This window comes from Colletotrichum graminicola (assembly GCF_000149035.1).
Source record: "Colletotrichum graminicola M1.001 genomic scaffold supercont1.37, whole genome shotgun sequence".
NCBI lineage: Eukaryota > Fungi > Ascomycota > Sordariomycetes > Glomerellales > Glomerellaceae > Colletotrichum > Colletotrichum graminicola.
In genome coordinates, this window is record NW_007361041.1 from 78,139 (window position 1) to 146,539 (window position 68,401).

The window sequence follows — 68,401 nt, forward strand, 5'->3', positions numbered from 1 at the left end:
GCAATCTTAGAGTATAACCGACCAGGCAACGCGACATTTTTGACTGCCGTCGACGGAACAAGAGTTACGTCGAAATGGAGAAACCCGAGCCCGGCGGATCAACCCGGCCCCTCATCCACTCCGAGCTTGGCCTCATTTACCTGGTGCAAGACCGATCGCTGCCTCTCGGTTGGTGAAAGTATCCTACCTCTAGTCATCTGCGGAACGCAGCGGCAGCGGCGCCGCAATCGTAATAGTCTCGAGATACAGCCCAGGGGGACACGGCTCCCCAAGAACGCGAGGCCCGGTGTCTAACGACAATAATTCCGCCGCGGTAACACTTATCCCTAGACTGTGAAAGTTGCGTGATGTAGTGCCGAGGAAGCAACTCGAAATTTTACGGAACGCCTCCTCACCGGAATCGCGGTTGTGCGTCTATGAGAACCCAGGGCCCCTGCCCGAGGGCCGTTTAACACCGTTTGTCTTTTATATGGCCACATTGGAAGATTGGCTGTGAGTTGCCCTTCCCAGCCCAGTTCCCGCGTCTGTCAACCTCCCGGTTCTCCATTGCCGAGCGAACCGCCTGCACTCACGCATCACCGTGTAGCATCAACCCGTTCGGCGATTCAAACTAAGTGCTACAGCCGTAGGGAAACATGCCGTCGTCGAAGCCATATGAAGAGAAGGCCCATTCGTAGTTCGCGATGTAACCTCCCTTGATCCGATCGTCCCACTATCACAAGACAATCACGCCCAAGGTCCAACAACGCTTTAGTGACCACTGACATGTGAAAAGGGGGTTTGATTTTATAGGTACCATAATCTAATAGCGAGCATCCGCTCCTGCGGCTCATCCTTTGAGCCCTCACGCTCCTAAACGCCTCAATCATCATGCTCCTGGACATCATTCCGTAGCTTCGGCTTCCACCGTATAGGTCGGCTCAGGTCCAAAGACAGCCTGGGCACGACCTCCTCCGCGACAGAGCCCCCCTCGTCGCCAAGCTTGTCCAGCTCCTCAATCAGGTCCGCCACGTGCGGCGGCGGCGGCGTCTCGAACACGGCCTGGACGTCCCCGTGGGGCGAGAAGCCCGCGAACTTCCAGCTCAGCAGCGACGAGCCCGTCTTGGCCCTCGACCGCCGCGAGAACTGGCGCCGCTCGTAAAGGCTGATGAGCAGCAGCGTCGGCAGGTTCAGCGCACGGATGAGAGCGACGTTGACCCTATGGAAGGTCTCGGGCGACACGAGGAAGCGCAGCGGCAGCAGCGTCGCGAGGGCGAAGATGTTAAAGGGGGGCGGGTAGGCGAAGATGGCGTCGCTCTTGGCGCCCTCGAAGGTCAGGACGGCGCGGCGGAACTGCACCTCGGCGGTCTCGTCCGCGATGATCTTGGAGAAGGTGTTTGTGAGCATGGCGACGAGGATGGTCAGGAACAGCGTGTTGCCCAGGAAGGCGAAGCCGATCATCAGGGCGGGGCCGAGGACGATGTGGAACTGCACCGATTCCTCGATGCCGGTGCCGTCGAGGCCGAACCAGATCCAGAGCATCCACTTGCCAATGGTGAACCACGAGAGCGTCTCGTTCAAGTTGTCATTGGAGTCGATGAGCCACTGCAGGGCGAGCAGGAAGCCCATGAAGCACCAGCAGGCGAGGAAGGACAGCAGCAGAAAGTCCTTCATCATGGCATGCAGTGAGATGAGCACGATGTTGTCCGGGGCGATGTTGAAGGCGATGCGGGTCAGCAGGATGGGCGCGGCGAGCGGGAGGATGTGCAGGCCGTGGCCGTCCGGGAAGTGGCCGGCGGCGACGTCGTAGATGCGGGCGACGACGTAGGCGCCGTAGATGGCGGAGAAGGTGACGTCGAGCCAGGACCACAGGTTCTGCGCGTGCACCTCCCAGCCGTGCTCGACGACGGCGGCGAACTCATCGAGCACCCAGCCGGCGGCATAGATGCAGAAGAGGAACTCAAAGACCTCGTTGCTGCTGCGGCGGTAGAGCATGGCGAGGAAGTAGAGGACCATGAGCACGAGGAACTGGACAAACTCGATGAAGTTGCGGGAGCGCGGGACGATGAGGCGGTAGTGGTTGAGGATGGGGGCCTTGCGCGGGTCGTAGAGGGAGATGGGGTGGTACTCGTAGTGGTCCGGGAGGATGTCGATGAAGGACAGCGGGGTATAGACGACACGGCCCTCGTAGACGGCGTTGACGACGCGCTGGCAGCCGGGGGAGCTGATGAAGGCCTTGCTCTCGGAGAGAATGGCGAGCTCGAGGGCGGTGAGCTTACGCTCGAGGCCGTCGCGGGCCTGGACGGCCCACTGACGGCGGCCCACGGACTCGACGGCCTCGGGAGCGCCCTCGAAGGGATCGAAGCCACCGACGAGGATATGCGAGAGGAAGAGCAGGCCCTGGGAGCCCGGGTTGGCCTCGTGGAAGCGGCGGAGGACGCGGGTGGCGACCAGCTCGCAGAGCGTCGCGCGGGCCATGTTGACGGGCTGGTGGACCGAGGTGGCTTGCTGGCGGAGGAAGTAGAGGCGGTTGGCCAGCAAGCAGTAAACTGGAGGGAACGTGAGTGGTGGTGGTGACCCGCAAAGGGGCTCAGACTCGACGTACCGATGGTGATGTCCTTTGGGTGGAACAGGCGCTCGACAAGAGGTCTTACTATGAGCACATTCATCCTAGGGTCGCTCAACTGATCAAGCGTATAGGGGTCATCTGGGCGGGCAGTCAGTCGTCAACTCCATGATGAGCCCTTTTTGAGGCTCGACCACTCACCTATGCTTGCAATGATGAGCCGACGTACACTACCTCCAGTCAGCTCAACAGCCCGTCAAGGGCATCACAGGGGCAAAGTACCGATGCATCGACACATAGATAGGCAGCGACGCCGCAGAGCCGGACGAGGACTCTCCAAGTGTCTCGTTGTCATCATCCCCGAGACACGCCTCCGTCTCGGAGCTGCCAGCAGCCCCGACGTGTCCCTCGTCATCATCCTCTCCCGGCCCGTCGCGGCGCGGCTCCTGCCCCGTCCACGACTTGGCCTCCTCCATCATGTCCTCGGTCGACGACCGTCGCATGTCGTGCTTCTCCTCGCAGGTCGGGTTTTTTTTTCCTTCTTCTCCCGTCTGCGTCACAAAGTACATTCACGTGCTACATCAAGATCTAGGTGTTCAGGCACGGGGAGGGAAAGGGGAAGTGGTCAACAGGGGCGAGATGGGAAAGAATATAAACCGTTCAGAAAGACCCCGTTCACAAAAGCCGGTGCTCTCTCCCCTGACGGTTGCATATTTCGAATGTGCCAGGCGGAACGGGCTGGGGAAACCCTTTTTTTAGTCATGGAATCTTGGCGGCTCATTATACGACACTGTCGCGATGCCCCAGGAAGGGGGGTGTGAGGAGATCATTATGTAACTACGGCTCACTGTGCACGCGCACAACTACCCCTGAGCTGAGGCTGTGCGCATCGGCTTGCTCAGTTCCCCTGGAGAAGCCCTAGTTCCGGATGTCCCGGGAGCGCCCAGCAGAGAGAAGAAGAAACGACGGTTGGTATGCTGTTCACTTTGGAAGCCGTCGTCAAAAGAAGACAAACGTGGAAATCGCCGTCGCTTGGTCGGTTTTTGAACTGAGAAGCAGTGACATAACACACGATGTAGTAGAGCAGAGGGATCCAAGCCGACGGTCAAATTCTTACAATGTGAGAGGAATCTTTTCAAGCAAGCGCAGGAATGTACAGATAGTAAGTAGGTACACTAAGGTCGTTCATCTGCCGTTTAGTAGATTTGTGAACCCCGACTCGTATATGTCAAATGTGAACAGACGATAATGCACGCACATTACGATCAGCTTGGATATTTCGTCCCGGAGTCTCTGAAGGTACCTCGATACCTTACTAAGCCACGGAATCTCGGCTATTTATTGGTCCGATCATCATCACTCACCAATCCAACCACCACCCGGCCGGACCCACCATCCCCCCCCTCTGACCTCCCGACCGCGGGGCGGTGGGCTCCTATCGATAAACCCGCCTGGCGCAGTACCATGACCAGAACCGACGCAACGTCACCCAGGCACCCAACGTCCCAGCTCCTGCTCCTCCAGACTCCGCGGTGCAAACCCCTCGACGACGACGACGATATCCTTCTCCCTCGATATCCCCGACACCGCCACCACCGACCCTTTTCCAGTCTGCTCACATACCTACACGACCACCCCCGCGCGCGCGTGCGCACGACACAAAGAACCCCTCCCCCTTCTTCCCACCATGAACCGCCTTTTCGGCGCGGCCCCCAAGGGCCCGAAGCCGACGCTCAACTCGGCCATCTCCAACATCGACGACCGCATCTCCTCCATCGACGTCAAGCTGTCCGCCCTCACGGCCGAGCTCAACACCTACCAGCAGAAGCTCGCCAAGATGCGCGACGGGCCCGGCAAGAGCGCCATCAAGCAAAAGGCCCTCAAGGTCCTCCAGCGCCGCAAGATGTACGAGGGCCAGCGCGACCAGCTCCAGTCCCAGGTCTGGAACATGGAGCAGGCCCAGACCATGCAGGACAACCTCAAGAACACCATGGCCACCGTCGACGCCCTGCAGACCACCAACAAGGAGCTCAAGCGCCAGTACGGCAAGGTCGACATCGACAAGATCGAGCGCCTCCAGGACGAGATGGCCGACCTCATGGACGTCGGCAACGACATCCAGGAGAGCCTCGCCCGCTCCTACGACATCCCCGACGACGTCGACGAGGCCGAGCTCGACGCCGAGCTCGAGGCCCTCGGCATGGAGGCCGAGCTCGAGCCCGAGATGGGCGCCGGCTTGCCCAGCTTCATGCAGGAGGAGCTGCCCGAATTTATCGACGAGGCCCCCAAGGAGGGCACCAAGGTCAAGGAGGTGGCTGGTTGATGTGTAGAACGGGTTTTTTTTATTTCTTATAACCACATGTATTGGTCGTTTTCTCTTCTCCTCCAATTCTCCTCTTTTTTCTTTCTTTCTTTTTTTTCTCTTGATGCCCTTGCATTACGGACATTTTCTCTTCAAGGAATTTGGGGGGGGGAAGGGGACGCGAACCATGGGGATGAAAGATGGCGACGAAAGACGTATGGCAGGAGTTGAACGGCGTTTTGGTCTACTTTTCCCCATATCCACACTTCCATTAGCACAGGGGGGGCGCGGCTGCACTCGAAACAGCTGGTTTATCATGACCATACTGAAAATCTCCAATTTCACTATTTGTTATCCGCAAACTCCTAATGCACCTCCCCATCCTCTTTCGTGTGAATACGTCCGGGAAGCCCCGGTGCCCTGATATAATTACGCTATGCCGGTGATGCTACTAGTACCTAGGCCCCCCCCACCACTTTCGTGCAAACGGAAGCCTACTCAACCGTTCCAAAGAATCGTGCGACCTCCTCCAGCTCTGGGTCATTATTGCAAAAGTCCCAACCCACAATGACAGTTGTTTGACTACAACAAATGATCCTGCGGGCGTCGTACTGCAGCTTAAAGACCCTCGCCGGGCCGTTGTCGCCGTTGGCGATGTGCGGGTGGTGCACCGCGTCCGGCACGATCGCGTTCTGCGCTCCTTGGACCGGCACCGGCGTCGCCTGCGCCTGTATGGGCGCGCCCGGCTGCGTCGGCTGTGCCGGCTGCCCCTGGCCTTGAATGTGCAAATGTCCCTGCACCTGCGGCACGTTCGCTGCCGAGGATGTACCAGCCGCTGTACCAGCCGCCGCCGGAGCAAGTGACGGCAGCGCCGGTGGGACGATGGTCGGCCCTTCGCGGTTGCCCCCGAGCCCGCGGGACTGGTTGATATGGGCTTCCAACAGCGCTGCGTTCAGGACGCCACGGAGATCGTCCCTGATCCGAGAGTTCGGTTCTCGGCCAATGGCTGCCTGGATGTGAGCCCTGTATGCGGCCACCATATTCGGGTGATTGTGCAGGGCCTGTCGGAGCTGGGTCGGCCCTTGGGGTACGACCGTGTCAATCAGATGCATGAAGGCCGGGGCAGCGTCGGCCAGGACGGCAGCCCCGGCCGCCGCTCTAGCAGATGCGGCGGGCAACCCTTGGCGGGCGGCGCGCGAGGCTATGAGGTGCCGCAACGCACTTTGGTTCGGGGCTGCCGGCACGGCTTCCGTGGGCACGGTTTCCGTAGGCATGGCTTCCGCAGGCATGACTTCCGCAGGAGCCTGTGAGGTCGCGCGGGCCTGAGCCTGGGCTGCGGCGGCGGCGTCCTCCTGACGCAGGTGTTGCGTGTCCTTCCAGACGCCTTCCTTGTCGCGGCGCCAGATGATGATGCTCTGGTCGTACGAGCCGGACACAATGCGAGCGTACTTGCCGCCGCCGCCACCGGGGGGTAGAGCGGCGCCATATGCCGTGATGTCTTCCGGTCTGCGACTGCCCGCATTGCGGGGTTGGGCCCGGCGGCTCCGGTTATGGTCAGAGAAGGGGGTGATGATTCCGTCCTCTATCGCCTTGAAGTACTGTTCATCGATGCGCCTCGCCTCAGCCCTGTCCTCGGCGGCGCTGTAAGGGAGGTCGCCGAAGCCGGCCTGCACGGTGCGGACGAGGTTGGTGTGTGCTCGCAAGCTGGCTACCTCTAGACCCGTCGTCCGGTCAAAGACCTTGACTTCGTTGTCGCTGCTGCCACTAACAATCCTCCGGCCATCGTACTGCACACAGGCGATGCCCTTGCCATGGCCAACGACCGTCCGGATGCACACCTGCTTGGCCCAGTCCCAAACCTTGATGTTCCTGTCGCCGCTGGCCGAGACCACTTCATTATCGCAGATCTGCACGGCGTTGACGGCCGCGCCGTGGCCTTCCAGGACACCAATCATGGTGTAGGGCGGCTTGACGGGCAACTCATCCAAGGGGTTCGCGTAGCCGTAGTTCCGCAGGTGCGTCGGGGCGGAGAAAACGACGTCGACGTCGCCGTATCCTGCATCTCCGTACTTCAACGGCCGGCGGTTGAAGATCTTGATGGATTTATCCTTGGAGCAGGTGACCAGGATCCGTTTGTCGAACTTGACGTTGAGGACAGACTCGGTGTGCGCGTTCTTGAGCCGCTGGATGATCTGGCCTGTCGAGAACCGCCAGAGAATGACGTCCGAGTCGCTGCTGCCGGAGACGATGAGGTCCTCCTCGGGGTCGGAATCGAACTGAAGGCACAGAACGGATCCTGTGTGCCCCTCGAGCGGCTTCCGAAGCAACCGGCGCGTGTGCATGCTCCAGATGCGAATCGTCTTGTCTCGACTGCCGCTGACAAGGTATTCGCTGTCGTACTGCAGGCTATAGATGCACTCCTGGTGGCCTTCATTTAGGTGGTCGGGGTGCGGTAGCTGGAAGTTGGAGAACTTGCCGAGCTCCCAGTTCTGCTCTAGACGGCGGCGCATCGTGTAGAGATACTTCCAGTTGACCCTGTACCTCGCGCTTGGGGCGTCCCAGGACCACAGTGTCGACCGCGCAATACCGCCGGGCGCGTCGGCGGGAATCATGGGGGGCAGCGATTCTTCCTTGACGAGGGCTGCGCGGAGCATGGGCGAGGCCGTGCCCTTGCCCTTGGAATCGACGCCGAAACCCCTCTCTCCGCTCCGGCTATTGGGCCCAGAGGAGGAGCGGTCGACGTCCATGTCTCCTGCTTGGGGCGCGGCCGAGTTCCGAGGGAAGCCCGTGAAGGACGAGGCGGGGCTGCCGAAAATGCTGGTGCCAAAGACGGAGCTGGTAGAGTTTACGGAGTCTTCCCTGACACCGGTGGACGAGGCAACTCCGGCGTCCGTCATCTCGAGGTCATTATCCTCGGATATGGCGCGCTTCTTGTACGTGTGGCCATCCTCGGACGAGCGCACCCTGTGGAGGGAGCTGGCGGATAGGTTCAGGCCCTCGTTGACCTTTTGTTCCCAGAGGCGAATCTCGGGGTACAGGGCCTTCCAGCCCTCCAGATGGTACAGCTTCTCCCACAGCTTACGGTCGAGGGCCAGTTCATGCCAGGCGCGGCAGGCCTTGGCGACGTTGACGAGGGAGATGGGGTCGAGGTAGGCGAGGATCTTCAGGCAGACCTCTGGAGGGAGATAGTGGACGAAGTCAATGTAGAGGCGAGGGTGGAGGCGCTGGACGATTTGCACAACGGCTGACGTAGGCAGGTTGTCGAGAAGGGCTATAGCGAGCTCTGGTTGTTGACAAGAGACAAAGTCAGTTCATTATGGATTCCGCGCCGGTCTTGTGAAGCAAGCAGCAGGTGGTGGTGCAGTTGAAAGCAAAAAGGAAGGACGTACCGGTTCTGGCGGCGACGGGAAGGCTGGGGATATGTCTCACCAGCCAGGCAGGCAAGTCGGCGGGCGGGCGGGCGGCGGCGGCGGCGGCGGCTGAGGAGGAGGGAGACGAGACATCCTGAGAGGCGCCGAAGCCGGGATTGAGGGGATCCTCAGAGTAGCCCTCGTCGGGGTCTTGGGAGACGAAGGCAGCCATATCGGGCGGTTGGGCGAGTTGCGTTTGGTGGGGGAGGTGTCGGGCTGGTTAGTCGCCACAGCTCTCTAGCAACTCTCTAGTGGAATGCGTCGTCGCGGGCCATGCGGGCGAGGGACGAAGGAGGCTCGTGCTTGTGCTCGTGCTCGTGCTCGGAGGTCGTCGCGCGGGCGGGAGGGCTAACCAAGGTGAGGTGGAATTGACTTCAGCTCCAAAGGACGGGTATGCCGAATGTGGAGGTGATGCTGGTGCGGTCGCGGGTCGCCGGGGAAGATGCGCAGGGGTGGTTGAAATGATGTCGCGGCCAAAACTGGCTGACCTGACGTAGAGGGTGATGGGCAGGCTTCTTTTGGACTGCGAGACGATTGTTTGCTGCAACAGTGAGTAGGGGGGGGTTGTTGCCGTTGGTTGTCGCATCCAGAAACAAAACCAAAAACAAGGAGAAAAGAAAAAATACGACGACCAAAGGATGTCGATGGAATGGTTGGATGAATGGATGGATGGATGGGTGAATTAGGTAGTTTAGTTGGGACGGGGCTACCGGGAGAGAGAGAGAGAGAGAGAGAGAGCCAGTCCAAGGAAAAGGAAAGGCGAAGCACCCGGTGTGGGGGAGGGAGGAGAGGGGGGCAAGGAGAGCTCTGAGAGAGGAACTGTTGAAAGGGCCCCCGTCAATTAGATGCTTGGTCGACGGCTGGTTTATTTGTTTGCTTGTTTGCTTTGCCTGTGTTGGTTGAAGTTTTGTGTGTGGTGGATGGACGAATGCAGATGGATGCAGAGAGAGGTGGAGTTGGGGAAAGCCTGTTTAGGGATTGGCGTTGGGACTTTCGGAGGGGGCGGCTGCTGTCTTTACGCCACCTAGGAGGTGTATACCTACCTATCTACTACTACGTACAAGTACTATATAGGGTAGGTAATGAGGACAGGCAGGAACAGTGAAGACCGGGCAGGCAAGGAAAGACAAGGCAAAGCAAATGGTAAATGGCAAATGGCAAATGGCAAATGGCATACGTCGTACGTACCTGGTGTACATACAGTACGTGCCAGGTACAAGTAAGTACCTACGGTAGGCTAGGTAGTGAGTGTACTTGGTTGGTATATCCGTACTATGTAATACTATGTACACAGAGTAGGCGGCGGGGATGAGCGGCCGGATGGCGACCGTTGCAGAACGACAAGTCACACCACCACCGAGCTGGCTGCAGAATATGTACCTTTACCTTGTTTACCTCCCTTCTCTGAGGTTGCAGGCGGGACCTTCTGGTATGCGAGCTGCAGCCTGCCGTGTGCCGTGACCACTGTTTGGGCGGGAGGATAAACGAGACAAGGAAAAAGGCTTCTTTTCCCATTGCGCATCGTACGAATACTTGCGAAATCGTCATGTCATGCCGTGTCGTGTATAGGTAGATGCATACTGTCAATCTTCAGATCCCCATCTCCATCCGCCACCCCCCTTTCCAATCTCCTGATCCCATGATTTCCATCCCCTCGCTCTCACTGGTGCCCCTCTCCCTCTCACTCTCTTCCAGTCTTTACCCTCGCCACCAGAAGGGGAGGGGAGTACAACTCGGGGGTGGGTATTGGGGTCAGAGTAAGTGCATGTGTACCGAATTCATGCTACACTACCGAGTATAGTGTATACGTATGCGTACCGCCTCCAAACGCGCGAGACACCATACCATCATTACACGGGGCGGTATGGAAACTAAACGTAGCCTGCTTCGTGCCCACCTGGTTTTACACTTGTGTGCGCGGCGAACTCTTAAATGGGGTCTGGAGCCATCCATCCTTCCAGCCCCCACGCCTCGCCCACTGCCGCCAACTAAACCCCCGTTCTGCTGCAAAAACGGTTCCCAGCCGGGGAGGGGGATGCGGGCGGTCAGAGAATGGAACGGAGCGGAAGACGGAAGGAGACACGCCCGCCCCGGGGAGAGAGAACCCCGAACCCTCCCCCCATGGCGGCGGTACCTCACCCACCCACTCACACATACATAGTACAAACACAGAAAGAATAAACTACTTCCTCGGCCGTCCCCCGTTCCGACCGATCGGGAAATTTACCCACGGGCCGGGCTTCTTTTTGGTTTCTTTCTTTCTTTCTTTTTTTTTTCTTGCCATCGCCGTCCGCCAAACCCTCATGCTCACCCGTGCCTCCCTCCCTCCCTTTCTGTTGGCCCGCTGCAACGAAACACTCGCGTCGCGTATGTGGTGGACACTACAACTACTGGGAACTACGATGGGCCATCGGGTGGCGAACCCGTCATGCCCTTCTATTGCGGCCCGACAGCGGAACCCTCGACCGCCACGACGTGTGGGCCACGGGCCAAGCGTCTACCTACCTGTCTTTCATACCTGTACGGAGTACGGATACCTAGGCATGTTGTATGGAGAGGGGCCGGTGGAGCGGGCGGCAAAGGTGGACCAGCGGAGCAGAGGAGAAGGCTAGGTATGGGAAGAGGAGGAGTGCAGCTGAACAAGAGGTGTAAGGGAGAACTGGATATTCCCTGTTGTTCATAGTTTGACGGGCTCGGTCGCGTACTGAGGTACATACCTGTACTTGCGCCGTAGTTGGGGCGGCTCATTGGAAAATTTTCATCTCATCTCATCTCACCCACACACACACTCACAAACTCTCTCTCTCTCTCTCTCTCTCTCTCTCTCTATCTCTCTATCTATCCACTCACAAACACTTACTCATCCCCTCACTCACACACTCAGAGTATCTTCAGTCCGTCGGATGTGGCGTGAAATGATGGAATGGCTTTTACCTTTTAAAGCTCCGCGGCCCACACTCCGTCTCGCTGGTTATCCTGTACTACCTAGTAGAGTACGATCGTCGTGACACCATCGTATAACCAACTGCCGGGGGGGGGCCCAAGCATTACAATGTACATTCGATGTCGGCGTAGATGGGGGAGCAGTTTGTCCCTCTCTCTCTCCCCTCCCCTCCTCTCGTCGTCGAGATTGCCTTCTTCATCTCCCTCGCAGGCGTTTCTCGCCCTGATGAGCCGCAACTTAACTCAATCGCGCACAGCCACTCAGCTCATTTCCCTTCTCCCCCACAGGGGGCACCACGGTAGGAAGCCCGAGAGAAGAAGAGGGGGGAGGGAAAACTCCGAGCCGTCGAGAACCGCCACGCCGCGTGTCATCCTCCATCCTGGAAGGGAAACAGAGAAGGCATTTGTCAAGTGTTCCATGGTCATGTTCTCTTCCATCTGCCCCTCACCCCCTTCCATTCATCACAATATACAGATACTACCTGGTCTACCCGATCCATGTCCCTCCCCTGTTTTGCAGTTTTCCTGTTTTGCGCTCTTCCTTATCCCCCTTTCGTGTCTTTTCACGTCTGGGCATCCATCACATCTCTCACCCACATCGCATTCAGGGTCCGCCGTGGCAGTGTTTTGCACGAAGGCCACACACCAACCGGAGGACCGACGAGTTTGCCCTTCTCTACGTGTGTGGGTGGTACTTTGTACTGCTTTGTACGGATCCTACTCCCCGCCTCCGCAAGGTTCGAAACCCTGCCGAGTGAGTCCTCCCAACATGCCCTTGAACCATCGAGATGCACGCACCGGTAATGGTTCGACTTACACCGTGCCCTGTGTATTACCTACCCCGTACCTAGTTAGATCAATCTGTGGCCGGGGAGGGGACCAAGAAACTATCACGGCGGACCCCATTCGCCCTGCTATTTTACCCTCCGACTTCATGGTTTCCCCTACTGCCCGTCAGCATCCGAGTGTGGTTGCGAAAGAAAAGAAAGGCAAAACAATTTTCGATCGCCTGTCACTGACACGTGCACGGCGCGGATCGATGGTGGCGACGATACTTTACGACGGGTTCCAATCGTCGTTCCATGCTATGGAACAACTCTCGGCTGTGTCAATAACGGGCGTGAGTGGGGGAGCCGGCTAACTCAGTCAAGTCGATCAAGTCAGCCTTGCTCCGACCACTGCCCTCCCAGAGCCCAATGCGATGCTCTCCCCGTTGGTTTCTTCCGTTTCCGTTGCGTGGGCAGCGGGAGCGGACGACTCCAAATCCAGGCAAGGAGGACGAATGACACACGAACTTCCGGTGCTCTCAGCCACGGCGCCGAACCCGCACCAAGCTTCGCGCATCCCCTGCAAGGTTTCTCCAGACACCAGAAACCACTGGCGGGATGAGGTTTCGGGAGGGAGTTCGCCTCTTGTGCATCTGTGTCCAAGGCTCCCTTGTCTCGACAGATTCATCACAGGGAAGGCCGACGATGTAGTCCTCCTGGGCCCCGCCCCCCGCGTGAAGAACCATCCATGCAATGCAGGCAGGTAGTCATTGATTGGCGCAAGTGCAGAACACCATGCGTGATGAGTCGCGTCCAATCGTGAAGCCAAACAGTCGAGTGGATTTGGGAAACGGTACCGAGGATGAATCGCCGCGTTCCCAGTTGGTAATCTCAGAAAGCGCCGTTGGTAGCCTCGCGGCGCGGATAGGGGAGACGATCCATGATGGTCGGAGGTAGTACCAGGAGTTATTTGCCGTAGTCTACCTAGCGAACAGGGCCAATGAGCCGCCCCGATCCGTACAAACCCACAAAGTGATTTTCCGGGGTACCGGTACTCGGGTTCTTGGACTGATAAGGGCTCCACCACGAACGCCTACCAGCTAAGGGATGAGCCGCGAAGGTGCATGCACGAGAGGTTTGTCCCGAGGGGACTATGCCCATTTGGTTTATCATTTGTGAGCCCCAGTCCAATGGCGACAACCTTGGCATATGAGTGAAGCGTCCTCCGGAATCCGGACCGGATCCTTTCGCGAGTTTCTCATTGGCCCAACCGGTCCGTCTGTGATGCATACATATGCCGTAGAAAACTTGTCATGATGCAAATCTCGGGCGGCTTCTGACAAACCGGGAGAGGCATCAAGTTCATACCCGAGGAGCGACTATCGGGTCATCAGCGCGCTCCCCCAGAGCCCGTCGAGCCTCTCGGCCATGTCCGCTTTTCGAAAGGACGCGCGGCGTCGACCTTTCACGCCACCGACGACGCCTCTCGCTCCCAAGAACTGGCAACGGTGCCGCTGCGCAGACCACCCAGGCCCAGACTGAGACGCGCCATTCGAAGCCTCTGGCGTTGAGGGCTGAATGTGACTGCCGCGTAGGGGACTGGCAAGCTTGCTTCCTCATGGTCACGCCAACGAGAAACAAGGGGCACGAGCTGCAGGCCCGGCGTGCACAGTGCTGGGAAGCCAAGTCTCATGGCTAGAATAGCAACCCGAAGCGTCACGGTCGTGGGCATAGGCACACAGGCCCCCTCCCTCCTTCGTCCAGAGCGGACTGCGGATACAGTCATTTACCCTCCTCCTCTAAGACACGGTACGTTCTATGAGAACACACTTGGCGGAGGTGCCCAAAACATTCGCGGTATGAGGCTCCCCGTTGTTTCTTTGGGCCCCGTGGGCCAACGTGGCAGTCAGAGTCGAGATCCAACTCAGCCTACTAATACTGCAGAATCGTTGGCAGGCTGTCCGAGCACATCGACTATCAGGATAGCCAACAGCTCGAGCAAACGACCCTGGTACCCTGGAAAGTGAAAGACGACAAAGTTGGAGTGGACCACCAGCATGGCAGGGCAGGGCCAGGCTGCAGAGCGCTGGTCGTAGCCTTGGCCAGAACAGGACAGTTCTGTGCTTTTAGAGGGCGAAACAAGAAGCGGGTGGGAGATGCTCATGCGATTGTCTGAGATGCCGGACCCACCCGCCCATGGTTAGTTAGTCAGGTCGATTGGGTGGGAGGCGGCTCAAGAAGAGTGCTAACGGGGACCATCTCCTTCTCCTCCCCCCAATGGCTTGGCCATGGGGATCAAAGAGCCTGTGTCATCCCGAGCACTGAATACCTAGCTCATATAACTCGTCCGTGTTTGCGTAGACTGTAGGGGATGGCGGGGTAGGGCTTTGAGTCGGCGTAACGACGTGGGGGTAGGCCCGAAGGCTGCAGATATGGCCAGACAGATGGCTGTGCTTGGAAGAGGGGCGTAGGGGCGCATCGCCAGTTTCGACGATGTCGAAGAGGGGAAGAGACCAAGCTCGTGACAGACGCAGGTTCGCATTGAGCCGTTGGCTGGCCGATCGGGGTTTGTCAAGAGGAACGGACGGCGAGGAGGGAGGATGCCCTGTTCGTTGGAAGGCATGTAATGTGCAGCAAGCCGAGCTTAGTTGAGGTCTAGAAGGGCCTTGGACCAACGTTGGACTGGCCAAGAGATGATGCAAGAGGGAAGCTTCTTTGGACGAAGAGGCGTTCTTTCTGGTCAGTTCGCCACTTTGGAGAGGTAGGTGGGTGATACATAGTACGTACTTTGGGAGTACTAGGAATTACACGTGGAGAGAGAGTGACATCTTACACAGTACCGTAGGTAGGTACCGGCCTAGATACCTAGGTACCTAGGCTGCTGTCTGGACTTACCGGACTTATCGCAGGGTGTACGGTACGTACCAAGGGCGGCGCAGGCACCAAGCAAGCAAGCAAGTAGCATCTTGGCCAACTCGCATACCTACCTTACGTATAGTACAGATATCTGTAGGGGTAGGTATACGTATGTTGACAGTAGTTTAAAGTAGCAGAAGTCGAGCAAGTAAAGTAGGTATGTAGGTAGGTAAGCCGATGACATGCCACACTGAGAGCGGAGACGGACGGATGGAAAGTGGTGGTGGGCTGGGCAGTCGGTTCGTTGTCCGTCACAACCATGGATCCGCTGGTTTCCTCCAGCGAGGGAAGAAGGACAAAGGAGCAGCAGCAAGAAAGGCAGGGTAGGGCATGTCATGCGACGAGTATCCGTACCTTGCGGAGAAGAAGACACAGGAGGGGGCCGGCTCTCTCTTACCTGTACATATACATACATGGCCAAAGGACGCGGTGCTACTATGATGTAAGGTATCGTCTGTGTACTGTAATGTTCACATATGAGACAGGATGGGATGCTACTCGGTGGACTACAAATGCTTACATGTAATGTCGGTAGGTACGGATAGGTAGTTTACTACATCGTACGTGGTATGGGCGGAGACTGCTCCAGGTATCCGGTGTTGCTGTCTCAAACTCAAACCACGTTTGGGTCGATGAGCTAGCTAGCTGACAAAACACGGCAGCGGGGCGATATGTACAATGTACTATCGATTAGGTCCTGGCCATGCATACCTCCTCCCATGCTCGGCATTCAGGGCATGAAAGTGACAGTCGGCACCCAAGATAAGATAGGATAGGCGTGTGGTGTAACAGAGAGAGCGAGCGAACGGAAGACGGGGAGAGGCAGCATGAAGAAGGCAAGCAGAGACTCGGTAAAGAACGCTGTTAAAGTGCTTCTAGTCCATCTCCATTTCCGATTCTGCCTTTCCTTTGACGTCGACTCGAAAGCAACCATCTGGCCAGACAAGTCTCAAGGTCCCAGTTCCACAGCCCCAGTCCCAAGTCCCAAACGTACCCCTCCTCCTCAGACCTTTGAGCTCCGGGGCCTGTACATATTTACTAGTACAAGTAGTGTAGACGCTACCTTGGCCTTACCTTTGTTCCATCGACCTTCTGGAACAATGCCATACCACCTTAATCCATGACACTCGTCACTTGCCCAACTTGCTCATCGTCTTTTCCTGGACTGAGGTACTTATGTCTACTCCCTTCCCTGACCCCCATGTCGTTCTGTAAAGCCACGGACCAAGGTGTTTCCCAGATGCCGCAGCCGCGAGATACTGCCTAGGTGGGTAGGTAGGTGGTAGCGAGTGCATGTGCCTTGTACCATGTATTGGCTGTGTATCCGTAGCGAGTGCACAATGGGAGAGAGGGAGAGAGGGAGAGAGGGAGAGAGGGAGGGGAGATTCGGATATGCCATGTCGGCCACAACCTGGTGCACCACACCACAGAGTACGTCGTCGGAGTCGGCCTTGGTCGAAGTGGGATCGAGTGAATGAGTGGGTGGTCAAGATCAAAGAAGGGGAACCGCAATTAGACTACCGCGCGCGTGCAAGTAAGCAGCGTACCACGAGGGCATCTTGTTCAATCAATGGGAGACGCGATGATCTGTCCACTGCGACGGAGAGGCGATGCCCAATTCGGCCTAGTGTTTTACCCGCTAATTTGAAACGCTCAAACCCTCCATCAGAATCAATGCGAGTAGGTACGGATACACTACTCCTTAGAGTACGGATAGAGCAGAGTACACTACCCATCTGCAGCCTGTCGGTACCTACGGTAGTCTTTGTGCCTCTGTTTTTCAGCGCATCTCTTTCATGTTCTTAGGCAGGTACTGTAGGTTTCTCCTTCTCTCCCAGTTTCTGTCCCTCTTTCCCCCTCCACTGCCGCTGGCAGAGAAGGAAAGAGAGAGAGTCCTTCGTGCCTTCCTCTTCCCCTCCCCCTCTTTCCTCCCGTTCTCGCACCCCCATGAGAGAAACCAAACCTGAGATGCTTGACCCAATCAATGCACGCTATCCCCTCCCACTTGCCAATACTTGAACAGATATTCCACACAGACACCATTTTACTACAGTACCTACAGTCACTTCTTACCTACCTAGGTAGGTACTATGCACAATGTACGAATACGTATCCGTACACCGCACCGCACCACACCACGCACATACCACACCACCACACCAGACCGTACGTACTATCCATCTCCTGCCGTTGATACCTTAGCAGTGCCCCCTTGTCGCTTCCCTGTCCCCTGCCATCCATCCCCTTTCTCTGTCCCACCACCAAGTACCACCACCACCACCACCATCATCACCACCACCACCGCCTCCTGCTCCTCCACCACCACCACCGTCACTACTATCACTACCAGCACCCTAGAAAAGAGAAAGAATAAAAATAAAAATTAAAGAATAAGGAGCATGGAATGGAGCAATAGTGAGCGTAAAGAGCGTAATAACTGATAGAAAAAGAGGGGAACTGGAGACTGGGAACCCGGAACCTGCCTACCACTGGAATCGGGAACCCCGTCCTTTCCTGTCTTGTCCTGCCCTTCCTTCCTTGGACGACAAGGACCGGACCTTTCAGATGCCCGCCCGCCCTACTGACTATTACCTACCCGTCTTTTTTGGTTTGCTTCGCCTTACCCTCTCCCCCCTCCCTCTCTCGCCCTCTACCTGTTTACTTTGCTTCCTGTTCTCTCTTCCCTTGCCTGTTAATACCTACCTACCTACATGCATACACACGGACAGTGAACCAGCCTACCTACCTACACTACCTACCAAAGGTACCTTACCACGGTACATCCTACCTATCTACACAACCTACCTACTCAGTATAGGTAACACTTGCGCTCGCGCCTTGAACTCTCAGTGTACATTGAGTCGGTTACCCAGCCCAGTTCCCTCCCCCGAAAGCAGCCCTCATGCACGCCTGCTGCATCCGTCTGCGCCCTGCAACATCAACGCCCCCAACTCCGGCGATATCACCGCCAACCCAAACTTGAAATACCCTCCGACTCGGCCTTCACACAGAGCCACCTGAACGCCGTCCGTCCATATTCTGCCCAGTCAGTCGAAATACACATGCACACACACCTCTCTCGCCTTTCATCGCCTCCACAAGGGTACCGAAAACCAACTGCGCGCAGGGGTCAACAACCCAAAGCAACTCGTTTCGCCCCGATAGCCCGCAACGCTCCGCACCCGCTCCGCAACCTCGACTCGTTCACTTGAAAGGAGACCCGCCCGAACCAGCCCAACCTCCCTCCTCCACCGACACTCGGCGCCGGCACTTCTGTCACACACTCACCCACACTCTCCCACACACACACCTACACGCACACACACACCCACACACTCACGGGCACGTACGGCTTCTCCCATTCATCTTCCTTCTCCTCCATCTGCTGCTGCCGCCCACTGCTGAGCTAAACGATCGACAAGGGCCGTTCGGCATCGTGAGAGAAAGAAAAAAAAACCTAATCGCAGCCCAACGCCAACCGCCTCGACTCGTCCCTTCCTGTTCTTTGATTCTGTCTCGCAGAAGCTCAAGGAAAAAAGACACCCCTTTTCGCGACGACGTCGATTCACCCCGAGAGCCTTCCTTGGCGCCGACCGTGACCGCTACATTGTCGCTTCTCTTCCTCCCAACCACCGACTCTTTTGCATCCCCGAGATAGCCCACTCGACCAGACCGACTTTCGACAACCCCAGCGCTGGATGACGTGACCCTGTCTGTGATCTGATCCAGTACAGGAAAGCGCTTCATCGATCTCCCACCGCTTTGCCCCCATTCCCCGCACGTCACGATACCCTCGTTCCAAAGTCGATCATCCTCCCGACCGTCGTTCCACCGTCGAGTCCTCCCCTCCTCCCCTTTCCTCTTCCTTTCGCCGGATGGGTTAGGACGTCATGGCTCATGCTCCCCTCCTGAGAACGAACACGGCTCCTGTATTCCAGCAACCCGACGGAATCGGTAGCCTCACCAATACCATGAGTAATGCGCCCCGCGCCAGCCAGCTTTCCGGCTCGACAGCCTTCACCTCCTCCGCCTCGCTAGCCTCCTTCAACAGCGCGTCCACCGTCGCGCCCCCGCAAAATGGCGGCCCTGTCGTTGCCACCGCCAACATTATCAACCAAAAGGCCGATGCCTCGCGCTCTCTATACCAGATCTGCATGTCGTTGAAGCAGCGCCTATCCCAAGTGCCCAACTTCGACCCCTATTTGCAGCAACTGGACCCTAATGACCCTGTCGAGTCATTGTGGAGCCTCTTCCGCACCGGTTACCCCCTCCTCGACATATACAACGCCCTGCAGCCCGAAAAACCCCTTGAGATCGAAGAGGCAAACGCAAACGCAAATGACAGCAAAAAGGCAAAAATCGCCCTCTTCAAGTTCATCCAGGCCTGTCTCAAGGATTTGGGCATCCCCTCGGCCGAATGCTTCGTCATCAGCGATGTGCTGGGCAATGACACGACCGGATTTGTCAAGGTATGTGAAACTGCCGCCCTTCCGTACCTGCCGTCTCGCTCTCCATGCCGACACCAGCCCTCCCTCCCTCGCCTCTGCCCTCCCTCATCCCTCAAACCGGGTTGCCTAACCTTTTCCGCAGACAACCCAAGTCGTAAACTACGTACTCGACATCGCCGAACAACGAGGGCTTCTGCAACAGTTGCAGCCCTACCCCGACGATGACCTGCCCCTCGAACCGGGCTCCAAGCTGAGCTACCGAGATCACATTGTGAAGGAATTGGTCGATACGGAGCGCAAATATGTGCAGGATCTGGAGAACCTCTACGACCTCAAGAGTAGCTTGGAGACGAAGGGAATCATCACCGGCGACACGATCCACCAGATTTTCCTCAACATCAACGCCATTCTGGACTTCCAGCGCCGGTTCCTTATCCGCGTGGAGACGACCAACTCCATGCCCAAGCTGGTGCAGCAATGGGGAGCCCCCTTTGTCACATACGAAGAATCGTTCGATATCTACAGGCCCTTCATCGCCAATCAGCGCAAGGCGGCCCAGGTCGCGAACCAAGTCTTCGACCAGATCAAGGCCAGCGGACATCCTGTGGCCGCCGACTTCAACACTCTGGACGGTTTCCTGCTCAAGCCCATGCAACGACTTGTCAAGTACCCGCTACTGCTGAAGGACCTCATGAAGAAGAGCGAGGACGACGCGATCAAGGCTGACCTGGCAGCCGGCATCGAAGCTGCGGAACGCGTGCTCTCCAAGGCAAACGAGGAGGTCAACCGCGATCTCCTGGACGAGGCTCTCGATGACTTGCGAAACCGGGTCGACGACTGGAAGAATCACCGCGTGGAGCAGTTCGGCCGTCTATTGATGCATGGCGTTTATACCGTTGTCACGGGCAAGAGTGAACAGGAAAAAGACGTGAGTACTCTGGGACACCTGTCGCCGGGCATTTCCTGGCGCCGTTGTGCTAATGTTAGAACAGTACGAGATCTATCTGTTCGAGTGTATCCTGCTCTGCTGCAAGGAAATATCGGCAAACAAGAGCAAGGACAAGAAGGACAAGACCAGATCGACCGGGCCCAAGATGCGAAACAAGAATGCCAGGCTTCAGCTGAAGGGTCGCATCTTCATGACCAATGTCACCGACGTTGTTTCACTCGCAAAGCCTGGTAAGCACAGGAAACCAGCTACGTTTACCTCTGGCACTAACCAAGGGATAGGATCGTACAGCGTTCAAATCTGGTGGAAGGGTGACCCCGGCGTGGAGAACTTTATGATCAAGTACACCAACGAGGAGCAGATGAAGAAATGGGCCGTTGCCCTAGAGGCGCAACGTAAGGAGAACGCGCCCACCAAGGCTTCTGCAAGCCCTGATCAGGCGGCCCCTGATTTTGCCTGGACCCGCGACAACGCCGCCAAGCTCGAGAACCCGTATCTCAACCAGCAAGACGAGGATGACGAGGACGAGCTGTGGCCGGCGGCCTCGGCTCCCGCCCAATTCCCCCCGCCGACTCAGTCGACGGGAGGCAGTATGCTTCCTCGCAATGCGTCAAGCACGAGCCTGCGGCAACGCGCCGCCACGAACGAGAGTCTTGCCGGCATGGTGAGGGTGCCACCGCCCCGCTTTCCGCTTCCTCAGCCTCCCGCCCCCTTGAGCCTCACAACCCAGGTTCTCCCCTCGGGCGCGACTTCGCCCGGCGGTCGCGGTGGCGATTCATACTTCTCACCAGTGGCTGAGTCGCCCGTCTCGTCGCGAACGAGCACGGCGAGTACCATGTTCCCCAACCCGGGATACCAATTTCCAAAGTCCCTCACCCCGCAGCCCGGTTCCGGGTGGGACGACCCAAACCAGAGATACACGGCCCCGGCGATGCCTCGCGCCCCCTCCCGAGACGGGTCCCAGCAGAGGAACCCTCGTGGGCCCTCACTGCCAGCCATGGCATCTAACAGCCAGAGTGCCGCACAGCAACAACGCAGCAGGTCATACAGCACGCCTGATATCAACGGGCCCGGAGGCATCCGTCGCACTCAGGGAGGCACTCCTGTCCCCGCGGTGCCTGGCATCCCGTCACACCTGCACCCCGCCCACGACCAGAACATACCTCGGTCGCAAACTGGCTCACCCAGGATGAATGACGTTCCCATCCGAACGAACACGCAGAGCCCCGGTACCCAGCGCGAGCGCCAGTATGGTCACCATCAGTCCGGAAGCTACGGCGGGACCATGTCTCAGTTCCCCGCTCAGCCGATTTACCCTCGCCAGGGAACGCCGAATTCTGGTCATGACCGACAGCTCAGCATCGACGCGGCCGCATCCATGAACGCGATGCTGTCCCCGCCCCCGGGCAGTGGTATCAGCGGCTCCTCGTCCAACCCGCTTGCCAGCCCGGAACTACCGATTCCCACGCAGCTCAAGGTCAAGGTCAATTTTGTCGACAGCGGCAACTACGTAACTCTGGTTGTTGCGTTCAACATCACGTACCAATCGCTGATTGACCGGATCGATGCCAAGCTCGGGAGGTTTACCAGCAGCAGCATCAGCAAGGGCATGCTCAAGCTGCGCTACCAGGACGAGGATGGTGACTTTGTAACCATTGCCAGCGACGACGACATCCAGATTGCCTTCATCGAGTGGCGCGAGGGCGCCCGCAACACCGCACCGGGAGGAGTTGGCGAGATCGAACTCTTCTGCGTCGGGGAAACGGCTTGACCGCCTCATTTCTATGTCCAAATAGGTCTTTTGGGAAACCTTTTTGAGGGGCTTTCCCAGGCGCATCGTATCCATATACCCACCGGGGGAGGAGGGAGGCATTTCTTTGCATACAAAGGCGTCCGGAGCAGACTTGTTTCACCTTACTTTTTTTTCTCTTTTTTTTCTCTCTTCTTTTCAAAATATTTTTTTATACCTCTCAGCATCGCATCAGGCGGGGCTGGCCGCCCGTCTCATTCCGCAAGCACTGCAGTGGCGGCCACCTGCGGTTAGGAAGCATTCGGACTTGCGAGGATTTAGACGGCAACATCACCATGACCACCAACCACATCTACAGCCCCGCGACGCGCCTAGAGTGGCGTTTAGTCGCGGAGGCGCCCTTTCACCTGGAACATTGTTCTTGGAAATATTTGCGACCAATCTCGGCATTGGCGACTCTGGGCATACTTTGCATGCCCCTTTTCCTGGCCCGTAACCATCAGGCCTGAAGGGGACGAAATTGGCGAAGACGACGGACCCAGGAGGCGATTCCACATATCTTCACTTCTTTGTTGGTTGTTTACTTTGCTTTGGGAATGACTGACCCTCTTTCGATCGTTACGACTTTGATGATGACGCATGGATTTGATATCTGGGTGTTTTTCCTTTCCTTTGTTCTTTTTTTTCTTCGACGAAGAGCGGGAGACGCGATTGGTGAATGAATTGGCTCTGACGGTGGTGGTGGTGAGGATGATGCCACTGTCGGCTGGACGGGGAGGGGGGAGCGATGGAGATGTCTGCCACGTCGCTCGCGAAGGTTTGGAATTCGGTTCTTGACTGGCGCTAGTTAAAGGATACTCGAAGAATTGACAGGCTTTGCCGTTCCGTGAACAATGCCGAGATGTGTAGCGTGGACTGAGATGCCCATTTGATATGATGCGAAACAGTGACATTGGTGGGGCGGGATACCAGTCGCAATAGACCGACTGATGTCCGAGTTCCAGCATTGCGTAAGGGATCAGCTTCATGTGCCCGTGCTGTGAAATCCTCTTCGTCATCTCCTACGCGTGTGCCACGAAGAGACAGACATATGCTAGCTACTACTACATGCGAGGCGGAAGAGGAAGAAGAAGAAGACCATGCTTGGACAATTTGTACTTTTCCGTGCAATTGGTGGGACACGGAGAGAGACGTGCCGTCATGGACGGGGGGTGCAGTGGCATGCTGATAGCTCATGGTTTCTAGAAGTTGAAAACATGAATGGCTATTCTTTTTCTATTTTTTCTTTTTTTGTTTGCTTAGGGGTGGCTCAAGACGGTCACTATACTCTAGGAAGCCTGTTAAGTTCATTGACCCCGTTTCCATGTCCAACGCATGATAATCAACGTTTATTGCCCATATCGTCCGTATATATGTATATATAGACATACATATATATATATATATAGTGACCGAGCTACGGCCCTCGTTACACCAAGGCACAGACACCTGTTCCGATGACAGAAGGCGAGAAGAAGGCCAGAAGGGGGTCGGTCAGCAGGGTGCCATCAGATGTGGTCAAAAGTCTCCTCATGTTGGCTGTGACGTGGCGAACCCTCCGGCTGCCGTATATGGTACATTGGTTCTACAACACCTGTGCTCTTAAACGCCGCGTCCCGTGTATAATAGTATGATTGTACATCCCTCGACAGCTGCAAGGCTCAGTCATCGAAACGGGCCGTGTGCGGTCGATGCTTGCTCCGTCGCTGTGCTTCTCTGGGCTGCCCTTCGCAGGCGTCTCACGTCTCCGCAGCCATCTTGAACGTCCCGACGGGCACCTCGCAATCGACGCGTTTGGGTATCGGGCATCAGCTTCTTCCTCTCCCCTTCCCCATCTCGGTATCGGGTCCGTTGACCGCCTACTTGCCCTTGGAGTGAGGCACCACCTTGTGGTACATGCGACCGAGGTGGTAGTTGATGGTGGACGAGGCCTTCTGGTGCTTCTGAGGCTGGTCCATGCAGTGGCGCAGGGCGTTCTCGAGAGCCGCGCAGCCGGCGGAGTTATAGCCGGCGGAGGCCCAGCATGCTGGAGGGAGACGTCAGTGGAGGATGCTTCTTTTGGGAGGGAGGGGATTGGCGGCGTTTTCATGACGCAAGCTTGCGTCGCGAGATGGGAAAGCAGAGACGGCCAGATGGAGACACTGAGACAGCAAGGGGGAGGGGAAAGGGACATACCGAGAACGGCAGTCATGGCCTGCGTGCACGGGTTTTCGACTTGCCTGTTGGGCTCGCGGACACGGAGGACCTTGACGGGCGGCAGGCGCATCGGTTTTGAAGGCATGATGGGCGGTTCTGGGTTCTTTGGCTCGGCGGTGTGGCGAACTTGTCTGATACTGTTTGATTACTCAAGGGTCGTTCGGATCGTCGTGGTCGTCGGGTATTGCTGTCGTGGGACCCAATCGTCGTCGTCGTCGTCGTCGTCGTCGCGGCCTACGGATCCAAAAAAATCAAGCTCCATATCCCGAGCTTCTAAGCATCCATGGCATCGCGAAAGCTTTGATGCGGTTCCGAGCAACAGTTTTCTTTTTCTTTTCTTTTTAGACCAATCACGTCTTGTCAGCCTTGCAGGGCGTTGGAGACGTTTGATTGGTCAGAAGTGCGCAGTGGCTTTCGCGTGGGTGGGGTAAAGAAAGACACGCAAGACACGGTCCCGAGGGAGGAAAGAGTAGAGTGCGCGCGTCTGGGATCTACGCTGTACGCTGTTCATGATATGCAGCGCAGCCAGCCTGGGACAGGCGGGGGACTAGCGTGGCTTAGGTAAGCAGCCACCGCGCCATGCAGGGGACTTGGGAGCTGCCGATTGGCTTATTTGTCCTTGGAATGTAAACAAAAGGATGGATGGCCTTCTCGTTGCCCGTCACACCCGCGCGGAAACCAACACGGCAGCCCACCACACCAAATTTTGTGTTTTTGTGTACACTACGCTACCCCGTCCATCTCTGCCTTTCCTCTCTTTCTCCCTGCCTTTTTAATCTCAATTTATGTAGCTGTCCGTCCAAGCAAGTACCTTGAAACCACCCCCCCGAGTTCCCGAACGCGCACCAATCTCCGCGTCACGCCCGAGATACCAAATCTTGGTCACGGTTTCACGTCAACCCGAACTATCTGCAGACATTGGTTATATTGAATTGGTTATATTGAATTGGGTAATTACATCTGGGCAATTCGCGACAGTTGCAGAACCGCAGTTTCCAGCTGCTTGCCGGTTAGCTCGCACCCATTCTTGTCTGCGTTCGGCCGCGCGCTTTGTTTACTTTTTCCCCTCTCTCCCAATCGCACCTTTCGCGACGGTACTTTCGCGCAATCGCGTCCGAGAGCATCTCCGGGCCCGGATCGCATCGCATCGCATCTGAGACCATAGCTCCTACGCTACCCTCCCGTCACCCAACCGATGTTGCGTCAGTACGCACAATGGATATCCCGAAATTGACATTCAACCCGCCTTCGGGTGACGCCATCACTCCCCCAACCTCGCGCTTCGTCGACCGCGCCAGCCCCAACATGGCCTTCTCCACGCTCCAAGCCGCGCCTCAACTTAACGGCAGTGTGGCGCCGAACCTGCCATCCCTCTCCTTTGACTTCACCACGCCAACCAAGGCCGACGTCTCGCCCAAGTCAAAGTCGACTACCAAGAGGCAGGCTCCCAAGCTGACCTCCTTCGCGCTTGCCTCCCCCTCTAAGAAGTCCAGCACGGCAGAGACCCCGAGGCCGACCAAGGCCATCTCGACCGCCAGAACTCCCTCGCCCAAAAAGGTCTCCTTCGCCGACGACAGCTTTACATCCTTCACCGCCTCCACACCCAAGCACTTTTGCGCGTCCACGCCAAAACTGGCCCGTGGTCTTTCACCAAAGTCTAGCCCCTCCAAGCCGGCATTCTCTGACTTTTCTGTCATGTCAATAACCTCGCCGACAACACCCCAGCTTACTCACGACCAGTTCGACTCTAACCAGCCACAATCAGAGGCCTGCGCTGCCTTTCTGTCGCTCTCCAAGATTCGAGAGCTGGATCCCGAACAAGGCGGTGCATTCGAGACCCCGTCAAAGGCCGACACGACGATGCATGACATTACTATGCTGTCTGACATTACCGCCGCGTCGCCGAGAAAGCCTCAAGCATATTACCTCGCATCCGTCGCGCTTTCAGAAATGGCCAAGAACCTCTGGTCAGTTAACCCCGTCCTCTAACATGTGCTCAGCCCCAGCTAACTCGACCAGCGCACCTTTCGATCCCCAGATGTTTGCCGACTTCAACTTCGCCACCACGCTTGCTCACGTTCCCGACTTCCCCCGTCGACCGGCACGTGCCACGCGCGTGAAGCAACGACGAAAGGCAAGGGGCCTGATTCTGGAAAAGGCCATAGCCAAGCGCGTCAAGGAGTCGCTCTCTGTGGAGGAGCTCGATGCCGCCGTTCAATTCCGGCACATTGCCGTCAAGGGCGACCTGGCGTATGCCATCTGCCCTCGCAAGAGGCAGAGGGTCACAGAGTGGACCGAGGAGGACTACTCGGAACCGTACTGGCTGGACGAGGAGGTGGAAGAGAGGCCCGTGATTAACATGATCGAGGCCCGCCGCGTCCTCCGGAACGACCTGTTCTCCCTCCCAGCGGGCCCGAGTATCCGTGAGCAGCGTCAACAATACAAGGCAGACATGGAGAAGTATGGCGAGGTGATTGCTCCGACAAGGGGCAAGAGAAACTACGATGGCGAACCCAAACGGGCTTACAACAACGGCCTGTTGACGCACGCCATCATGAAGCCCCTCCTTGCCTTCCCCATGCCCGACCTGAGCTTCGAATGGGTCCTCGAGACGGCGATCCGCGATTCTAACAAGGCCCACGGCCGCGAACCAGAAAAGCACCGCAACGTCCGGCAACCCATTGCCATCTTCGGCGAGTCGGACTTCTCTGTTATCGAAGAGGAGGATGAGCCACAGAGTCCTACCGCAAAGCTCCCGCACTTTCCCTCGAGCGCCACGCATCATTCGGAAGCAAGCAGGAAGACCCGGCTGGACCGAGGCCTCGTTTTCCTACGGTCCAAACTCGCAACCCTTACCGCTCAAGAGCAGGCAGATGGACCTTCGTCACCTCTGTCCTCCCCCATCGGACCTGGCTTCACCTTTGAAGTGCCGTCCTTCCTCTCCTCGCCTGGCCTTACCGAGACAGACGGCGACGATGGTGAGAAGAGACTCGAGGAGGAGGCGTCCGAGCCTGTTGCGAGTCCCATTGTGTACTTCAAGGACCGCAGCCAGGCGTCTCCATTCAAGAAACGCAAGTCGCTCCCTGCAACGCGCCGTCCGTCTCTCACATCCCTCCTTCGCCGGGTGTCACTTCCGCATACCCTCCCCGCTGCCGACTCGGACCAGCTTGCTGTGGTGCAGGATCCCCAAGATCCAGCATCCGGACCGCTGGTGGGTGCTCCCGACGTGTCGGTTGAGCTCCCCGCGGTGCAGAATCCCTCCGAGGTTGATTCAGCATCAGCGGCGTTTGTCGAGTCTTCACCGGGGTCTACTCGCGGGGCGTCGTCGTCATCAGCGTTGGCATTGGCTTCTCCTGTGGCATCGTCTTCTCCTTCGTCCGTTGTCGTCGATGCTAGGGAAAATCCCGACATCTTTGGCTCATTCCAGGAGCGTGTCGACTCACCTATTCAGGCGCCTGCCTCCCTCGCCCACGTATTTGACGAGGCCAAGGAGACGATGGATAGCAATGTCCTTGTGAGCAGGGAAGGCGATCGTCTGATGGTGCGGTTCAAAGTCTCGGAGAAGTACGCTGCCATTGTTGCACCTGAAGATGCACCTGCCACTTCCTCGCCGTCGCCTGTCGCCGTCGCCGGCCAAGAAGAAGAGCAGGAGGAGCGGGCCGAGGAGGGAGACGAAGAATTGCAGCAGGTACCTGACCAGGTGACTGCAGCGGCTTTGGATGATGACGACTCCGATTTGATCATGCTTAGAGAGTTCATGAACCGGCACGCCGCCCGTAAGGCTGCCAAAGCTGCCAAGCTAGCACCTGAGCCAGTCGAGACCGCTGCCACTCCCCCCCTCTCTCCGACCCCCATTCCTTCTGCCCCGATCATTGCCACCGTTGCTCCCACGCCCGAGCGCGCTCAGAGCCTCCGTGCCGAAGCCCTGGCGTTCTCGGTCACATCTTCGGCGGAGCGACCTCGTTCTGCTCGGCGGGCGTCTCCCGCTGTCTCAACTGCACGACGACCTCTTGGAGCCCTCGACGTTAACAGCCCGAGCCCTAGGAAGGTTAAAAGAAAGGTCGATGATGTTGGTGAGAGGGGGCCATCGCCGGAGAAGATGCCCCAGCCGCCGAAGCGTCAGCGTAGAGATAGGGCAGAGAAGTCCGACAAGGATGAAAAGGAAAAGCCAAAGGAGCACGAGGACACTAAGCCTGCAGAGGAGGAGGCTGGCCCCGCGACTGGCGTCAGAACCCGTGCCCAGCGGGCCGCAGAGCGCGGCGAGCCAGCTCCCACGACAAAGATCCCCGTCAGGCACAAGGGATATGCCAAAGTGAGGAATGGGGAAAAGGATTTGTCTGCCTTGACTCGGCAGAACACTCGCACGAATAAGGGAGGTGCACTGCCAGCCGAGCAGGTCCTGGAGTCTTTGAAGAAGGCGGCGCCAGCAATCGAGACACCAGTTGTTGCAGAAGCTCGCAAGGACGGCAAAAGCGTTCAGTGGGCTGAACAGTTGACTAGGAGCCAGTCTGTTGAGCCATACGTGGAGCCGCTGAGCCCCGCGGAAGAGAAGGAGGTGGGCAATACTAGAAGCAAACCCAAGGGCTCGACGACCAAGGCCGCCGCGAACAAGTCTTCAACGGCCAAGTCTTCAGCGGCCAAGGCCGGAACGGCCAAGTCAGCAAAGGAGCGCCAGCCGGCCATTCCCGGCCCGAAGACGGAGGGCGCAAAGGTCACCAAGCCGAAGAAGGTGTCTGCGGCAGCCAAGAAGGAACTGGGACTAAGCGCCAATGGCACGCCTGCCAAGCGCAGTGCCCGAATCGCCAAAAAATAATGGCCTACGACGGAGAGCTGTAATGGGTGATTGAGGGGAGGGAGGAGTGGACATGACAAGGCAGGACAGCGGAGGAAAACATTGCATCGTTCGATTTGCATCGCAAGGCAGCCACGGAAGAAGAAGAAAAAAAGTAGACGCATAGCTATCGGCGTTTTGGGATTTGGGTGTTTGGCCGTTGGACTTTGGATCTTTCTTTTCATTCTCATGGCGGCGGTGTCTTTTTTCTTCTCTCTTCCTTATTCTTGCTCGGCTTCACAGCTCTATACCCATGATTGCCCTTCCCCTTGGACACAGAGACGGATAGGGATTTATATGAATGACGGCGAAGAGATTTGTATCCGCTTGTTGAATCGCTTGAGGACATTGATCACCCCACCACACCCTTCGATGCTGTCACTATATGCCCAGGTTCTGCAGCCCTGAGAAGTTCCAATTGTGTTTTGTTGGCCGGTCGACTAGAGGCTAGTCTCTTTACCGTAATACTTTGATAGCAGGTCGATACGTCTCGTCTTGGGGGCCGGCCCTCGAGCTATCATTCATGCATTGACTGTGCGGAATCGGCGCACAGCCCTCAGCCCTACGAGATGTACAGACGGGTCGTCCCGCAGGCCGAGCTGGGACGGTGGAATTGGGAGCGCAGGGGGTTGGATGCTTAGTCTTTGGGGGGAATCAATAATTAGTAGGTCATCCGAAAGGAGTTTAATCCAGGAGGGGGATGTATAGATTGATGGAGAGAGGAATGATGTTGCTGCGAGCAAGACAAACCGATGGAGATTCATATCCATGCAAGACGTATTGTCCTATACTGCATAGAGGAAGACGAATTAGCCAAGTCGCGCCGAGCAAGAGAGACCCGTGATTGCCGTCCGTCCCGTGCCACGTTGGTTTGTAGTACATGCCGAGAACACGCGGATGCGTAACGCGCTTCTGGCGGCCTCGGCTCCATCCATAGAATACTAAGTAATACAAGATTTAATAATAAAAAATAATAAAAATACAAAACAAAAACACCAAACGGCACAGGGCCAATCTGACATGCAGTGGCGTCTGCAGCCCAAGAAAGCCACCATTACGAATCTCATCCCGCTCGCTCTATACGCGTCGTAACTTCCTTGCCTGAACTTAGTGTGTAGGTACCTGCCTAGATACTAGATAGGTACCTTCCCCGATTTTCCCTTTTCGTTCGTCATTTGACCCCGCGGCTCCAAGAAACTAAAAAAAAAAAAAAAAAAAAAAAAACATCAACACCAACGACGGCGACGACGACGACGGTTTTTTATCTTCTCTCCCACCCCAAACACTCACTGACTGTCACTACCGAAAAGAGAGAAAAGGCATCAGCAGCCAGCACTATAGCCCTCATGTCGTTTTTCGGCAACTTTGACGTGGCCAAGCTGGCGTCGCAGCTCGGCAATTTCAGCATCCCCGACGAGCCCGACATCATCAACCCAGGTGAGTGAGGGATAAGATGCTATCGTCTTCCCACGTCGCGAAACCTGACCTGACCGCCCGACCGCAGGCCACAAAGACTACGGCTACACTAACCATGGCTCTCACGACGGCTACGACGGCCGCCCGCCCTCGGGCTACCCGGGCGGTCCTCAGAACGGAGCCGACGACTACAAGCGCCATCACCCCGCCGCTTTCGGCTCCAGTGACCCCGCCCGCTCCGCCTACTCCGACCCGGTCTCCGAGGGCACCGCTATGTCCTCCATGGCCGCCGGCGTCGCCGCAGGAGCGGCCGTTGGCGCCTACGGCTCGCAGCCCCAGTATCCCACGCCTCATCCCGGGCGGTACGGAGACGCCGGCGGGTCGCCGTCGAGTCCGTATCCTCAGCAGCAGCAGCAGCAGCAGCAGCAGTCCTACTACGGCCGGCCCCCGTCACCCGGGCATGGACGACCGCCGTCACCGCGGCTTCCAGCTGGTTGGTCGAAGCGCTTTGACGAGCACAGCGGGCGGTGGTTCTACGTCGAACAGGCCACTGGCGTTTCGCAGTGGGAGCCGCCCGCCGCCCCTTCGCCCGTGGTGTCGCCTCCGCCAATGTCGCCGGGATACGGCGGCCACGGAGAGGGGCCAAGGTATGGTGCACACTCTCCGCAGCCGGGATACTCACCTCAACCCGGGTACGGAGGACATTCCCCTCAGCCGGGATATGGGGCGTACCCCGGCGCAGCTGCCGGTGCTGGTGCGGGGTACTACGCCAGCCAGCACTATGGACAGGGCCAGCAACAACACGGCTACGAGCAGTCCCAATCCTACGGTCAATCCCATGGCCAACAGTACGGCCAGCCTCATCCGCAGCAGCACTACGGCCAGTCTTACCAGCAGGGATACGGCGGCGAGGAGGACACGAAGAAAAAGAAGAAGAAGAAGAGCGGCAATGGGAACATGCTGCTCGGCGTGGCAGGCGGCCTCGCGGTTGGCGCCCTTGGAGGCGCCCTCCTCGCCAACGCCCTAGGTATGGATAGCCCCCCCAGTTTCGGCTCTGCTGGCGTGTGGGGTTCCAACTAACAATCGCATAGACTCCGATTCCGACCACGAACGCGATTCCGAACGGCGCTCGTCCTCTGGGTCTGAGGACCACTACCACTATCGCGAGCGCGACGACAGCCACGACAGCCACCGGGGGGAGGAGTACGATGAGGAGGAGGAGGAGGAGGAGTTGTACGATGACTGAGGTGCTTTGGCCTGCCTTGAGGCCGTCCTCTTTTTGTCTCTTTTAGGTAGATAGCCGGAGCGGTAGGCATGAGATTGGTGGGCAGAGAAGGTTTGGCGAAATGAACAAGATACCACCTTACAAGACGCTCTTCTGGAATCTATACAGGTAGCCGACTTGCTCGCGGCATGCTTTGGTCCCGAGCACCTTGCCATGCTAATATCTGTCAAATATGGTCTCGATGGAGCTATAAATGGGTCTGTTGCGTAGAGATGGTGCTGATGTATCCGTAACAGCCCTTGGCATGCGAGGAGTACGGACGTTTCTTTTGGTTGAGAGATGGCCGGGGGGTAGCGTTGAGCCCCCGCCTGTTCTACCTGTGCAGGACCGCGAGGCCATGCAGCCAATCGCCCTTGCCATACATGATCATCTGATCATGTTGCGTGACTTTAGTTTCCATCTCCAGGGCCGCAAGCTCGCATGTGCGTGTGAGAGCGCCAACTTGGAAACGCCAACCAGCAGGGCGGGAAATGGGATGAAATGCATGTGTTGCTTCACAGCTCATGTGCAGCTTGGCAGAGGTGATTAATCTCCACTCGATACGGTAACGAAATAGTCCATCAATGTAACATAGCCGGGCGAGGCATCTGGCAACGAACGACTGCGGATGTCTAGAACTGGATGAGTTCATCCGGAAAGCAAACGGGTTGCGACGAAAGGCAGGGATCGCCACCCGCCCATGTAGGTACCCCACGCCCGACTGAGCGATCTTGGTAAACAGATCTGGTGGATGGGCCAACATCTAGATTTGCCTCTTCTGGACACGATCAGGAGATCTGTTGCATCATCGGCAGTTGACTGTCGGGGGCTCTCCGTCCGTCCATCCACCCGCCCAGACGGCCCGAGGTGGTGAGAAATGGTCTCTACTGGTGGACTTTCAAGAAATCGACTAATATCACAGGATCACCTTGGAAGTGTTGCAATGCATATAGAATAGAAGGTGGTGTGGCTGCTCGCACTTTGGCAGAGGAAATGAAGGTTGTTCCTGTCTTGCTTCGTATCGGGCCCGGCGTTGCTTTGAAGGGCCGGACTGATCAGATTACATCTTGGAGTGGAACTCACGTCTCTTGGCAGGCTTCCAAACACCCGAGAGACTCGTATACGACAAAACGCGCTTTCAACGGCGGCATTCCTCAAGCTGCTTCACTGCTCCCCTGACTCAAGGCGTCGCCGATCTGGCAGACCCCCCCATCTTGGCAACGTTTCTGCTTGATTCGGCCAACTGCGGGTTGATTGCCCGATGACCACCACATCGGTGCGTGGTGTGCGGGGGTGCGGCAGTCGGACGACCGTGGAAGGGTTTCTTTTCAGAAATGGCTAATTGCACGTTTCCTTGGCTTCGCGCGGGCCTCTACAAGATTGGCCGCCCTCGTCTCATTTCGTAGCGCTTCTCCGGATAGATTGTGCGGCAAGGACCCGGTCTTCTCGATCGAGTGCTGCGCCAGCAACAACGCCGGTGGTTATCATGTATGGTTGACGTTTGGAAGGTAATAACTGCAACTTATAATGAATCGCATGCCCTTCATTCCTGAATCGCCGAGACACATCCATCGTTCTCAACGCCGCCGTACTGTCGTCGACTTGCTATCACAATGAAGCCATCTTTCCACCTTGGTCTGTTGACCTTCGCATCGTCGGTCATTGCCCAGAACGGCAATGGCCCCTTTGCACCAGGAGTACGCGAGCGCCGTCATCATGCGTGGCAGAGGCCTTTCAACTGACTGTGGACTCTAGGCCTACATTGTCGATTCTTCCCTCCCCAGCCACACCATCTACAGCCCTGGATCAGGCAATCCTGGCCTGATGCCCGTTTTCATCTGGGGAAACGGCGCATGCTCCGCCGATGGCACGTCTGCCCAGAACTACCTCAAGCAGATCGCGTCCTACGGCTATCTCGTCATTTCCCAAGGCACGCCCGGTAAGTCGGGCAGCACCACTGCTGCGCAGATGAAGGAGGCCGTCGACTGGGCCGCTGCTGGCGGAAAGGGGGCTTTCGCCAACAAGGTCAACACCAAGCAGATCATGACGGCGGGCTACAGCTGCGGCGGCACCGAGGCGTACAACTTCATCAACGACAACCGCGTGTCGTCCATCGGCATCTTCAACTCTGGAATGCTCGGCAACTACGACCAGGCGAAGCAGATCCGGAAGCCCATCATCATCGCCCTCGGCGGGCCCAACGACATCGCCTACCCCAACGTAAGTGCAGGGATACCCGTCCCCCGTGATGACGACCGAGCCGCTCGGAACTGACTGCTTCCTCCAGGGCGAGCGCGACTACAGCAACCTCCCGTCCGGGACCCCCGCCTGGAAGGGCAACATCAACCGCGTCGGCCACGGTGGCACGTACGGCGAGGCCAACGGCGGGGCCTACGCCAAGGCCACGGTCCAGTGGCTCAACTGGATCTTCAAGGGCGACGCCGCCGGCAAGTCCTACCTCGTCAGCGGCACCGCCGCCGACGGCTGGGACAACGCCGTTAACAAGGCCATCGACAACTTGACGGTCCCCGTGAGCGCCAGCTGAAACAGAGCTCGTCATTCTGGTATCCGTGTCGAGGAGTTGTGAGACTCCAGCCGTTTCTTCCTTCTTGTAAATATATATCATAGCCACTCCCTTTTAGGGATGTTGATCGGGGGGACGGTTGATGCCGGTCCTTTTTCAAGCGTGGCGCCGAACATGGTAAATGACAGTCTCAATCCGAACCGAAACTTTGTATATTTGCGGAGCAGCAGCGTTTGGCTCTGAATACGTCTATTGGTGCACCCCCATCACTTCATAACGTCAATCGTGGATCAGACTTGACGTGATGCTTGGATAGGCACCTCTGACTCAGGTGGTATTAGTATCTCCCACCAACTTATCAGTGTCAGGGTGGGCAACGTTGTATGCACGGCGGGGGGCTGCGTTTTATATCCCTACCGGTGACATTGAACTCTGGCGAAAAGTGCCCGGTAGTGAGGAGATGGGACGGAGTACGTTCTTCGTTCGTCGACAGAGGTTTGCTAATATAAGCTTCCCCTCCCCAGAACTATAATGCACAGACACAACCCGCTTGGTTAACCTGCGCTGGGACATGGTATCTTCTGCATTTGCCCGAGGTTTCGTTAGATGAAGACACCTTAAACCTTTCCCTCTCAACAGACGAGCACGAAGCATGAGCTCCGTGATACCGTATTTAAATCTAATCAAGTTGTGGGATCGCAAAGAAAGCGACGAGAACCGGTTTGCATGGGCAGTTTGTTTATCCTCGCGAACTTCCAATGGGTATAATCGCATGTACAAGGGGAGCGACGCTTTTGCAACCCGCAACGATCAACGGATGCCTCTAATATCTCATTGGTGAAATCACCGAGCCTTAATCGACGAGGTCCGTTACCGCCAGCCGGCGGCCTTCGTTGTCGCCCGTGTCCATGCACCTGTCTGGAACCTGGATCGTCAGCCTGATGCACGTTTTCTTGTTTTGATACCGTCCCGCACCCGGGTGAAGGTCCCGTTGGATGCGAGATCAGGTTCTTGCCCTCGCCGTCCTTGTCAAATATGAATGTGTCCGAGTGGATGCCCAGGAGTCCGTGATGGAGACGGTGTGGCCGCTGCGGACGACCAGGCCGTCAATCGATGCGCCAATCTGTTCTTCACATGGTCAGCATGCTGTGGTCTATGTACAGATTCTCACCTGGGGATCCGGTTTCTCGTGAATTGCTCATGCTGTCGGAAAACACGGTCTATAGCGGACAGAGAACCGTTACTCGTCTATAGGCAGACACATTGATCCGTGCCTTAGCTGGCATGCCATTGTGTATTAACTATGCGGAGTAAGCCCATTGTTTCTATAATCCCAAGCGGGGTTTGTCTTGCCTCATTCTTCGTTGAATGGCCCAGAGTATGCGGCATCAGTTGCCCTCCACTGAAACTACGGTAGCTGGACACTGGTTTTTCTGCACGGATGCGGCCGAGATGTATTCAAAGGCGAGGGGTTTTGCATGAGGTCCTTTGAATGACGGGATTGTCTTCATGAAGCTAGTTATGGTTCGGGAGGATAGGTCTGCTATCCGTTAAAACCCGATCACGAAGGCCATTTCCACTTACCAAGGTGTCAGGCGAGGGAGTCTTTGAACCGCCGCAGAGAGGGTTTTCCGTCGCCACTATAATGTAATGAAACTAAATGCCATGGAATTAGCCTTACTGTTTATATTTCGAGGTGTCGAGACGCCAAGATAAAGGATTACGTGGCAGCGTGACGCAAATTGCCACGACATCTCACACCAAACTACACATACGGCTGATCCGGCACCTAGGGCGGTATAAATAGTTATTTTTTCAGTCATTTTGGTGTCGATGCCACATGCAGTTGTGTGTTGAAAAAACGTTGGTTATGGTAGTTCGCTTTTGTCTATAGCTTACAGCTCAAGGTTGCATATGAACATAATTGCTCAAGTTCATGAGAGATACCATATAACAGTGATCTATTGGCCGTCTTCCATATACTCTTCCCATATCTTAGCTGTCGATCAATCTTCCCTTTGTCTTTCGGTGAGATTCTTCTTAGCAATTGCTGCCATGACTTGTTGTAAACGCAGCAGCATGCTTTAGAGTTCTGCAACGTAACTAACACGCGTAGGCACCACTCCATGCCCAGACCTTGACTCGTCGTAAGTTCTTCTAAAGCGTAGCGTGGCAACAAGATGTAACAAGCGCGCGGGACAAGCGCGTGAAACGGCAAACTTTGTTCACCGCAAACGCCAGCCGCATACCATCGTTATGGACCCAGTGCCGATCATCGGCTCATGTCGGATGCGATGAAGACAACCTTCAGGCCAGGACCCAGGATCAAGGTAGCCAAGGTCATCTCGATAACCGTCAGTCTTTGATCGATTCCATAGTTGAGAATTCGTGTTTCAGCCCCTGTTTACAACTGCAGCTATCTCGTCATGAAGCGGCAGTTTGACTCGTTCCAATAACAGACACAACCTTTAGCCTTATGCCAAGTCGGGAAAGGAACCGCTGAACCAGGACAGAACTAGAGCACAAAGATCTGACGATTGGAGACCATCTGTAATTTATTCAAACTGTTTCCAGGTTGCTCGATGATCATGACGTGCGTTGGAAGGGACCGTCTTATGTCCTCAGTGATTCGTATGTCCTTGGTTGGCTGTCACTAGGGGGCGAGAAGGAACGAACGGTTTCGACACGCAACTTCCTGTTGTCCAACCGTTGCAGGCAAACTCAAAATCAACTTTGTTTCAAACGAACCTTTGCGCGGAGTTATGTGCCGAGGGTGTCATGTCTCGGTGTGTATTTAAGCTTCGACGTAGCTAGGAATGCCTTGTTTCAGTGGCATGTGGACGTGTTTGTGAATGGACTTGTATTTTTTTTTCCAGTTTATAACGGCCATGTTCCCAACAGCCAACTTTTGTCCTCGGTGAAACCTGAATGTTCAACTCACTGCTCTTAACTCCCTCCAATGTTGCGTTTCCAACGCTTGTTGGCGCTGCTTGTCGGCGCACTGCTTTCCTCTCTTTGTCTCTCTGCACCCGCAGGTAATGGACAGGCAAAGACAGCCAAAGGGGCAACTGGGGTAGTCCAGTTGCCCATTTTGCACTATAACAGTGACGATACCGGAATTGTCCCCCTGGTCGACGTGGGCATCGGAAACCCCCCTCAGGTCGTCCGGATGGTCCTTGACACCGGCAGCAGCGACCTGATCGCTGCGGAGACCGGCAGTACCGTCTGCAAAAGCCCAGAACAGCAGTGTACCAGGAGCAGAACCGGTCTCGTACTTGGATCTTTCGATCCGAGACAGTCTGAGGGGGTTGAGAAAGTGGCTGGCCAGGCTCTCGACACCAGTTTCGGTACCGGGGAATCCTACAAAGGGCCGATGGTCAAAGAAACGTTAACCCTTGGGGGCTCCCAGGTATCGGCCGCCCAGATCGGTTTGATGGAGACCGGGTACATCCCGCCGAATACACCGTCTTTTTCTGTCTTCGGGATTGGACCCATGGGAAACGAAGGAACAGCTAAGCTGTACGTGAACGTCCCGGCTCACATGAAGGAAATGGGGGTCATCAACAGAAACGCCTTCGGCATATACCTCAACGACTTTAGTAAGAAATACCTAATCCTTGCTAAAACCGTCCAGAAACGACAATGATAGCTACAGGGCTAACGCTTTCAAATTAGGGGGTTCGGAGGGATCGATCACTTTTGGCGGCATTGATACGGCCAAGTTTGAAGGCAAACTCCAGGAAATGCCTCTGGTCAGGGATGAAAATGGCAAGTTTGGGCAGTTTCTGGTAAGCTTCAGCTCGATGTCAGTAAGCGGACGAGAAGGCACCGGTGCCTCTGCACAAGCGACCAACTTCGTCCCCCAGCCTATTCCAGCTCTCTTGGATACGGGCAATCCGGCCTTAGATCTGTCCCCCGAGCTGGTCACGAGGATGGCAAGAGAGCTGCGCGTTGGTACCCGGAAAGACGGCGATGTGACTATGCTCAACCCGGTACCCTGTAGCTGGGGCGACAGTATGAGCCTCGTCCTTGGTTTCAACCAGGACACTGTCAAGATGAGCGTGCCATTCAGTATCCTCATGGTTCCTGAGAAGGGTGGTGCTACTGGCCAGTGCAGTATGCCGCAGATTATTGGCTCGAGGGAGGTCCCATTCACAAGTCTTGGAGCACCATTCCTCCAGGCAGTGTACGCCGTCTACGACATGGATCGAAACAGGATTTCACTTGCACAGGCAAAAATGAACACAACGGAAACGAACATAGTGCCTTTCTAGCTGGCCTCATCTCGGTATGCTCCACGGACGTTTCATCATGAACCATGGCTAACTAACCAAACATAGTTGCCGAGACCTTCCTAAGCTGTCGAGTTTGAACTAATCGGCTTTGAGAGTTACAACATATTTAATACCTCTAATTTTCATATCTATTAGTAGAGCTGTAGAAATAAAATGTCACATTCAACAAGGCTTGTTGATCTTCTATCGTCTGACTAGCAACTGGAATTCAGTTGTGAGGCAACGACTAGTTTTGTCAAGATCACGCACTCATTGATCCAAGTCAATCAGCATTCTTATACGCTTCTGCAGCAGCAGCAGCACATGCCCAGCTTGCACACTATCTGCCTTATTCCAGTGGACCATTGCTACCCGACTAGTCAGGTTCCGACCAGCTATCGTCCGATTGCTCTCCGGGGGGCTGGCCATCATGAAACAAACGGCTGATCAGCGGTTACCACGACTAGCCATGTCCGAACTCTCGCTTCCTCAAAGTCACTGATATTAGATATCTGCGTTTTACTTTTTCCTTGCAGCCTTCTTGACAACCCAAGTTCATTTGTAACTATATTGTAGGCAACATTCCAGAGAGACGGCATCAGGAACAGCGTGGGAATCATATGAGAAAGGAGTTACTTGACTAAAAAGGTGCTCAATACCGCAATGCACGTGGTCTCTAAAGTCTTTAGAACCATACGTATAACTGGGACAATTCTCTCGCTGCACTTGGATATGAAACCAGATGCATTCCAGGCCAACTCATAGTCATGACTAGGCTTTGCCGATGTTTCCCCTGGCGTATACTTGTGAGGTCGTCATAGCGTGTAAAGCCGCCTTCTTAACGTACACTTTTTTCTGCGGCAAGTCTCATTTGCTGTAGTACAGCCGCTCTACACAGCTTACGGCATGTGACTATTCAACTTCTACATTCAAATGGTATGTATGGATCATATAAACACCGCTACTAATTTAATGACTTAACTACGCCAGAAGTAATGCTGCCCATATTTCACTGACTTCTGAGCCTATACCGAACATATCCAAGAGTTTCTTATGCTTGGCAAATCAAGCTTACATAACCACTTACAATGGACATTGGCAAAACTGTTCAGTTCTTGCCAAGGTCTTTAGGAACTAGTTATCGGCAGACTGTATGCAAAATATCATGTATTCAACCAGGGTGCCGGATCGCCTTCTCTCACTGTGTACTATGTGATACATCTGCCTGCTCCCCTCACCCGTGGCGTTTTCTATAGCCACGCCCTTTGATTCTCATCGCCATTTAGTTTGATAATGTCACTCCTTTCAATAAAACGTGGCTTTTAGCAGCGGGGCAACTTCTTGTCTTGGATCGAGGCGCTGCGCCGCCGGAGCTGGATTGATTTTGCTTTGCTCGCCTTTTGTTGACAGACCGTGAATAGCACCTGAAACTATCGTCGGCTGATGTTTGAGGCCAAGTTTGCTATTTTTTCGCCAAATATAGACTTCTCAGCATATCTATCATGATATGTGGATGATTTCATTGCCATGACCTGTGCAGTCTGCGATGAGCTTCCCCGTTCCGGCATGGTGTTGTGGAGGATCGATTAGACACAGAGAGTGCTTGGCTCGGAATCTCGGCAAACCAAAACCGAGTCCATTGACCATAAGCGGTACAGATAAGACGCCCTGGAAAGCTGGCAAAGCTGTCATGAAAGCCCAACTGAGACGCCGCGGGTCGCCAAGACCTCCAAACGCCCGTTTCCTGTCATCATTTGTTTGCTCAAACTGACAAGCACCTAGGCACGCAAGGCGGCCTCGCAAGGGACTTGCAACCCGGGGTCCTGGAAACCGGTCCAACAGGCATGTGTCCACCAAAAAGACGTAGAATTGGCCTCGATAGCCAATGAGCAGCCTTTGATGCCAGATGTGGACAGTGGTTGAGATCTCCATCACTTGTCTTGGTGGTTGCATCATCGCGTCTTTGGTTGCTAATCAGCGGGATCGACTCGATGGGCCGAGAATAGTGATCATTTAGCGAACCCCCACACGAAGCACACCAATGAGCGCACCTTTTCAGATCAACTTGAAACTATCATTTTTCATTATTTTGACCGTTCGATTCTTCTTTGTTGGTTGTTCGATTTCAATATAGTCATATTCTTGGTGTTGTGTTGGAGCACACCCTGTAACAGGCAACTTGGCGTTATACAACGACCTAACGAGTGGTAAGAAGTTCTGATACAAACGACAGCGTGGATACCTACCACGCATCAAGTCTGCATAAACCACGTATGAGAGACTAGAAACATTTGGCGCTGTTTGTGTCAACCATGTCCCAATAGGGAGATAGTAATCATCAATCAGATTTGCGCTGCGACGCAATTTAGCTGCTGAGTCGGCATGACTCAGGCAATATCTGCGTCTACGAATCCCCCAATGTCCTACGAAGAAAACACACAGCGTCAGGAAGCAAGAGGCTGGAGGCCCTTACCATGCTGCAAGCCCCGCCGATGTACCATGGACCTCCAAGCAGGATGATACACCTTGTACCGAATACTTTCTCGCTGCTTGTCTTGAGGCAAGCATTTCGACCCGCTAGTTGCCTCCGTGGTTAAGCAATGCTCCTCGTGACTGTTTGGCAGATAGTCATAATGCGGGGCGCAGCGGTGCTTGCTTGTAATACTCATGGGACTCGAGCATGTGATATCTTGGTTCCAAGAATGTGAGATGAATGGCACCCGCTCTGACCGTGCAAACTTTCAAGGGTTTGACTATCTTACACACCAATCTCGTACCACCTCGGTCAGGAAGTGGAGTTGGCTCCGGATCGTGTTCGTTTCCCGGTGTGATACAGATAGCCAGAGTAACAGACGGTCAAAGAAAATACAGTAATCACGATTCGTTGAACGAGCCTGTTGCTCGCAATGAGGGAGATAGGGGAAGTTGTCCCGTTCCGGGTTGTACGTGTAATTCGCACCAAACGGTCCGGCTCGGCGAGGCAAAATTAGTCCTTCTGCCCCGATGCCGACACTCCGACTTTCTCCAGAGCCCTTGGAAAACCGCCGATGTAGCCGGAATCCAGACTCTTACCGCGTAAAATGCTTACATGATCCCCCCCCATATCCGCCCCCTCAGGGATTCTGGGCCACGGCTTCGTGGACGTGACGACTCGCTTGTGGGAGATTGAAGTCAACAATGTAGAGCATATAGTCACCCCTGTTCCGTCTATCCAGGCGCTTGAGAAGTCAGTCCTGACACAAGTCAATGAGACGAATGTATGGATTGCAGGGTCTCTCACGACGCCATCACGAGACGCCGCGACCAGTTGCGCATGGGCAATTTCCCGAAGCCGGCCGGTGAGAGGAGACCAATGAAGTGAATTACTTGGATAACTGAATGAATGGTGGGCCTGACGCCCAACACCCACATTGGGCTGTGCCGGAGCTCGTCACATGAGCAACAGCGTCTGCGAGACGTTTGCGGGGACGGTTTGCTGGGTAATTAACAGGGGAGCGATTTGTGTTTATCGCGTCCGGATCGGCCTGGCCCTTCCTGAACGAGCCCCTGTAACAGAGTCAAGATCAGCACCGTGAGCATGGTGTTCGTGGTGCCGCGCTGGCGGGGTATACCGGGGATTCCGAGTCATACGAGGGCCGTTGCAACGGTTCTGGCAGCTGCAAGACATCAAGCCGTTTTGGGGCAAACAAAGAAAGCCCTTACAGTTACTATCAGCGCCTGGGCTTTTCCAAAGGTCAAGGCGGACTGCAAGGGAGGCCTTCGTCGGGAAGCGTGACCAAGTTACAGGATGCATGGCGCGCAGCATGCGTTGAGGTCGAGGCAGCTATTGGTATAGGATTCACTATAGCACTGTTGCCATCATGGTTCAAAGTGGGTGGTGCTATTGTACTGAAACATTATAGTACCGAAGACCAAATGCGACATAAGCCGCAAGTCAAAGGCCATTTACTCGAGCAAGAGAGGCAAAGGACATATCCGCCTAGGGCATTGTTATCATAGCTAGGGGAGAGGACAAACTGACTGGAGCCATCCAAGCGAGTGTCAGGTGCTGTTGGCAATGGACAAAGTGATGAGGAAATGAAGATACGGCGAGACGGCCAGAGAAGCACATACTATGCCCTTTTCAGGGTAGCAAACGCCTATCATGCAGCAATTCGGTGCGCCGTGGCTGGGGGCGACATGGCGCGGTAAGGAATATCAGCATACCTGCTCGTGAGATCTTCACTGCCAATGCCGGTAGCGCGTATTTGTCTTGACTCATATCGTCCGTTTGATAATCCTTGGAGATATGCGTCGACCGATTTTTCACTGAATCGGGAAACCATGCCATTCTGATTTTATTCTCACCCAATCACATACTATTGCCAGGGCAGCGCACGAGTCCGAGCATCGTCAAATAGTCAACAAGCGAGACCATTTACACCCCAAAGCAGACTTGCGGCAAGTGCCAGACAACCAGCATCATGAAGAAACAAGACGATAGCCCATTATCCTTGTCATTATGCCTTGCCGCCCCGTCAGTCAGACCTCTAAAATTTCCCGATCAAAGGTTCGTTCGCCCTTGTAGAGGCGACACTGATCAGCGGCGGCTCCTGCAACCCCTCGGCTTTCTCGGTTCCATCAAATACCATCTTGAACCTGGCACGTCGAGGACCAATGGAGACTGGTCTGTTGAAGCACATTTTTACGAAGACAATGCGCGGATGCTTCGATACCGGCCCGACAGGACGCTCTATTTGACAGTGGCAGCATTCTCTACGACTTGAAACCTGTCCATTAAAGGCAAATTCATGGACAACGAGGTTTCATCTAGAACGCCCTGTGTACTTGACGGGCTCTGTGATGCGTATTTTTACCACTGCAAACCGCCAACGGCACTCGGCGGCCGCGACAGGGGGTTCGAGCGAGCCTGCTTATTCCGGCATCGCTGCGTGACCGATACCTTTTGACATTGACGCGAGGTCAGACATAGACGTCAGGTGGTGAGGTGACGGCCGGCTGCGCAGGTTTGATGTCGATCGCACCACAAGACAATAGTGGAACAATAGCTGTCAGTATCTTTGACGGCTTGGCCTTGACAATGCCTCGCCTACTACTTTAGTACTAAAGGAGTAAGCGAGTCCAACGGGCCTGGCAGACCGAGTGTTTGGAAAAGATATGGGCTGGTCTCAGTACCAATCGATTTTCTCTATGGCATGATATAAGCGGGTTCAGAGCATGGCCCATTCCTCCATTGCGGCACACCTGAAGGGGGCACTCTAGCCAAAACCTGGCAATCATGTCACTGGCACGTCAGACTGTGGGCGATCTGCGCCGTCTTGTAAGAGTATGGATCTGAACAGTGGGACGTAGCCGTTGAGCGACTGGCTAGACGAGGCTCGATATTGCGGAGTGCAGGCAAACATTGACAGAAGAAGGTCAACCACGGTGGGTCAGACGCAAACAAGTGAGGGCTCGGTGTTTGGTCACCTCAGGAATATGATTCGTCATGGCCGTTGGTAATAATACTGGTTCAGTGTCCAGAAAGAGGCGGAATGCCGGAGCGTCTTTCGGACAGGCCGTACAGGTAGCGGTTACGCCCACGGAACGAACTTAGTCTCTGGGCAGCTCTTAGCCGCTCGTCCGAAGAACCATCGCCTTCTCGCCAAGATGGCAAGTTAGATTTCCAACGCTTGCAAGGGCTTGTTGCTGCTGTCGTTGTTAGCCGAGGGGCCAGTGGAGTGCGTGACCGGGTACAACAGTCATTTGAGGATGCTCGGCGCGGTCCTTGGTGTACAGGGAGCCGGCCGACGGTCGGTGCAATGCTCATTTTGGCTTGTCCTGTCTTGGGAAAACAATGCCTGCAGTGCCAACAGAGCCCTCGCTTGGGGAGCGGTCTGGAAAGTTTTGCCCATCATGTCTTGTACCGAGCCGGTTACAACCGGGCTTTTCCGTTTCAAGGTATTGCTACAGGTACAGGGTGAGGGGGAAAGGGGCCTCAGGTGAACAAAGAAAGGCAGAAAAGTTGCCCACCTCATGGCGCTGCGCGAGGATGCAGTTTGACCTCGATGGCGCAGCTGAAGTTAATCAGGTGATGGGCAAGCCTGAAGGCGGTTTCAATGAGAAGCATCCACGGCCACCGCTTACCGGCACGTATTACTGCGCTACCGAAGCAAAAACAAAGGGGGATCCACAACCTCTTGTTTAGGTTGCCGATGCTACGGCCGGTCGGCGAGACTAAGCGTGCATGTATCCCAGGCCGTTATCACAACAAAGTAACGCAATGATATCATTTGCTGGCCAACCATCTCATCGGCATTATCTTCAGCAGTCGGAGGCGCTCGGAGATGGTCAATCCATCCGGGGTTCACCCTTCGAGAAGGTCTTTAGCGGACGTTGGTGCGGCAGATAAGCAGCCAGTAGATCATTTGAGGGGGAGGTGAGATGTGACAGACAAGGCCACGGGCATGGGGCGGGGGGAGGAGGCACTTTGGACTTCTCGAGGTCCCTTCGTCTGCTGCACACCACCCAGCTCTCTTCATCTCGATCGAGTCACGTACATCTTATGGCCAGGTCCAGGTCCAGATGAGTCCGAAGGGGAGGGGTGCAGCAAGCATCCTTGACGATGGCGCGGATTTCTCCTGAGCCGACATGTTGTGACTTTGGAACTTTGCTTGCGAGGGAGGTTTCCAACAAGAGAATGCCGAGTCAACTCACGTCAGACCCGACCTCCCCCGGCCAGCTCATCTCACGGACTGTACTGTACACTGCGCGCAGTAAGTACATGGGGCCGGCCTGCCGCTGCAACATGATATGTAGGTGGATGCAACGGCTGCAGCAAATGGGGCCATAGCTCCATGCAGCTGCGTCTAAACTAATTGCTAGACCATGAATGTAAGAAAAGGGAGTATGGTTTGGAGAGTCTGGGAACAGCTTCGGCGCGGCCCAAAGTCAAACCAGTCTCACCCGATGGAAGTCGAGTTCCCGAGTCCCATCAGAACTAAATTCAACTCCAGAAGAAAGTATGCAGCATCTGTCTCGTCGGCAGGTCACTCACCTCCAGGGCATCACGCACTGCGACGCAAGCTCGTGTGCGCCGAAAAAGCAGACTGACCACTTTGTTGCTTAGAGAGACGTATTCGTACAATGCACCGCAAATCCGGAGTGAATGCACTTTCTTGAATACGACAGGCCACAGCCCTACCAAGACGTGTCACCCTGGTCTCCCCTCCCCTTCGACGGGGATGTCCAATGACGGCCGAGGCGCAACAGAAAGAGGTGGTCCGTCTCTTCGCGTTGGCAGGAGAAACAGCCCTAGCTGCCACGCTCAATTTGGCCAACGGACTCTTGCCATTGTGGAGAGAGAGAGAGAGAGAGAGAGAGAGCTTGTGACCAGCTTGATATCAGACCAGTAGCGAGCGAAAGCTGGTATCCACAGCTTCACCGGTCACCCAAGTTGGACGGTCGTGAAATGATGGTCTCGTTGCTGCAGTCAAGCTAAGCTGTATTACCTACCAATACCATACGAGCAGCCTCGCTGGGCCACGACGCCGGACCTATGTGCACCGCCGACCGACCATCATGGACCGTCCAGGACCCCCCCCCGTACGTACAAATGTCGCTTGGCTTAAACCAGTTAGGGGCGACAGGGCGCGCGATATGGCACGGGGATTCTCGGCTGGACAATTATTGCTGATTTCCAGTCCCCAAAGGATGCCCAACCTAAAAACGTCGTGGTGGCAAAGCCTAGAGGGCGTGTTGGCGCCCCATTGATCGTCGTTGCAGAAAAGAAAAGCAGGGCGGGCTGGTGTCTTACATGTCGCCAAGCCTACATGTTGGGTTGCAAATCATGTAGGACGCCGCCGCCGCCGCCGCCGCCGCCGCCTGTGTCTCACTTACTCGCATCACGCAACGAGTAGATGTGTCTCGGCCCTGAGCCAGACATGATCAACCGCCCCGCGAAAGCCCTGCATCGTCAAGGTGTGCTCGCAATGCCTTTGGGCATGGGCGTCGTTGCACGACGAGCGCCCGAAAAGGCACACGCCAATGAAGACTCTGCCGTGCCTGGGGCCGCTGTGACTTGAACGTACCGCCGCCCAGATGTTCTCTCAACATGGGTGTAAGTGTTTATGTCCTCTGGATTTTCGCTCGGGATGGTCAAGTGCCCAACCTGCCTCGGCCGAGGCGATGACGATGTTTGATAAGGTACAGTGGTATCCCAGGTGCCAGCAAAGCAAACCCTTATTGTCATCATCTATCTGTATGCGTGTTCGTCATCCGCGTGTGCCTGGACAAGTAAGAAGAGCCCTCTACTAGCAGTAGTCTCCCCACCCCCCTCATCACTTACACCCCACGGTGAGAGACGTACGTCCCTGTCGCACGCAAACCATCGTCCGTCGACGTTGCTGTCAACCCGCCGGACTCATGCCTATCATTGACGGCGCAGCCACTTCAGATGACCAACCGCCCCCCCCTCCCCAGAGGGAAGACGCTAGACAGCACTAGCCTAACCCCCACCCTCTCTCTCTCTCTCTCTCTCTCTCTCTCTCTCTCGCTGGTTCTCTATCCTGTTCCTCCCACGTTAGACAAGGTTTGGCTCTTCCATTCCAGGACACGGCACTACCGTCGAGCGGGCATGATGGCTTTCAAACCATGCGGGACCTCTTTCAAACTAAGCGGGACTTGGGACCCCAAGCGTAAGCCAACCCGCACAGGGGTTCTCATGGTCTTGCTCGGGGTCTCAACCCCTCCTCAACTCATTCCTCTCTCTACCTAATTATCTCAATAAGTGACCACCAGGGGAGCTCTACCCCACGGCAACACCCGCTTGATGCCTTTTTGGGGGGAGGCATTCCATTTCCCATCGCCCTGGGAGGATCCTTGCCCGTTCCGGACACGCCTCACACCGTGGTCTTCACCTGGTATTTCACCAAACACATGGCATCTTCTCGTCTTCTTTCCCTTACCTGTACTCCGTAACTCGCCTGGCATCGGTAAGTAGTAGACAGCACCGGACCCCTTGAGAAGACGGTTTCAATGGGCCCTGCAGTCAGCGCGCGCGCGCGTGCGCCGTGACTGAGTGAGTGAGTGATTCTGGCGTCTATCTCAGCAACACAGCTGGACGGACTTATTGGCAGTTAGGTAATCCCACGAGGCCGGCGCCAACCGATTATTACTCTGCGGCTCAGTCAGCCGGCCAGTGAAGCCAGCCCGACGTGCACAGAGATGCCCGATATCACACCACATTGTCACTTATCCTATTTCCCCAGATGAATTCAACCCAACTTAGTCTTTCAACTGCGCGTCGTGACCGGTCTCGTCGTAATACAGCGCCCAACGAGCATGACAACAGGACATTGCACCGCCTCTTCACCGGTCAATCCTTCTCGAACCTTTAACCTATTATTACTGATACTGCTGCCGATACCACTGTTTGTCTGCCAACTGTCCCCCCTCCCTGGCCCCCCCCCTGCTACCTCGGTCCTATCCCATACATCGCCAGTTGCATGGGCTAGTCTGTCAAGCAATAACCCTGTGACGTGTGAGTGAGTGGTCGATCAACACAACCACCCCTCAACACTTCCCTGTCCAGAGCCCTCCTCCCCTGCTTCCTCTCATCCCTCATGTTCACCGCACATCATCAGCACGCTTACTCTGATTCGCCCATACGCTGCAACATTTTATAGTTAAGCTAACTGGTCCTACTGCAAATTACGTAGTATCGAGAGCCAGTACATTGAGGCGCCCCTGTTGCCTAGTCCGCTCTTGTAAGAGAGAGCATCTCGTCTTTGATGGTCATCCCATCTAACGGATTGGCCAGAACCAAAGCCACAGGGGAGAGGATGGAGGGGCTTATTCGTGCATGCGGATGTGTATGTATGTGCGCAGCGTGTCAGGCTAGACCAGACCAAACCATACCGGGCAAGGTGCTCTAAACAATGCAGAATGCGGGCACACCTGCCGCTGCGCTGCACTGCACTTGCGAATCACCAGGCGACCTGTGGCATCTACCTATTGCGTTTGTATGCCGAGCGCGACCGAGGATGTCATCGCGGAGTCCGCCGAACGAACTTTAAGCAGCCCCCCCCCCCCAGTCTGAGGAGAGAAAAAAAAAAGAATAAGAGAAAGGCAAAGGGGGCAAGGACTGTCTCTGCGCAGACTTCACAAGGCAAAGTTCCGAATCCGAACTGACAAAGGCGAAATGGGGGGTACGGGAGGGAGAGAGCAAAGCATGCATATGTATGTATAAATTATATTTCGGATAAAAGATATCTTGCCCCTTTTTCTGGCTCGGCATCAATGCGCCATTCATACTGTACTGTCTACCAACATGAATCAGAATACATGTTCCCCCGGGGTTGTGACGGATAAGTAACGGAAAGTGTAACTTTTTTTCCCAGCATGGTAAACCCGTAGGCAACTGTTGCGAACTCCAACCCCTTCCAAAACTCCAGTTGTTCGGCGCCTCTTCATCTTCCGTCGGCCGTTTCAAGCAGAGTCCTCCCTTTTGGGGGGATGGACAAAACATGGAGAGTGACACGAAATGAACAAGAATACAAAACCCAACCTGTTGAAAATGCTGCAAGCTCCCCCAACGTACAAACAATAATAAAACTGTTGTGGATCGACAAAAGCGTCTGTATGTGATGGCAACGTCGGCCTTGCGTAAGATGATAGTGACGGCGGTGGCCGGAAGAATGGTCTAGAGCCGTGCCGAGTAAGATTGCGGGCCATGCCGGCTAGCCGCAGACCAATAAAGGAGAAACGAGAGTTGAGTAGGCGTCGGCGTCGTACATGTGCTAGAGGTGTGATGGAGAGAGAGAGAGGACGGTAAGTGACGATGGTTTACTTATCCCTCCCTCCATCTTCCTTCGGGCCTTGGCCCGGCACCGCGTTTGGCACAGCCGCCCGAATTATAGAGTTGCATAGTTCGCGACACCCGTTTCCGGTCCCCATCCGCCTGGGACGCTGTTTCGAAATGTCGATCCGGGTTTGTCCGTTTGTATGTTTGTTTCCCACCCTCCCTTTGGGAAATCGAAATGTTTTTTGTTCCCGCCGCTGCGCCGTGTGAAATATTCATGTTCCCTTCCGCAATGCTGTGTGTGTCCGCGACGCAAAGGGGGAAACCCCCCCCCCTCTTATCAGAAAAAAATAAAAAAGAAAACGCCGTTGTCGAGGTGCAGGGCCCTGCAACCTCCTCCGACCCTCGAGTGATTTTTACTATGCTTTTTTTTCTTCCTTTTTCGCTCACGTTCTGAAACCCGGACTTCCAAGCCTTCTCCTCTTGTCATAATCAGCCACACGACCCTGGAGGCCATGTGGGATCAGCGTGTTTGAGACCCTGATGTCTCAAAAATGTCGGGTTTTCGGTGTTTTGTTTCTTCGTTTCCCTTCTCCCTCTTGGGCCGGCGTGGCGTCGACTCATCATCCCTAACAAGTCTCGAGACTAGTGATGGCGCCGGTCCAGTCGAACTCTCGGAACGCTGCGCTAGTGCGATGCGGCTTGGTCGGAAAAGCTAGATTTAGGTCGTTCCGCAGCCAAGGAAATCCGGCAGCGTTGATGGTGGTGCGTGGTTGACCGGTGTGGCGGCCATGCACCCCCCTTTCAACCATGGGCTTTCGAGAGTGCTGTAAGTGAAAAGGCGTGCCCACACACACACACACACACACACACCCCTGCCCAATCTCCGGCCTCGTTGAAGTAGGCTACTGTACGGGGTAGTAGGCAGAACGATAAAAGGCAATCAAGGGCGAGAATTCGGACGAGATGGCGTCTCTTGACATGCTTGTCCCGAGAGGCCGGAGGAGGTTAACGACGACGGCCGCGATAGAATACGATATGTGATGAAAAGCAGCGTGCAGCCGCCGGGATCTGCGCCCGCCCTGCGAGCGAGTTCCCCTCGTTGGGGAACGAGCTATAGGCGGACAGGCGCGTTGTTGCGCCTAATCATGCTCTCCCAGACGATGGGTGCCGAGGGCTTGCATTCTCCTGTGATATGACCATGTCAGTCCATGTTCCTCCTTGTGGAATTGGGTATAATCGCATCATCCACTACGGGACGGGTGCTGCAACCCCGTCCGCCTCAGCTGCCACGAAAACGTGGCAACACTTGGTCACCACAATTTTGCTGCCCACCACCCCCCATGTCCGTCCCAATCCCAGGTGCTTGGGCGCTGGGTAGACGGTGAAGGGGGTGGGGAGAACGCGCGCTCCTCCATGGCAGCAGATGACAGACGGTCACCCCTGTCTGTCCCTAATTGGTCATGTACGCGGTAGGGACGGGACGGGATGTGCAAAGTGGGCAACACTGTCTAGGCAGGGTGGAAGAAAAAGAAAAGAGAAAGAAAGAAAGAAAAAAAAAACATACCACAGACTTCATTTCCCCTATAGACATGCGGGCGTCAGCTCGTGTTCACTCTGCCCCGTGTGCGAAATTGTGTGTCAAAGAGCGAAGCGAGAAACCAGCTGGCTGGCTTACACCCGGGTGATCTGCATACATGTGGAGGTATGGGAAGGGAAGGGGAGGGAAGCAATATCAGAGACGTACCTGTACTCGCAGTGGGTAACATGAGGAGGACAGCGGCGTTGTGTGCGAGCGTAGAGTGGGCACCAGCGGGACACGATCCAGCGGACGTGGTTGCAACTGAATTCTCTCTGGACATTGGGAAGAGGGGAATGTCAGCCTTTCGGGCGTTCTCGTCGTTGCGAGATTCGAGCTCACGAAACACGCACCTGAGTGTAGTTGCACATGTTTCTCTCCCGAGATGCGTTGCCGAGGGGGCCGGGGCTGTGGACGGTGTTTGGCAGGTCTCCGGGTGTAAGTCGAGGCCAAAGACAGAATAATAGAGTGGCGGCGGCGGCGGCGGCGGCGGGAATCCGTATGTGGTACAGTTGAGCAAGTACGCGGGGAGGCCTGGCGGCAGAGCTCTCAAAAGGTACGGAATACGGTAACGTCTGGACAAAGTATCGAAGCAAATACAAGGCCAAGTAACTAAGGTTATGTTAAGAATGAAGTTGTCGTGAGGCGAGAAAGAGAGAGGATGGCGGGCACGTTCCGTATTTGAAAGAAGAGTCGAGTGTTTGTCGAGCCAAGTGGTGTGGGCTTGTGCAGAACAGAGCGTGGGTGGTGTTGTGTGATGCGGTCGCCGTTCTGTATATAGCTTAAGGCTTGAAGACTGGACTCGTGGACGGGGCTGTTCGTCAGTGGGCTGGGCTCCGAGAACCCAGGCGAAAGGGAAATCCCTGGGCGATGCAAGGTTTATGCTCAGAAGTACCTACCGCTACGTCGAAAGGTATGTGTGAAGTAGACGGCCGGGCGTGGGGGGGGGTATGGTTTGTACTCTATAGAGAGAAGAGGGGATTAGAGACGAGAGGAGAGAGAGAGAGAGAGAGAGACGAAGACTGGGACTGGGTGGACAAGACACTGGAATGATAGACTGACGGTCTGAGTCCCAAGCTGGGCCGCTTCTAGACCAGACTGGCGGGCGAGCGACCAAGCAAGCATCATGGCCCCAGAATTATGATTGCCCCCCCTTGATGCTTGCTTGCCGGACCCAAGAAGATTGAACCCAGTCTGGGTGTCTGGCTACCTATTTGGGCCATTGAGAGGACAGAACAGTAGGATCGGGCAGAAAACAACGTGCGTATGTAGTAAATACTTTGCAGACACACACAGAGAGAGGTATGCGTGGTGTTCGGGCTCTTGCTCATCCTCCAAGTAGTGCGTCTGTCCCTCAGACTTCGGGTCCGAGCGGAGGGGGTGTGCGAAAGTTTCCGTGCCGTCTTTGGGGAGTGAGTGTGCTCCAACTCAACTCTGACCGGGTCGTGTGGAATCTTTCGCCCCCTCTCTCTCTCTCTCTCTCTCTCTCTCTCCCCTTTCAGCTTCGGCAGATCCCCTTAGGCCGGGTCACCCAAGTATCTCTCCATCTCACACAGTGCCGCTGCACAGCACAGGCTCTGATGGCCGATTACGTAGTGTATGTTGATGGGAGTAGTGTACACTACGAAGTACGGGGTGAACTGGCCAGCCCTTGCCCAAATCCCAAAGCATCATCGCATGGCATGACATGGCATGCCACGGCAAGGGTTGTGAGAAGCCTCCTTTCCATGTCTCTGGCGGTCCTCATTTTCCCTAGTCTACTACGGAGTAGGTAGTAAAGTACACCCTCCAGCCGAACAGTACTCCGTAGTCAGTACTCCGTAGTCAGTACTCCGTAGTCAGTACTCCGTAGTCAGTACTCCGTAGTCAGTACTCCGTAGTCAGTACTCCGTAGTCAGTACTCCGTAGTCAGTACTCCGTACTTTGTACGGAACAAGCCAGCCAGGCGACGCAACCCTTGCTCGCCTTCTGCCGCGCCCCGTTTTCTGGTAGACGACCTAGACTATCCGTACATGCACCCAGAACGACCGGGTTTGATTTGCTCTGCCGTAGGTCTCTTGTCGCGCTCCGTTTGCTTTGCCATCATGCCTCCACGTCGCCAACCCATACCTGGCATCACGTCCAGGTTGAACGACGCTCGGTGCAGGCAGCGAGCAATAAGGGGTTGGATCTGATGGCCAATGGGAGGAGTGCTCGCGGCTTCTTGCTCCTTTGCAGTGGTCCGTTCGCCGCGCCGGGCTATTTGGGGGCGAGAGCAGACGAGCCAAACAGACGACTCTGCACTGCACTGAAGGATGCCGTTCACTCCAGACGAAGGACCGTCGCACATCATTCCGATAGTGCGTGGCTTGCCGTAGGGCAGCCTCCTCCCCCCCCATGTTGGCTCTTGACACTAGCACCGCGCCAGGGACCCATCCTTTCTGAACCGACGGGTGTGAACATTGCGAGACAGGCACCGGCTGGGCCCCTCGAGCCGCTTGTCTCTCACGGGCTCCATTTTGACCAGGTCTCAAGATTGAGGGGAGGGGGGGCCACGCAAACCGAATGATAGCAACGCCGCGCTCCCTGCGACGATGATCCCTGGGCGGCCTTGGTGGCAGTACTACTACCATGTACACCAGACTAGGCCAGAAAGAGGTCGTGCAATGGAAAGAGAGTTTTCCCTCAAATGCCAAGCTAACCTGGCTAAGCTGGACGTGGATTCGTTTCTCAGCCGCCATGCCGCTGTTCTGTTCAAGGCTGTTGCATCTCTGTGCCCTGTCCCTCACTTCTTGCTTTTACTTCATCGCCAACCACGAGTCGGCAATGCGACCCTGAGAACACATGACTTTCGAGCTTCCCGCAGGGGGGGGGGGGGGTCGTGGAGGCAGAGATCAAGCATGCCACTAAGGCGCAAAAACCGCCGGGACGACTGCTAACCCCCCATCCAAGGGGCTTGAGCGGTCATTTTCGAGTGACTCTCGCCTTGCCAGTAAACCGAGTAACGAGGCACTCCAGCGAGGGAGGGTAGGAGCTGGCTCCGGAAAGGGGGGCCAAGACTACGCAGTAAAGCATATGAAAAAAAAAAAAGATAAAACAATTAACTAATTATGTATATATATACCTATACGGAGTACTCCGTATACATGAAGGACCAGGGAAAAAATTGCTTGTGAGGGGACAAGGACTTGCACCTGAGCCATCTATGGCACTGTTCACATGGACTGTACCTGTATGTACTGACCGGGGCCCGGATGAAGGACACCAGACCCCAGCAGGGATAGACAAGAGCCGAAGGTCAAGGGGATGGTTGTGCATAGCCCCTGCTCATCGTGCATGCGTGGGTAGAGCGAGCTGACGGTACCGAGCATTGTCGATTCCCCGCGTTCGCGTTCGCGCCGAGGGAGACATCATGTAGATGGTGAAGAAGAAAAGAAAAGAAAAGAAAAGAAAAGCGACAGGCAAGGGTCACCAGTCCACTTGGCGCATCATGTAAAAGTGTCGACCAATGCCCGCCAGCCGCAAGGTGCCGGTGGGACAGGCCCGGACCGAACGGCATTGGCGGCGGACACGCAGTTTTCCAATAAGCAAACGGGCGTATTACTAGCTGCTCTTGACCAAAGTTCGGAGAGATATTATGACGCCCGATTGCCGTTTGCCGGACGTTCGCGGTGCGCCCCTTCTACGATAAAGGTACCGACGGCGTGTTGCGTAACCCGCGCGATGCCGGCGGCATCTTCCGTGGTTAACAAAACTCAGGAGTCATCTCAAACAAGAGTCGTGACCTTTTTTATGCCCAGAATCACCTCGAGAGTACTACCAAGGTGCTAATGTGAGGCGGTGCCTCTTGAGGTCGTCCTGGAGAGTAGCACGCATGCTCCCATGACGGCCCAGGGGAGAGGGTCATGACCATGTCGCTCCCGGTAGCCCAGAGAAGTATGTTCCAGGCCCGACAAACCGCCCGATACAGTGGCTAAGGTTTATAATAAACCCCCGATATTTACAACCTTCTTGGCTGAGAAATCGAGGCGAGTCTATCCGTATTTCACCCAGGCTTGGTTTCGCATCGTCGTATGCGAATGGCGCATACCAGAAGGAACCGGCCCAGGCTCGCCTCGCGCGTCTGCAGCTAGCGTCTCACGGGACCACGGTAAACCAATATTGCGCCTTTGGCAGCTTGATAAGTCTCAAGAGGCCTCTAGAGATAGATACGAGGCACGTGGCCCTGCGTAGATCAACAGGCAGTCCGTTACCGGTCAAGTTAGTCAAGGCGAGAGTCCATTCCAATACCATCACGTGCCACTTGATATCCCCCCCCCCTGTCAATTTGCTCTCAAGGTGCCGGCGCTAGTCTCTGCGTTGGTGTCTCAACGTGTACATGATCTTATTGGACTTGATATTCCCAGGGCCGTGGAGACATTGCCAACCCTCTGCGTAGTAGATAATGTCCAAGACATTGCCCAGGTTGCCATACCGCTTCTTCTGCACATGGCACCATCTTTCGGGGATCTGCGCGCTGTTGACGAGCCACGCTAAAGCCAACCTTGTTTATTACTCCTCCTCCTTTCACGTCTACCAACCGTTGCCGTTCTTTCAACACCAAGTGTTGCCATCTCCACTCGCTGTGGAAACCATACGAAGGCGGTAGGCCTCGCCGTTCGCCATTGTCTCTCATTCTCGGGCATCGATCCAAATCCACTTTGCCTTTCGTTAGTCTTCGCTCTGTTCAGCTGCTGCTCTTTGCCAACTGGCCTTAGTCCCACATAAACATTGATCCCATCGCTGCGTGGAAGTGTCGTCTATGTCAGTGGTCGACAACGGACGGAAACCGTGTATACTATAGTAGGACACCAAATTAGTATAGGAGGGGTTCATCACCGCTTCTCAGCGATGCAGCCCTTTCCGTCAGCCATCCCGGGCGGCTTGCCGTCCGGCCCCATACTGGTAGCATCACGGATGGATGGATGGGTGGCCGTACGCATATATCTCAGCGTCTCTGTCAAGGATGGTACTTGATCATTAGGCTCACGATGGGTCTGTCTCATCGACAACCTTGACAGGAGTTGACTCACCCATGTCCTAAACCCAAGCGAAAAGAGGCTCACATGCGCTTTCTCTTCTCCTCAAAGAGAGGCATCTCTTATGTTCTGGACTGTCGTTGACTCTTCCCCGTGTTGGATTCCGCAAGCTCGCGGTCGGTATCCATGGATTCCCAGTTATAGTGAAGGGTTAAGATCAGACCGACTGTCTGCCACAGTCCCATGTTCCGTCCCATACATACAATGTAGTACGCAAATGACCCGTGCGATGCCTGTCAAGACGCTGCAAGGAGAATTCGTGCCGATCAACAATCCCCTCACCCCCTTTCACGGCCCTGACAATTCCACTTCCTTGTGCCGGAGAAGCCCGACGGCCGGTACTCTATTTTACCCTACGGTCGCCTCTTGTTCGATGTGTGTTGTTTCGTTGCAGGTCGGACGCTCGCGCCATCTCCCGGCCGTTCTGGCCGACAATGCCCTCTCTCCATCTCTCTCTCTCTTTGCTGCAACGCTGCATCTCCGCGGAACCGACTGTGCCGTCGAAGGCCATTGGCTGGTGCATGCGCCTTCATTCATCGTGATCGGCGGGCAGTGCTTCACGTGGGACGTAGGTCTCAGTACAACTTGGGTGCTTTGCCATGGCCAGCAAGTGTACTTTGTTGGCGAGTCTGTTCTTGCGTGCAGAGCATCCTGGCTCCGACCATCACTCGACGATATGACTCTGGCATCATACCGACATTTCCGGATCGAAGCATCACAATCAAGCAGCCTCGATGTCTGTCACCGCGCTCGACCAGGCCCATGCCGTATCCTATGTAACGACATCCAACATCTGCTTTTCCTCGGTCCGAGTTGACTAATGTGATGCATCAGGGCTCCAAAGCTGCCATCGTCCGTCCTCCTTGGCCCTGGACAGTTTAAAGTTTTCTAGGGTCTTGCCAAGAGGGCGTCTTGCAAATCCTCTTGACCATAAAGAGATATCGATTAAAAGCGTCCTGCTGGTTCCACACACCGGTCAAGCTGTATGTTCAGGGGACTCTAGTCTCGCTAAAGGTTGTGAGATTCTCGTAGGGGGCCGCAGGTCGTGATATGGAGCTTCGGCGAGTCAGGCGAACCCTTGCGCTGAAGAACTGTCATCCCAAACGGTGGGTTTCTAGCTGGCTTCTAGCGCAGGGGCCGGGGGGGAGGGGGGGGGGGGTCGAGAGACTCAGTCGACGGCACACTTGTTTTCACATGATTCCCTGCACCCCTGCCCTCCTCGTCGAGTCTGTCCTGAGATCGAATGCAAGAGCAGAGATCTCTGGTCCCAGCGTGAAACGGATTGCTGGCTTCATAAGAAATAGCATACGGGCTATCAATCTAACCTCTGATGGGTGGCTTGGGACACACTTTTACACGTCTGCGCGCACAAGCGAAGTGACCTCACCCACTATGAACGGCGCCCTCCTCCTGTCAATAACTCGTCTCCAGCCAGCGGTGAAGCCCGTGTGGGCACTTACCTATCCATCCAATTATGCGCCATCCGATCTCATTAAGCGCCCGTTGGACAAATGGTCGTGATTGCAATCTGTGCCTGCCAGCCCTGCCATACGCATGAAGCAACGCCGTGGATCATGACCGGCCGTCCCACCTGCTCTTTGAGGTAGGCGGAGTTTTTTTCTCGATAGCGTCAGGGTGATGGAGAGAACGATGATAGAACGACTCATTATTGTCTCCATGTCATGTTCCTCATGGGACCGGAACCGGGTGAGAGTTCCGCCTGCTGCCAGCCTAACCTAGGGCACTATCAAAACCCAACAGCTTGGGTCATTGTGGCACTCATGGCCGGCACCAGCACGATTAATGGCAGGCCACTCAGCCAATCACCTGCGGCCCGGACGGCCGTCTCGGCGTTCCCAATGGCATGGATCCGGAATCTAATTCGTGAGATGGGTTGCGGACGATACTTCCGATACGGGCATCTTTCCCCGGCGGCTTTCCTTCAATGGCACTACAGGGTTCCATCCTGACCCCGTCGCTGTCTGTCACGTAACGTAAAATGGCTAGCCACGACATTGCATTCCACTCCATTCTCTACGAACGGGGGCCACGACGCAACTGCAATGAAGGGTGGCACGCACGGTCTATCGCGGTGCAATGTGCGTCAAAATCTACCTCGAGACCCGCCGGTCTCAGGGACATGGAAGCTGATGTGCGCGCCCCCCCCCCCCCCCCCCCCCGCTCGCTCGGGCGAAACTCTTTCATGATGGCTTTCGTTGGACGCAAGTGGTTGGCGGCATGTGACGGTGCTTCAGTGTGTGAGACGGCAAAGAGGTATTCCCCGAAATTTCCGCCAACTGACTCATTGCCTCGCATGCGGGAAAGCAAGCATAGCTTCTTCTTACTACTGGGCTTCCGTGCCGACCTGTTGGGTTTCCCTTAGAGGATTAATGCCTGTACCACCGCCCACTCCCATTTGCCCACACGGGATATTTGCGGCACCGCCTGAGGATTCATTGCCCCAGGTTTGCCAGACTACTGGAATGATGCGGCTTCTGCCGACAAGCCCCTGAAACCGCCCTCTCGTACCGAGCCAAGAAGGGGGCAGAAGCGGAACGCTCCGAATGAGCACTTTATCCGTTGATTTGTGGTCGATCCTCCACAGGCGTCCAGTGAGATTACCTCTTCGATCATCAAGGTTTAGTGGTGTGATAAATATATTACACCGAGGCCATCCGTCATTGTTCGTGATGTCGGCGGCTGGCTTCATTAAGGAGCGGCAGTGGTTTCGGGAGTTGTTGAATTGACTACCTTGCGGCTTTTACAGGCATGTAGAGTATGATTAATTACCTAACGGCTTTGCAGGGGGCAGCTACTGCCTCGGAGTACAGAGGGAGAGGAGCACACAGATTTGTCCGAGCGAGCGTCGAATATCTTTGTGGTCCGCTGGATACGGCCATCTGGGATGTTGATGCAATCTGTTCCCTGGTTTACCAACGCTCAGTACGACAGTGAGAACCCCCCAACTGACTGCCCTCGACGATTCCTCCACCGTTTTCTGTCAGGCGGTGGAACTGACCCACGCTGCCATTCCCTCGGGTCGCTGACCCATCCGAAGCGGAGACGTCGCCGATGGGTAATCGATTGTGCAAGTGTACCTGTGACCTAGCACCCGCGTGACAAAACAGACGGCTGGTTGCTATGTAGTAGTGGTAAGGAAAAGCGGCCATCTTTTTTTATCACCCACGTGCCTAGGAACCTGACGGCCTCCGGCTTGCTTGACTCCGATCGCGGCGGACTGTTCCTGATGATCTTTCCCTTCGTTTCGGGATGGTCACTCGTGTTGAGGCTATGGAAACCTGAAGGGGTTGAAGGGTGTTGATGCCCAATATCCTCGGCCAGTGGGCGAGAATAGGAAAATCAGGGGACGCTCCAAGATTAGCAGACCCATCCTGGAGGCGGAACTGGTGTTTTCTGTGGCAAACCCAGCAAGGTCTCACGGAAGGTGGGCAACGAAGAGAAGCCCCCGGCCATTAGTGGACACGCCAGCCTGTGTTGTATTGCTCAATCGGGACGTACACTGTCAGAAGAGGGCAGCCTTCGAAACAGCAGATGAGCTATAGAAAACTCCCTTGTATTATCGTATTGAGTATGCCAAATATCCTGTGGGTAATGAGTTGCACAAGCCAAGCGCAGTCATTATTGAAGGTGCGAGTATGTTGACTCAATACGGAGTACTGGCAGATGATCCAGTTGCACGGTCTCTTTGCAAAAAAATTGGTGGCGCTCCCGTTGTCTCGCGCAACGCTTCGAAGGAATAATGCCCCATCATTGTCTATCCAAGCATGTGGCGGTGTTTCAGTTGCCCTCGCGAGCTAGCCACGCTGGCCATGGACTATAAGCCAAGACAGCTTCCTCTGTCAAGGTTATATTCTGATACATTTTGCATAATACGATCGCCCGACGGCGAGGCCTACAACTGTGGAGTGAACGACAAGGAAGACTATATGAGTTGAAGTTGAAGGTACTTCGATTTGGACAGTACTTTGAAGTGCTAGAACGGCTGAGTTAAGTCAACATTCACTGTTCAACAACACCACAAAAACGTCTTACTATGACAGGAGCTATCCGCCAACAAACATTGTTATCATGAACTTTGACCAGTGTCGGATCAGACTTTTCACTCCCTATTTTCTCGGCACTTCAAGAATTTGACTTTGTGTCACTGAAAAACCTGTATTTAGACGTGATATGGCTCGAGGTGCTACTGAATGATGATATCCATCTAAAGCGTGGTGCTTGATAGCAATTGCACAGAGTGATTATGACCCACTACTTACATCTGCATCGACGGATACAATCAAGACCAGTAACCTCCTGTCAATATGCATGTATGATATCGGATAATCATTCAAAGTCAAAGAAAATTCAACGATACATAGAATGGGTAGACAGACATATCGGCTCTGCTTGCGTCCTCGTGGTCTTGACAACAGATTCAGACAGAGGGGGTTGGAGTGTAAATAGAGATAGCAGAGAACTCGATGACGAAAAATGACGTATAGTAAAGAGTGATGAAATCAGTTATGGGTACCATGCGGAGTTATATATAGCTTTGCTTCATAGAGATAGCTAATACTGGGTTTCTGTTGAATATATAGTAGATGCCACAACTAAAACTTAGTATTAGAGATTGACTTATGTTCATTTCTCTGATTCACGACTTGTCAAATATAGCGGCTTAGAATCTTATGGCTTCTAGTTGCGCCACTGGCTCAGATTCCATGACGTCTGACAAATGTTGTCTTCAGGGTCGTATGAGTAGTAGAGGACTAAGAGGGTCTTTTCAAGTACATCAATGTGAACATTAACACCATTCATCTCCCATTCCGATTGGATGATTCGCGAAGGGTTTGGACCGTGGGTTCTCCATCAACTTATCAGTTACTGCCCGAAGTACGTGGATAACGAAGCGAATCACCACCCTGGAATACACGTTATTCGAACCAACGCAAGCCGACTTACACCAGCTCTCACAAATATTGGGCCATTGTGAGAGGCCCTTTCAACTTTGGGGCTCCAATCATGCCCGAAGAACCACTTTCAGGTGCTAATAAGCTACAGAAGCATCATCACATAGCCCTCAGCCAGAGCTCAAAGTTACGACAGCCAGTGCCGGTTAAGCAGTGATGAGTAAGTATTATGTGCAATATATGATGGCTAAATACGAGAAATGCTTATCTTCAAGACGCCCAGCCTTCTGCAGAGCTGGTTTACCCTCCCCATCCCCCTGCACTCCTCCCCTCCGGGTAGGTACATACACCCTGGAGCCTGCTTGACATCTGGTAACACAGATGACTAACAATGAGTACTTTGTGCCCCAGAAGATCAGCGAAGCTCGAGTAACCGACTGGCGTTCCGTCATAAACATTCAAGTGTAGAAACGAAGAGAAATTGAAATCAAAGATAATCATAAGATCGTTTAAGATCCCCAGAAGTCGCACTTGACACAGCCAATCTTGTCGTTCCAGCTGAAGCTTGTGAGATCGCGAAGGCCGGGATACGTGATGTCAAGGGCGGGAGCACCATTCTCGTTCCAGCATCCGTTGGCGTCAAAGTGGCTGGGCGAAAATTGTTAGTTATCCCACACAAACTACCACAACTCCGAGGGAGGCACAGGGCCTTGTACCAAGGTTGTAGAAAAAGGAGTAAGACAGGGGGTGGGGACTACTTACTCCCAAGCCCAGCAGCCGGCACCCCAGTCAGCTCCAATGCTAGAGATGCGGTTGTTCAAGCCCAGGCCCTCAAGGTTGTACCACTGTCCGTTCTGGACGACGTACAGGGAGCAAGGCTCCACGAAGCCGACGTTGTCACAGGCCCAAATGTGGCCAGGGTTCTGACGCTTCAGCTTATCCGTGTCGCTGCGCAGGTCAATAACAGTCTTGTTCGTGGTGTCGATGCCATAGAGGGTGGCGATATCGGCATGGCGGGCAGATAGGCCATCGGTGGGCGCGGCGAGCACGGCCGGAGCGACAGCAGCGAGGATGATGGCGATCTTGGAAACCATGATGCTTACGAGGAGAGAAAGACGTGAGCGAAGATCCGGTGAGGACTTTGTGTTGTCTTGGATGTGTAATGAAAAGATGGGGTGAGATGTTTTGATGCTGAGGATGCAAGAAAAGACAAGGTAACTCGAGCGGCGGCCGCGGTCATATTTATACCAGAGAGTCATACATCAAGTAGGCCGCAAGACGTATCATGAGAATTGCTTGTACTTCACGATCGTGATACATGGCGTTGCCCTATTCGGTCAAGCCTAGACACAATGGCGAATGGTACGCAACGACCGAGTTCAAGCAGCTCAGACAACGGCTGGTGGTTCTTGACAAGGGTCTCAAAGCGGTATCTCGTAACAGAGGCCGACGACTCCACAGGCAGTAGAACTGGAGATGTTCAACTGAGCAGCAGTGGTATTCTGTCAGAAATTACTCAACTTACATTCCAGATCGAGGAAAGGTTAGAGTCAGTCAAAGACCGGGGTCAAGTAGGTTATTATCGTCGTCACTAATGCTGTAAAGGGAAACGTCGTACAATTAGCCAATGATGGTGTTTATAAGTTTAACCTTAATGCTACAGATACTAGCTTGTATTCAGCACGAGCCATTGAGCTAGGAAGGCAACCGTGAACACCCTCCCTTGCTGGTGGATGTATCCGGCCAGCGCTATATTGGCTGTTCTAATTTCTCTCCACTGCCTTTTGCCGAGCAGGAAGCGAGCATTGTGATAGGCCCGGCAGAACGACTTCTCCAGAAGAAGAAAGTCGAGAAAGAAAGCCATCATTGTGGCTGAAGTTCTAGACCATATCATCGTAGGCATCTACTTTGTGTCCTTGGCGATGGGTCAAAAGAGGAGTTGGTTGGCCTGCAACCTGCTAAGTAGATACGCCCCATGCAGCATCGAGTCAAAATTTTGCGCACACCCTTAAGCCAGACTGCTGGGAGTCTGCAATATGGCCTCTGTCCTTGCAACACCATTCCAGTATTAGCCAACTGCTTTGTGACATAGCCATACCAGTACCAGCAAGATGTTCATCTTGGCATTGTCCAAGATGAACACGCACTATCCCTTCCTTTGCTCTTAGTAAGAACCATCGTGCAGATATTCTCCTTTCCCCATTGAACCTGTCAAGCCCTAGGGGTTTTCTATTGACGCCCGCTCTTGGGAGGTTCATATGTGGTTGCCTAATAAAACTGGACCACGCGCTGACAAGACTTCCTATTCGTGGGTAGATAGTAAAAATAGCCAGTTGCTTGACCCTTAAATATAATGTCTTGCATGTTAAGGGTCTAGCTTGATTCTACCTATCGGAATTGATAAGCAAATTAAGCCGTGCCAATGCGCAGTAGCTTCCGATCAATACAGTAAAACGATGAATACCGTGACGGGGTTGATTGCAGCCTTGATCATCTGTTTCCCGCTCATCTTATCCAAAATGATAGTGTATCCAAGCCTTTTATCTATTGAGTGATTGGCAACGATTTAGGGCTCTTGGGGGGTTAAGGAGCGTGTCATCTCAGGTCTGTATGTCGGCCAGGAGCATCAAAGCGAGCAGGCCCAAGGTCACCGTTTGCAACTCCTTCCACGACAAAGATCGCACGCCACGATCCCGCGGAAATGAGAGAGCCCAAACCTTCAGTTTTAGAATTGCAGAGTCAAAAGACCGCCGAAAGCACCGGCAAGAGGTGCCATGGCAATGTAGAGAGAGAGAGAGAGAGATTCGGAAGATGAGGTCAGAATGTCTGTAGAAGCGAGAAAGATAGGAGGACAAGCCCAACATGATATCCGATTCTGCAATAACAAGGAGAACCAGACATGCTGCGAGTTGCGACTAATTGTTGATGCAGGCGCTCGCGACGGTCTTGACGTCTGGTGGTATATTTATGCGAAGGGAAGTGGCCGAGAAGATAGACAAGTAACAGGGCCAGTAATCTTGCAAATAATATTGCAAGGAATTTCGAAAATGATGTAAGATACGTAGAAAATAGCGGTTACCGAATCAAAGTCGTACCCACCGGGACAAGATCCTTTCTGAGTCTTTCGGGACGAGCTTTGCCAATGTTTGACCGACCAATAAAACAAATAAGAACATCAGAACCACCAGTGGAGTAATGCAGAGGTCGGATTTGAGACGGATCATACTCTCTATGTTGCGATCATCTAGGAAGATAGAAGAGTATTGATCGACCGCAACGATTTCCTTGTTTTATTTTGTCACATGGTGCATCCTGTCAGGCATTCGGATTCTTCCCCCGGAAACCAAAGTCCGTGAATAGAACCGAGGAATAGGAGCGCGTCTTTGAGGATAGGAAGAGCAATCATGGAACGCGGAAAAGTGACCCCGAGGTCAGCAGGAAATGGAAATGCATGCCGACTCAAAGAGTCGGGGGCACGAATTACTAACAGTTCTTGGCCTTTTAGCTCACCCTAGAGGAAGATGACCACGAAATAGTTAGCGGCCCTCGGTGCTACGTTTGGCGAAACTTGTTATTGATATTCGCTCGCTACCTCGGGGACAAGACAGGCTCAACCGGACATCTGAAGCGGACTTATTCAAGACGGGCAGCAGGAAATATTGCATGGCCGTGATCAGCTTGAAAGGGGTGTTTAGATTCCAGGCCAGTGAGAAGTGGATCTGCACGACGCAGCCAAGGTAACACTAAACATGGCAGTTCCATGCTGCCGCCGCAGTCATCCCGAAGGTAGGCGATTTTGCTACGAACACTACGACATAGTGTCATGCGAGTAATAGCAATACAGTCAACCAAGCTTAAAAGGCTTTGACACAATGCCCAGCGTGCCCTATCACGCCATTATGTATGATATCAGTAAGTATCCCGCTTCTTTTCCTGCAATGAATTTGGGGAACTTTTGGCCAGGCATATCTTTCTTTCCCATCGCTCTCTTACCAGCGTAATCGAGACTACTATATCGTCGCCAGACCACCTGCTTCCACAAGTGAGAGTGTACCATCACCGTTGTTCAAATGTGCTTAGAATTAATGTTCTTGCATCTTCGGTAGCACTAAGCTTCACTCCAATACACCAGGCAACGTTTTGACTGTGTTGCCTCTCCACTATAAGCGTGTGCAGAAGTATTGTATAGTTCCTTGGTGCTTACTATTCCTTTAGACAAGAATTATTCATTACTGTTATCGTCTTTTTCTGGTCCTGAGACTGCTTGGAACGAACACGCCAGTTTGACCATGACTTGGCCGATCTCTCTGGGAAAGGAAGGTTATGCGTCTTGACTAAATCCCTCACCAACTGCCCCTACATACTCTTTTTACATGGCTTTTAGCCTAGCTTATTTCATCGACACCCGGGTGAAAGTGGTTGTTGAACTTGCTTAATTCTAGCACATCGCACTTTTGTAACCCCACTGATATTGGCTTGGCGCTTAACAATCGTACCATAGGCATCCAAAATGTTAATTGCAAGGCAATCCTGAATTTGCATATAACTGAAGCCGGAGATGGCTATAAGTGGCCATATTTAGAAAATGTGTCTCCAATTACGTTCTCCTTCCCCAACCTGAGGTGGACTCAATAAATTACAGTTCCTCGCATATTCCATCAAACGATCGAAAGGCTGGGTTTATAATACTACGGTACAAAGACTAATGCGAGTATTGGGTATGGTGTCAGAGTGCTGTCTTCTGGCGGCTTGGTGAGAGAGTAGTTCGGCCGTCGCGCTTCTACGACATTCGATTGCGACACAGGCGCGAGAGGTTGTAAGAAAGCCATGTCGGGGGTTTTGAGCCAATGGTATCTGTTGCCGCCGGAAACACCGCCAGACTGCTTCAGCGCCCTAGCCTGGATCGAATGCTTCCAGGAACGGAGATTCCGTGGAACCCCGAAACGCCGTCGGACACGCCACTTTCGGTGCCGGTACCCGAGGACGCGTGTTTTCTTACCTTGAAGCCGATGTGCCAGAGGATTGCCCACAAGTTCACCTTTTGCCCTTGTCATCTGAACCGCATCTTGTTTGGCGGGCCCTCAGCCCTACGAAAGCTTGTCCAGATGGGGGGGGGGGGGGGGGGGGTGTTGATTTAGCCACTCTCATACGAGACGAACCTGTTTTTTACTCAACTGCTTCCACTAACTATTACAAATCAAGCCGAGCGCGCGCGCGCGGTAATAACATCTCAGACTGCCTACGGGCTCAGCGCCACGCAGCAAACCAGGCGGCATGGATGGCGGCTCTTACTCATCACCCGCGCGTATCGGTTCACGATTACTCACATTGGACTATATAAGTGCAGCCGAGTCCTAGGAACCGGTAAGGCTTTGCAATCATCTCATCCTCAAGCTGAAACATAAACGACCGGTCTCACTCTCATCTCCAGTCCCTCTCAGCTGCTCACGAAAGCAGCTTCACTCAAAATGTACGCGACCTTGGTCAACTCCTGGGACTCTTCCCCAACCTACACCACCACCGACGACCTCCCGCCCCCTTCTCCCACCCAGATCCGTCTGCGCGTCCTCGCAGCCGGCGTCCACCGCCTCGTCTTGTCCCGCGCCGCGGGCAGGCATTACACCTCCACAACCCTGCCTCACCTTCCCGGCGCCGACGGCGTGGGCGAAGACCCGGCCACAGGCCAGCGCTACTACTTCACCGCGCTCATGACCGGCTCCTTTGCAGAGTTCGTCAACGTCGAGCGCAGCCTCGTCGCACCGCTGCCGGAGACCGCCGACCCCGTCGCGGTCGCTGCGTTCACGAACCCCGCCATGAGCAGCTGGATGGCGTTCGCCGCGCGGACGGGGTCCCAGAAGCCCGGTTTCTCGGTCGCTATTCTGGGCGTCACGAGCGCGAGTGGACGAGTCGCGGTGGATGTTGCCCACGCAAAGGGCGCGGGACGCATAGTGGGGATCGCGAGAAACGCCGCAGCGATGGCGGAGATGGCACTCGACGAGAGCATCGTCCTCGCGGGCAGCGAAACGGATTGGTCGAAGCTGGGCGAGGTGGACGTCGTGCTGGATTACGTCTACGGGCCTTCTGCCGTCGATCTACTCAAGGCGTTGCCCAAGTCTGAGAAGGAGGTACAGTTTGTTCACATCGGCTCCGTGTCCGGCGACGGAGATGTCAGTCTCCCCGGGGCCATCTTGAGAGGAAAGAGAGTTGCGATTCGTGGTGCTGGCCCAGGGAGCTGGACCATGAAAGAGTATGCAAAGGAGCTCGAGGGGATGGTGGGTGTGAGTTCGGGATTGAAGGCGAACGATGCCATCACGTTTGGGTTCAAAGATGTTGAGAAAGGATGGAAGGAAGCTGGAGGGAAGAAGAGAGTGGTTTTTGTCAGTGAAGATATGTTGAGCTCCTAAGTGAACTTGGCAAGCGAGACAGGGTTTTCATTTTTGAGTTGGGTAATATGGTTTCATCAGCTTGATATTTCACCATGGTCAGTTTCAAACATCATTGAAGTAATACCACATAAACCACGCCCATGGATTGTCATGCTGCTTTGCTTGGCCCATCAGGTGGGCCTACAAGACGCATCATGAGTTCCACAGTTCATATCTTGTCTATTGAGACTGACTATTGGCCTGCTTCCGTCCTCTCAGCCAACTACCCTGTAGTAGTATCACACTATCCACGCAAAACATTAGCAACTTTATACTCCCATTCCTTCCGTGTCAAAGAAACTCACAGGTAAACCACGGTGCACCAATGGTCTCCGCGACAGTCTGCGCGACAAGCTTCTGGATCTGCACACCCGGGTGGTAGTCGTTGAACCACAAACAGCTGACGCCGTTCTCGTTGTAACAGGTAGCGTCCGGTGCGCCGTAAGCTGTAGGATTGTTGATGGCTTCGTCAAAAGCGGGCGCGGTGTCGACGACCCACGACGTGACCCCCGCGTTCTCGGCCTCGAAAGCGGCAAGGTTGCTGATGATGAGCTCGTTGTATTGCTTGATGGCGGCCGACAGTTGTCCGCCGGCGTCGGCGCCATTGGCGATCATGAGAGGGGTCTTTTGGGTTGCTAAGCACCTGCATCAGCATGTACACTCCAAGACACGTACTAGTTGCCTCGCGGGGTGTAGGGGGTTAGCTCACGGGGCACGCTGAGGAGAACAAACTTCCTCACGCCGGCATTATACAGGATTTGCAACTGGTCAAAGTACCTGCCGAGGACCTGCACGAGCAGCGCTTCACGGTTCGACCCCCACGCTGCGTTCCCAACGTCGTTAACGCCCATCCACACACCCACAAGGGTGTTCTCCGCTGTCCAGGGCGCCCAAGCCGGCTTCGACGCCAGGCTCCGCGAGAACTCGGAGACCTGGTCGATGAAGCTAAGCACGGTGGGTGCGTAGGGTGTGATAAGGCTCGCGTCAGTGGTGGCGCCTCCGTAGGCGAGGTTGTATGAGTATGTCAGCGAGGCGTTGTATTGCACCAACAGAAAGCCGACCCAGTTGAGTCC

The 68,401-nt window shown here is 54.9% G+C and overlaps 15 protein-coding genes across 15 annotated transcripts in view; 9 read left to right on the forward strand and 6 right to left on the reverse strand.

Annotated features, from left to right (window-relative positions):
- Positions 1–861: 861 nt before the first annotated feature.
- Positions 862–3,048, reverse strand: GLRG_08197 (nonselective cation channel; the record flags this gene model as incomplete). Its single annotated transcript, XM_008098882.1, has 4 exons — positions 862–2,528; positions 2,585–2,686; positions 2,747–2,775; positions 2,828–3,048. 4 exons carry the CDS (start codon positions 3,046–3,048, stop codon positions 862–864), a joined length of 2,019 nt encoding a protein of 672 aa, XP_008097073.1.
- Positions 3,049–4,232: 1,184 nt separating this feature from the next.
- Positions 4,233–4,868, forward strand: GLRG_08198 (Snf7 family protein; the record flags this gene model as incomplete). The annotated part of the gene is made up of 1 exon (XM_008098883.1): positions 4,233–4,868. The coding sequence occupies one exon, from the start codon at positions 4,233–4,235 to the stop codon at positions 4,866–4,868; it is 636 nt and encodes a 211-aa protein (XP_008097074.1).
- Positions 4,869–5,341: 473 nt separating this feature from the next.
- On the reverse strand, positions 5,342–8,429 carry GLRG_08199 (WD domain-containing protein; the record flags this gene model as incomplete). Its single annotated transcript, XM_008098884.1, has 2 exons — positions 5,342–8,130; positions 8,237–8,429. 2 exons carry the CDS (start codon positions 8,427–8,429, stop codon positions 5,342–5,344), a joined length of 2,982 nt encoding a protein of 993 aa, XP_008097075.1.
- A 4,832-nt stretch (positions 8,430–13,261) lies between these two features.
- On the forward strand, positions 13,262–13,538 carry GLRG_08200 (uncharacterized protein; the record flags this gene model as incomplete). The annotated part of the gene is made up of 2 exons (XM_008098885.1): positions 13,262–13,266; positions 13,319–13,538. 2 exons carry the CDS (start codon positions 13,262–13,264, stop codon positions 13,536–13,538), a joined length of 225 nt encoding a protein of 74 aa, XP_008097076.1.
- Positions 13,539–18,773: 5,235 nt separating this feature from the next.
- Positions 18,774–22,051, forward strand: GLRG_08201 (CDC24 Calponin; the record flags this gene model as incomplete). Its single annotated transcript, XM_008098886.1, has 4 exons — positions 18,774–19,352; positions 19,474–20,259; positions 20,324–20,510; positions 20,562–22,051. 4 exons carry the CDS (start codon positions 18,774–18,776, stop codon positions 22,049–22,051), a joined length of 3,042 nt encoding a protein of 1,013 aa, XP_008097077.1.
- A 1,877-nt stretch (positions 22,052–23,928) lies between these two features.
- On the reverse strand, positions 23,929–24,350 carry GLRG_08202 (CHCH domain-containing protein; the record flags this gene model as incomplete). Its single annotated transcript, XM_008098887.1, has 2 exons — positions 23,929–24,095; positions 24,245–24,350. The coding sequence occupies 2 exons, from the start codon at positions 24,348–24,350 to the stop codon at positions 23,929–23,931; spliced, it is 273 nt and encodes a 90-aa protein (XP_008097078.1).
- Positions 24,351–25,480: 1,130 nt separating this feature from the next.
- Positions 25,481–26,254, forward strand: GLRG_08203 (uncharacterized protein; the record flags this gene model as incomplete). The annotated part of the gene is made up of 1 exon (XM_008098888.1): positions 25,481–26,254. The coding sequence occupies one exon, from the start codon at positions 25,481–25,483 to the stop codon at positions 26,252–26,254; it is 774 nt and encodes a 257-aa protein (XP_008097079.1).
- Position 26,255: 1 nt separating this feature from the next.
- On the forward strand, positions 26,256–29,078 carry GLRG_08204 (uncharacterized protein; the record flags this gene model as incomplete). Its single annotated transcript, XM_008098889.1, has 1 exon — positions 26,256–29,078. The coding sequence occupies one exon, from the start codon at positions 26,256–26,258 to the stop codon at positions 29,076–29,078; it is 2,823 nt and encodes a 940-aa protein (XP_008097080.1).
- Positions 29,079–30,442: 1,364 nt separating this feature from the next.
- Positions 30,443–31,758, forward strand: GLRG_08205 (WW domain-containing protein; the record flags this gene model as incomplete). Its single annotated transcript, XM_008098890.1, has 3 exons — positions 30,443–30,533; positions 30,601–31,539; positions 31,604–31,758. The coding sequence occupies 3 exons, from the start codon at positions 30,443–30,445 to the stop codon at positions 31,756–31,758; spliced, it is 1,185 nt and encodes a 394-aa protein (XP_008097081.1).
- A 1,631-nt stretch (positions 31,759–33,389) lies between these two features.
- On the forward strand, positions 33,390–34,321 carry GLRG_08206 (beta xylanase; the record flags this gene model as incomplete). The annotated part of the gene is made up of 3 exons (XM_008098891.1): positions 33,390–33,473; positions 33,532–33,996; positions 34,064–34,321. The coding sequence occupies 3 exons, from the start codon at positions 33,390–33,392 to the stop codon at positions 34,319–34,321; spliced, it is 807 nt and encodes a 268-aa protein (XP_008097082.1).
- A 2,938-nt stretch (positions 34,322–37,259) lies between these two features.
- GLRG_08207 (eukaryotic aspartyl protease) lies at positions 37,260–38,574 on the forward strand (the record flags this gene model as incomplete). The annotated part of the gene is made up of 2 exons (XM_008098892.1): positions 37,260–37,899; positions 37,976–38,574. 2 exons carry the CDS (start codon positions 37,260–37,262, stop codon positions 38,572–38,574), a joined length of 1,239 nt encoding a protein of 412 aa, XP_008097083.1.
- Positions 38,575–55,259: 16,685 nt separating this feature from the next.
- Positions 55,260–55,577, reverse strand: GLRG_08208 (uncharacterized protein; the record flags this gene model as incomplete). The annotated part of the gene is made up of 2 exons (XM_008098893.1): positions 55,260–55,444; positions 55,550–55,577. The coding sequence occupies 2 exons, from the start codon at positions 55,575–55,577 to the stop codon at positions 55,260–55,262; spliced, it is 213 nt and encodes a 70-aa protein (XP_008097084.1).
- Positions 55,578–61,412: 5,835 nt separating this feature from the next.
- Positions 61,413–61,997, reverse strand: GLRG_08209 (uncharacterized protein; the record flags this gene model as incomplete). The annotated part of the gene is made up of 2 exons (XM_008098894.1): positions 61,413–61,551; positions 61,666–61,997. The coding sequence occupies 2 exons, from the start codon at positions 61,995–61,997 to the stop codon at positions 61,413–61,415; spliced, it is 471 nt and encodes a 156-aa protein (XP_008097085.1).
- Positions 61,998–66,371: 4,374 nt separating this feature from the next.
- Positions 66,372–67,307, forward strand: GLRG_08210 (quinone oxidoreductase; the record flags this gene model as incomplete). Its single annotated transcript, XM_008098895.1, has 1 exon — positions 66,372–67,307. One exon carries the CDS (start codon positions 66,372–66,374, stop codon positions 67,305–67,307), a length of 936 nt encoding a protein of 311 aa, XP_008097086.1.
- Positions 67,308–67,619: 312 nt separating this feature from the next.
- Positions 67,620–68,401, reverse strand: part of GLRG_08211 (GDSL-like Lipase/Acylhydrolase) — a gene marked incomplete at both ends in the record, with an annotated part of 1,116 nt that continues 334 nt past the window's right edge. The window contains 2 exons of the mRNA XM_008098896.1: positions 67,620–67,963; positions 68,038–68,401. The exon at positions 68,038–68,401 is cut by the window's right edge and continues 126 nt beyond it. Coding sequence (XP_008097087.1) covers positions 67,620–67,963; positions 68,038–68,401 — 708 coding nt within the window. The remainder of the gene's footprint in view (positions 67,964–68,037) is intronic.